General features: G+C 37.3%; 3 protein-coding genes and 1 long non-coding RNA gene across 5 annotated transcripts; 3 read left to right on the top strand and 1 right to left on the bottom strand.

Moving 5' to 3' along the window:
* The first annotated feature begins 24,803 nt into the window (after positions 1 to 24,803).
* On the top strand, positions 24,804 to 28,261 carry LOC141706306 (magnesium transporter MRS2-I-like). 2 transcript variants are annotated; one of them, XM_074509098.1, is made up of 12 exons: positions 24,804 to 24,939; positions 25,126 to 25,382; positions 25,466 to 25,495; positions 25,637 to 25,790; positions 25,996 to 26,117; positions 26,516 to 26,590; positions 26,846 to 27,064; positions 27,144 to 27,188; positions 27,489 to 27,533; positions 27,686 to 27,715; positions 27,825 to 27,944; positions 28,043 to 28,261. In XM_074509098.1, the coding sequence occupies exons 2-12, from the start codon at positions 25,143 to 25,145 to the stop codon at positions 28,145 to 28,147; spliced, it is 1,185 nt and encodes a 394-aa protein (XP_074365199.1). In that variant the 5' UTR covers positions 24,804 to 24,939; positions 25,126 to 25,142; the 3' UTR covers positions 28,148 to 28,261. The 2 variants fall into 2 exon arrangements, with proteins under 2 accessions (XP_074365199.1, XP_074365198.1); XM_074509097.1 differs by lacking the exon at positions 24,804 to 24,939 and having other exon boundaries at positions 25,024 to 25,382.
* A 487-nt stretch (positions 28,262 to 28,748) lies between these two features.
* LOC141708488 (uncharacterized) lies at positions 28,749 to 31,158 on the bottom strand. Its single transcript, XR_012569503.1, has 5 exons — positions 30,840 to 31,158; positions 30,688 to 30,765; positions 30,245 to 30,296; positions 30,097 to 30,136; positions 28,749 to 29,105 (listed from the first exon to the last, which is right to left on the bottom strand). It is a non-coding gene; the product is annotated as an uncharacterized LOC141708488 (long non-coding RNA).
* Positions 31,159 to 36,214: 5,056 nt separating this feature from the next.
* On the top strand, positions 36,215 to 36,724 carry LOC141700982 (uncharacterized). Its single transcript, XM_074504637.1, has one exon. It carries the CDS (start codon positions 36,215 to 36,217, stop codon positions 36,722 to 36,724), a length of 510 nt encoding a protein of 169 aa, XP_074360738.1.
* A 916-nt stretch (positions 36,725 to 37,640) lies between these two features.
* LOC141700974 (uncharacterized) lies at positions 37,641 to 50,273 on the top strand. Its single transcript, XM_074504630.1, has 4 exons — positions 37,641 to 37,961; positions 48,839 to 49,050; positions 49,193 to 49,754; positions 49,887 to 50,273. The coding sequence occupies exons 1-4, from the start codon at positions 37,641 to 37,643 to the stop codon at positions 50,271 to 50,273; spliced, it is 1,482 nt and encodes a 493-aa protein (XP_074360731.1).
* The last annotated feature ends 21,816 nt before the right edge of the window (positions 50,274 to 72,089 follow it).

Below are 72,089 nucleotides of genomic sequence, written 5' to 3'. Positions count from 1 at the left end.
AATAAATGTACCGTTTTATATCGGGAATGATCCAACGGGATACTAAATTTCCGTAATTATAAATAGCCTTTTACCGTATTTTATTTCATATCAAAATCATTTGCAGACAGATAATTATATAATTTTCAGAGAAAATCCCTAATTACATAAACTGTTCTAAGAATCAAACAGCAAAACGAAGGCGTTACCGATCTCTGTTTTCAAAGTTTGAGTAACCAAAACGAAGGATTTGAGGTGTTCTATCAGATTCTGAGCTTTGTTTCACTGCAGAAATCAAGGTTATTTTTCTAAAAATTTATTTATTTTCGAATTTATTTTATTAAAAATATGAATTTTTGTTCGGATGATTGTTTGTATGATTTGATGATTGCATGTTGTAGAGCTTGTTTTCCTGATGATTTTCATATGTCATACGTCTGATTTGGAGTTCAATAACATGCTCAAAAGTGGGTTTAATTTTCGAATTTCAAAATTAGGGTTTATAACCCGTATGAATGTTTTTAATTGAAATTTGGGGGTTTCTTATTCTGTGATAGATTGATGTTGTGTTATAGTGGGTTGTGTTCTCTGTGAAATTTGCAATCTAGTCGTATAAGTTTCATGAACCAACGAGGTATGTAGAGAAGGGAGTTGTGTTTTGAAGTTTTCCGATGTTCGCCGGAAACTGGAAAACTTCACGGCCAAATTCCGGCCAACTCAGGGATTGTTAGGTTGTTTTGATTGCATGATTGTATTCCTGGTAATTTGTAGAGGTGATCTGGAGCTTGTGGTAAGGTGAGGAGGTCGGAATCGTGTTCTCCGGCGAACCCGACTGTTTTCCGGCGACGGGGTGTAAAATTGCAGTTTGGTCCCTGGACTTTTGGGGACGATACAGTTAGGTCCCTGAAGTTTCCAGACTTGGCAAATTTAGGATTCCTGTTTATAAAATGTTTAAAAATCATATTTCCTATTTATTTTTATTATAAAAATTCGTTTTTAATTTTTGAAAATTCTAAAAATTATTATTTTAATTTTGAAAATTATTTTTAATTCACAAATAAATCTAAATTAATTAGTTAATTAATTTCAGTTAATTTATAATTGATTAATTGGTCAATTAATTCGAAAATTAATTGATTAATTGATTTAATTAATTATTAATTGATTTTAATTAGTTATTTAATTAGATTTAATTATTTAAAAATGATTTAAAAATTCTGAAAAATAGTTTCGAGCTTTAAAATATTATTCTAAATTATTTCCATTATTCTAAAATTATTTCGGAGCCAGAATGGGCCAACCGAACCCTGTTTATTAACCCGAAATTGATCCAACGACCCGTTTTAATTCCGAAAAATGTTTTAAAAATCATTTTAAATACCAGAAAGTCTATTTATGACCCGAGACTTCTTTATAAATAATATATCATTGATTACGTGATGTATTATGTGCTACATGTGACTTGTTAATTGACTATCGGTCTATATATTCGGTGTTTACTTGATTATTGCATAACTTTTAATCCGTTAATCGGATTTGGGTAAAACGAAGGGTAGATAGAAGTATGTGTTGAATAGAATTCCATGAGTAAATTATTGATAGATGCTTATGATATGTGAGCAGAAGAGGCAAGACGTAGGAAAGGGAAACAGGTAGTTGAGGAGTAAAACGGTTGTGATTGGAAGCGAGTGCAGTGTAGTAAGCTAATACCAGGAAAGTGTTCTGAACTTTCTCGAGATATTGTAGTACTTGATAATCCTGTGATATTGCAAGTGCTTTGAAGCACATAAACCAAAATCCTGATTTCAGTTATTGTCCTTGAGCCATGAATCATATTCTTTCTAATCCATTGATTATTGTATACCCAAACAAGAACCACAAATCTACGATACTACTCTACAAATACATACAAACTAAATACCAAACACTGAAATGAACTATTATATACTCAACCCATGGTATCTTATACTTTGAAAGATCGAATCCTTGAAACCTTGAAACGTTGATTCCTTTGTTATCCAATTCTTTCATTACCCAGCATCCAAGCTTTTAAATTGCCTTATTGATCCTTACAAGGATTGAAACCCTTTCATTGTTAAACATTTATTGTTGTTAATGATTTCGATTATTGTTTACTATTGCATATTCTGTTATTATGTTAGAATTGGATTGTTTTTATAAAATTGTGGACCAGATTCGTGGTCAGACCATATAATGGTCAAGTTAGGCCAATGTGTGCCTTGGATCCAGTAGTTAGAGCAATGCTGTGTGCCTTGCTCGAGGTTAGTGCGTGACTGATCAGCAGCCTAACCTTGGTTTTTAAATTAAAAGTATAATATCCAATTCTAAATCATAATCCATTGTTCACTTGATATCATAAACATATTCACCTGATGATCATTATTCTCAGTTTTGTCATTGTGACTTGCTGAGCTAGTTAGCTCATTCGTGCGATGTTGTTTATATTCTTTCCAGTTAAAAAGGAACCAGTTGGTAAAGAGGATCCCCAGTCCAGCGCGAGAGCTAGGGGTTCAGGTTGAGAAAGCTGAGCTAGTAGGCTTCTTTTGGAATAATTTAAGTTTGTAAAAGTTTGTAATAATGTTTAATACTCAGTTTGAATTTGAAATAGTTGGGCTTTGAACGGTTTGTAATATATTAGTGTGTTTGGCTTGTGTGCATACTTTAACCTGTTGCGGTCCGTGGTGATTGGTAAGTAGGGTCATTGCATATATTATTATTATCTTTATTATTGTTATAAGCAGGTTATAATTAAGGTGTGTGTGGACCCCAAACTTCTGACCCGGGTTTGGAGGGCGCCACAATATGTCTTGAGCATCCACTGTCTATGATCCATATGACTCTCTTTATTTTGCCCTGCACATAATGAGGATTAAGTCTGTTTAGCTACCCAAGCAGTATTGGGTACTTTCTTCTTGCTAACAGAATTTGCAGAATTAGAATGAGTTGATTCAAAAGGAACAGTATGAACAGATTGTTTTGCATTTTCCTTTTCGTCTGTAGATCTAAAATTAACATATTTCTAATCTACTCTCAATTTATGACAACTTGTCATCACTTTCATGTTGCAAGGTATGCAGTCAAATTTATCACAAAAGGAGTAAGGGTCTTCTGTATTTGCTTCATTGTACTTCCCGGATCCCACTTTTGGCTTGCTAACATTCTTCTTACAAAGGTGAGTTAGATGATTTGTTGAGCCACATTTCTAACATTTTTTTAGGGGCATCTGCAACAAATGCAAAGTTGTTGCTCTTGTTTACTCCTATCTTCCCATTTTTGTTCTTTTTCTTCTTTCCTGTATTCTCAATCTTGACTTCCTTGACACGTGTCTTAGGAATTTAGTTAACCATGGGCTTCTTCTTTCTTTCAGTAGCATGAGTGATTTCTACCTTTTTCATTTCTTTATCTTAATCTGCAAGTTCTTGCTTGATGACCAACTCCTCTTCACTTAAGTTGAGTTCACATGCGTTGAATACAGGTGACTCAACTTTTCTCAGCATAACATGGACATCTTCATTTGCAATAATTTTGCCTCTGTCACTTTCAATTTTTTGTTGTTGTTCAAGGCATCATAGTCAAGGCCAATGGATATATTAGCAAATGGCTTGTTCTTCTCATGGTATCGACCAACCAACCGAGAAGCATTCCTGAAAGACTTTAAGTTCACTTCATTTTTCTCTATCTTTTCCCTCAACATAACTTGTATTTACTAGCACACTTCATCTTGTTCTTCAAATATTCATTTTCCTGCTTGAAAGTTTCAAGCTCAACAAGCTGTAGTTCCAAATCTTGCTTCTCAATCTCAAGTTTTTCATTAGCTTTTGATAGCCTACTAGCCTCCTCAGTGGCTACCACCATGCTAGTATGGATGTGCAACATTTTTATGCTCATCTTTTCAATAGTCTCTTTATATTGACTTGTATTTAAATCAATAGTAGTAAGAGTTGGTACCTCAGATTTTGATGAGGATGATTCTCCTTGCTCAAGAGCCATTAGTGCATAGTTTCCAAACTCCTCATTGTAATCAGCATCATCAATGTCATCCCAACTCTTTCCTTCTGCAATGTATGTTAGATATATTTGATAATGTCATGGCTAATATGATTTATGTTTAGATTTCAGATCTTACTTAACAAAACAAATCAGTACTTAACTGTTGATTAGTACTTATACTGGAAGTCAGGACTTAATGATATCAGTACTTATATTATCAGGAGATAATCATCAGAAGTTAGATATCAGAACTTAAGTGCTGAAGGACGATCAGATAAGGACAGTAGTTGATTAAAGGAAAGAAGATCAAGATAAACATAAGAAGAGATATGCATGAAGAAGGAGTTCCGTGAAGAATGGAATACTTGGAAGAAAAGATATCTGATTGATATATTTTAGGAAGCAGAATTATATTCCATATCAATTAGCAATTATCTTGTAACTGTGTAATATATAAACACATACATAGGGTTTACACTATAAGTGTTATCATATTCGAGAAGATTATTCATTGTAACCCTAGCAGCTCTCTTGATATTTGTTCATCACTGAGAGGTAACAGTTCCATACTGTAACAGAGTTTATTGTTTCAATAAAGTTTGTTTTCTGTTACTTAATATATTAAATATCGATTTGATTGTATTATACACTGTATGCACCTCCCCCCCTCTACAGTGTGTGTGACCTAACAAGTGGTATCAGAGCTTATCTGTTAACACACATACAGTTAAAGATCCAAACACAATCATGCCGGACACAGAAACTCTAACTAAGCCTACCAAAACTGAGGAACCACCAAAGACACAAATTCAGAGTCGGTATGAGACCATCAGAGTTCCCATAATGAGACCATCTGAATATCCCATATGGAAGGTAAGGATGACCATGTTCCTGGAAGCAACAGATCCAGAATACCTTGATAGAATCAAGGAAGGGCCTCACAAACCAGCCAAGCTCGCTGTTGCAGTTGCAGGTGAAGCAGCAAAGACCGTACCAAAGGAGAAGAGTGATTATACTGCTGAAGATATAGCATCAATTGCTAAGGATGTTAAGGTACGACACTTACTGCATAGTGCCATTGATAATGTAATGTCAAACAGGGTAATCAACTGCAAGACTGCTAAGGAGATATGGGATGCTCTGGAAACAAGGTGTCAGGGAACTGACACAATTAAGAAGAACAGGAAGACAATACTCACTCAAGAGTATGAACACTTTGACTCAAAGACTAATGAGTTATTGAATGATTTATATGATAGATTTGTCAAACTTTTGAATGATTTGTCATTGGTTGATAAAGAGTATGATCTTGAAGATTCAAACCTTAAATTCTTGTTAGCTCTTCCTGAAAGCTGGGATTTGAAGGCAACGACAATAAGAGACAACTACAATCTTGATGATACAACTCTTGATGAAATCTATGGAATGCTCAAGACTCATGAACTTGAGATGGAACAAAGAAGCAAGAAGAAAGGAGGAAAGTCAAGGACAGTTGCTCTTAAGGCTGAAGAAGAATCCCCCAAAGCAGCTTCCTCAAGGAAAGACAAGGGTAAAGCTCTTTTCATAAAGTCTGAAACTGAGTCATCAAGTTCTGAAAGTGATGATAACTCAGATTCTGAAAGCTTGCCTGAGACTGATGCTGATGAGGAGATGATGAAGCTGTGTGCTCTTATGGTGAAAGGAATCACAAAGATTGCATACAGGAAGTTCTGGAAGGGAAAGAAGTTTTCCAGGAAAGGCATAAGTTCTGATAAGAAGAATTTCAGATGATCTGAAGGCAGAGGAGGAAAGTCTGACAGAGGAGATTATACCAATGTTAAATGCTATAACTGTGGTGAGAAAGGCCACATATCTCCTGATTGGAAGAAGGCAAAGGGTGACAAAGGCAAGGCTCTTGTCACAAAGCAGAGAAATTGGACAGACACCTCAGACTCTGAAAGTGAGGAGAACTATGCATTGATGGCTAATGTTGATAAAGAAAGTGCTGATAACAGTTCTGATGCTGCTGAAAGAAAGGTACCTCAGACTACATATGCTTTTCATACTGATGATATTAATGAGTTGAGAAGATATCTTAAAACCATGTTTGTTAGTTATAGAGATCAAACTTTAATATGTGAAAGATTAACTTCTGAAAATCTTGCTTTTAAGAAAAGAAATGATTTCTTAGAAAAAGAGTTAGTCATGTTCCATCAAACTCAGAAGGATAGAAATGATGCTTTTTATGTTAGGGATGAAGTGCTAAAAATGAATGAATCTCTAAAAACTGAGTTAGAAAACGAAAGAGAGATTATCAGGACTTGTACTAACTCTGGCAAAACAACTCAAAATTTGCTAAGTAGTGGAAACTGGAAAGAGGGCTTAGGTTATGGAGAAGATAAGAATGATAAAGGAACTGAAGAAATTAAGCCTGTTGTTAAACAAAAGCCAAAGTTAAAACCTGTTAAGTTTGTAACTGTAAAGTCTGAAAATGAGAAATCAGAAGTTAAAGAGGAATTAACTTCTGACAAACTAAAACAGGAAAAGACAGCTGAAGTAAACATAGGCTTAATGACAAAGAAGCAGCTTAAGCATAAGCTGAAAGATGTTATGAATGCAAACAAGGTAAAATCACCTAGGAAAAATAGGAATGGAAAGGAAGGTGTGAATAAAAGCAATGATTATAAACTTGTTCCTGATGCTCTTAGGAAAACATGTCATAACTGTGGAAGTTCTAACCATCTGGCTTCTTTTTGCAGGAAGAATAAGAATATTAACTCCTTACCTTCAAAATCAGGAGTTAAGAGTCAGTCTGTTAGATACAAACCACAAAATCCTTGTTTTTATTGTGGTAGTTTATGGCATTCCATTTATACTTGTAAGGAATATCATAGTTTGTACTATGATTATTATCAAATAAAACCTTCTTTGAAGAAAGTTTCCATTGTTCCTTCTAGTGTAAATTCTGATTCAAAGTCTGATAGTGTAAGTTCTGATAAGAAAAATGTTAACATAAACTCTGATGTTAAATCCGCTGCAAATGTTAACAAACTTAATAAGGCCAAAGGATCCAAGCAAGTCTGGGTCCTTAAAACTAATAATTAGTGGTCTTTGTGATTGCAGGGCAACAGGAAAAATATTCTAGTTCTGGACAGTGGATGTTCAGGACATATGACTGGAAATAAGGCCCTGCTATCAGACTTTGTGGAGAAAGCTGGCCCAAGTGTTTCTTATGGAGATGGCAACATTGGAAAAACATTGGGATATGGCAATATCAATCTTGGAAATGTCATAATTAAAGAAGTAGCTCTGGTCTCAGGACTTAAACACAATCTACTGAGTATAAGTCAAATCCGTGACAGAGGTTATCATGTTGATTTCTTTGAAGAACACTGTGAAATTGTGAGTAAATCTAAAGGCAAAGTTGTTCTGAAAGGATACAGGCGTGGTAACATTTATGAAACTAAGCTTTCAATAAGTACTGATGGTTCTGCAATTTGTCTGATGAGTAGAGCATCTATTGAAGAAAGCTGGAATTGGCACAAGAAACTCTCTCATTTAAATTTCAACAATATAAATGAACTGGTCAAGAAAAATCTTGTGAGAGGACTACCAAAATCAGTATTTGCTCGTGATGGCCTTTGTGATTCCTGTTAGAAAGCCAAACAAAGAAAATCTTCTTTTAGGAGCAAGACTGAATAATCAATTGTTGATCCTTATCATCTACTACATGTTGATCTATTTGGTCCAGTGAATGTCATGTCTATTGCAAAGAAGAAATATGCATTGGTCATAGTGGATGAGTTCACCAGATACACATGGGTGTATTTCTTGCACACAAAAAGTGAAATTGCATCTATCTTGATTGATCATGTCAAACATTTGGATAAATTGGTCAAAGATTCTGTGAAAATTTTAAGGAGTGATAATGACACTGAGTTCAAGAATTTGATAATGGAAGAGTTCTGCAAAAACCATGGAATAAAGCAGGATTTTTCTGCTCCTGGAACTCCTCAGCACAGTGGAGTTGTTGAAAGGAAGAATAGAACTCTCATTGAAGCTGCACGTACAATGGTTGAAGAAGCAAAGCTTCCAACCTATTTCTGGGCTGAAGCTGTGCAGACTGCTTGTTTTACTCAAAATGCAACACTTATTAACAAGCATGGTAAAACACCATATGAGATGGTGAAGAAAAAGAAGCCAAATCTGAAGTACTTTCATGTATTTGGATGCAAGTGCTTTGTTCTCAAGACTCATCCTGAACAACTATCCAAGTTTGATCTAAAAGCTGATGAAGGAATCTTTGTTGGATATCCACTTTCCACAAAAGCCTTCAGAGTCTATAATTTGAGAACAAAAGTGGTCATGGAATCTATCAATGTCTCTTTTGATGATAAGAAGATTACAGGTCTTGAAGATTTCATTGATCATGATCAGCTGAGATTTGAAAATGAAGACTCAAATTCTGATACTGAAAATCCTGACAGTCTAAGTCCTAATACTGTAAACTCTGATGGATTAAACTCTGATGTTATTGAAACTGTGGTGACTACATCAAAGGAAGATACACCTATGCAGGGGGAGCATACTCAAGATCCTACCACATCTCAAGCAACATCAGAACATACATCTGGCTCTTCAAGTTCTGATTCGTCAAGTTCTGATAAGCCAAGTTCTGATAGTGCTGAAAATCTAAATACTGAAGAATCCAACTCATAGAGCATAGTTTCAGGGGGAGCATCAGAAAATGAAATGAAGACAGCATGGATCATGGGGGAGCATCCAGTTCTAGAGAAAACCTTCCATCTGCAAGGAAGTGGACAAAATCACATACACCTGATTTGAATATTGGAAATCCTGATGCAGGTGTCAGAACTAGAACAGGTACTTCAAATGAATGTCTCTACAATTCTTTTCTCTCTCAGACTGAGCCAAAGAAAGTGGAAGAAGCTCTTCAAGATGCTGATTGGGTGCAAGCAATGGAGGAAGAGTTAAATGAATTTGAAAGAAACAAAGTCTGGACCCTAGTGCCAAGACCAAAGAATAGATCTGTCGTTGGTACAAAGTGGGTATTCAGAAACAAAACTGACAGTGATGGCATCATTACAAGGAATAAGGCAAGGCTGGTTGCAAAAGGATATTCTCAACAGGAGGGAATTGATTATGATGAAACATTTGCATTAGTTGCTAGGTTAAAAGCCATAAGGATATTTTTGGCTTATGCTGCTCACAAAAAGTTTACTGTCTTTCAAATGGATGTGAAAAGTGCTTTTCTCAATAGAGAATTGGAGGAGGAGGTATATGTTGAACAACCTCCAGGCTTTGTAGATTCCAAACATCCAGATTATGTCTACAGGCTTGATAAAGCACTTTATGGACTTAAGCAAGCTCCTAGAGCATGGTATGAGACTTTAGCTCAGTTTCTTCTGGAAAGTGGATTCAACAGAGGAACAATAGACAAAACACTGTTCTACCTCAACCATGGAAAGGACTTACTTCTGGTCCAAATTTATGTTGATGATATCATTTTTGGGTCTACAAATGACAGACTTTGCAAGAAGTTTGCCAAACTAATGCAGTCAAGATATCAGATGAGTATGATGGGGGAACTTAGCTATTTTCTGGGCCTTCAAGTCAAGCAGAATGAAGAAGGCACTTTTATTTGTCAAACCAAGTACACCAGAAACTTGTTGAAGAAATTTGGAATGCAAGATTGTTCTAGTGCATCCACTCCCATGGCCACTGCAACAAAACTGGATAAGGATACTGGTAAAACAGTAGATATTACTAACTACAAAGGTATGATTGGCTCTCTACTCTATCTAACTGCTAGTAGACCTGATATCATGTATGCTAACTGTCTTTGTACAAGATTTCAAACAGATCCAAGAGAACCTCACTTAACAGCTGTGAAAAGAATCTTTAAGTATCTTAAAGGAACAGCTGATCTGGGATTGTGGTATTCTAGAGAATCAGATTTTAAACTAATAGGTTACTCAGATGCAGATTTTGCAGGTTGCAAAATTGACAGGAAAAACACAAGTGGAAGCTGCCAATTTCTTGGAGGCAGATTGGTTTCTTGGTTCAGCAAGAAACAAAAGTCAATTTCCACATCAACTGCAGAAGCAGAGTATATTGCTGCAGGAAGCTGTTGTGCACAGATTCTTTGGATGAAGAATCAATTACTGGATTATGGGTTAACATATTTCAAAATCCCTATTTACTGTGATAATCAAAGTGCTATTTCTACGACAGGTAATCTAGTTCAACACACTATGACAAAGCACATCAGCATCAGGTACCACTTCATAAGGGAACATGTGGATGAAGGTACAGTGGAATTGCACTTTGTTCCAACAGATCAACAACTAGCAGATATCTTCACAAAACCACTGTGTGAAGCCACTTTTACAAGATTGGTAAATGAACTTGGAATGATTTCAGGTTCTTTCTCTGAATCTGCTTAGTCTTGTTCTGTATTATCAGACTTTATGATCCGTACTTACTGAATTTAATCTCTTTTTGTGATTAATTGCTAAATGTATTTAAGTACTGACTATTGTCTGATATATGTTTCTAAACTCTGATAAGTGATTTGTCTGTCTAAGTAACAATTCAATCCTATGAGGATAACTGTGCTAGATACTGACCTAGTAGTCTTTAATAAACAGATGATCCCATGTAAGAAGTAATTATTTCTGTGGAAATCTTATGACACAAGCAAATTCTGATAATTGAGCTTAGTTGAGTTTACTTTGTTTATCTTATTACTAAGTCACAAATTAAAATAATGCTACTCATCTGTTAAGTTCTGATACTAGTAAAACTGTTGAATGTACTAAGTGCTGATAAACCTCAATTATCAAAAGAAAAAGCAAAAAGATCAAAGAATAAAATCAGGTACTCCTTTGAGATCTAGAGTAAAAATGTGGAAGGGACGACCCAAGTGCATTGCTGGTATTAAATAAATATGCATTAGAAAAGCAAAATATTTTCTTGGTGACTTTTCACACTCTATGATTACTGGAGAAATACTCTGATAATAGCATAAATTCTGATAAACAGTCGTGACTCACTTACACTGAGAAGCCACTGTAAAATAGAATTTAAAAAGATGCATAAAATTAGCACAAAACAGTTGAGGTGGACTCAAGCATGAACTCATTCATCAGTAGGTTTCAGGATAATGACAGCTCTTTAGCAAAATTTTAGTTATGCCTTATTTCTAAGATGTACTGAACTGAATCAGACTTTACTCCTTGTCTGAAATTTAGCTTAATGCACACACTAATCACTCCATCTGAATGATGAAAATTACTGTGGTGGTCTATGTTGTTTTAGATAAACAGTCATTGTGTCATTTTGCACTAACTCTGAGGACAAGTTCTGGTTGCATATTCTGACGATTAAGTTCTGAAGAGTATAACTCAGAACTTGTATGAGGATTTACTAAGATAGGCATTTCTTTTTCGAGTTAAGAAATTATGTTCTGATGACTGTTAAGTTCTGATATTACAGTCTATTTCTTTACTTGACTTATCTGTGGATAAAATTTAATAACAGTCTCGGTTCAAACTAGAATATGTTGAAGTGGAAGATTAATAGTCACTATGGTTAGGATTAATGGTTAGAATATGTTGAAGTGCGCATTAAACCATGTTTTCTCCTTCCAATGAATGTTATTCTTTTTCCAAGTCTGGGGAGACGAGGTAGAATTAATTCTACCTGTCAGCATTAAATATTTTTACGTCTCCTGGCATTCTCTTACCTATATAAGCAGCCACTTCACATCAGCCTTCCCATCAAATTCTTTCTCACAAACTTCCTTCATATTTTTTCTTTCAAAAACACAATGGTCAGATACAACATGTTTTTGAACTACCAAAACTTCAATATGGAGCTAAGTTGTGCCAACTGGCAGCAGGAATGGCACGTCACGGCCATTTCTGAGGAGATATGGGAGGTACTGACCCACCTCCTGTTCTTCTATATGGACTACCATCGCCATCTGGAGCGATTGGAGGAGGAAAGGCTGGAAGCTCTCCGCCAGCAAGAGCGAATCATCCGACTCGCCATTCAGTTTGTCGAGAGTAGGAAGAAGAAATGATTTAATCTCGTCTTCTTCCTGTTTTCCTTCATCATCAGCTTTGTCAGGCTTCTTAGCTAGGACTAAGGCTGTTGATGTTAGGTTTAGTAGCTTAGGGAAATCTTGTATAAGTACTGATGTAATTTCCATTTCATGAATTTATTCTCTTGATATATTAATAAAATTTGTTTTGTTTCAAGATTTTGTCTCTAAGTTATTTTGTCATGCAGTGATAAATCCTGATTGAGATTCTGATGACCATATAAATTCTGTTTTAATTTAAGTTCTGACTTTCTTTTATCAGTACTTACTCATATGATTTATCTTGGTCATTTTCCCTTAATTTCTTTTCAGAATATTAATGATGCAGTGAAAAATAATTAAATCAGTAGGAACGGTTTCAATTTTGAGTTAAAACTATTTCACCTTGATTAATGGAATATCTGGGTATATGGAACGGTTTTTCCTTGAAAACAGGCAAGTGGGCAAGTAATGATTACTGTTTTCTCGCGCCCAGTAACTATCCGTTATTACTGCATGTCTGACAGGTGTCCAACGGTAACATTTTTTTTAGAGTATAAGTACGACAGAGAAAGGATTTCTTTAATCTTTTATTTCCTTCATACTTTTTCTCTCTACTTGCTTTTACTCTCTCTTTCTCTCACGTTGGTTTTTCATACAGACATTTTATCAAACACCTAACAGGCACTTTTAAATCTCAATTTTTCAGATGGCACCTAAGGATTTAATCATTGATGGAGCTAAGTTTGTTCCAAAAAACTATGCTGCAATTCTTGATCATGCTGAAGCTCCATCTGAATTACATTTTGTGCAAGATCTTCTTACACACAGTGAAATTGGGTATGCACTGACACAGCCTTCAGTCTTTTCGAGCCAACAAGTTCTGACGTTTTGGCGGACTGGGCACTTTGATGATGGTGGTAAATATGGCACTCCCAGTATTGTTTTCGAAGTGGGTGATTCTTCTTATGCAGTCACTCCTGGTACAATATGCAAAGCTCTACATCTCCCAGAAAATTGTACCTTTTCAATTCCAGAAGAATCAGCTCTTCAGGAGTTAATGGCAAATTTGGGGTATGAACAGAGTTTGGCAAAACTTGGGCAGTTGAAACGGGCTCATATTACAAGAGAATGGAGCTTCTTCTTCGACTGCATCACCAAAGCTTTTGGGAACAAATGTTCGAATTTTGATGTTATCCCAATTCTGAGTCAGCATATCGGGTATGCTATTATCAATCAAACTCATTTTGATTTTGCAACTGGTATAATTGGTTTTATTGGGGATAGGATGACAGAGGATAGGAATGTCGTCTATTTTGCTAGATTCTGTCAACTTATATATACTTTTAGTACTGATGAACCTCAATCATTCAGTTCCACAACCCCACCTTTTAAAGTTGCAAAACGATACTTTAATGACCTGGTAAATGCTGACACTAAGAAATCAGTGGTTAGACCATTACAGATTCCTTAGTCTGTAAAACAGATCTTAGTAAATGTTGATCCTGATACTTATAGATCTGTTTACTCTGATGTCCAATCAACACCAAACACCCAAAAACCATCATCCTCAGCACCTACCACTCATTCGACTCAACCTATCCTCTGGACATATCTCAAATCCTATCTCTCCACTTCACAGACTGTTTAACCTTCATCCTCCAAGCCAAAGAGGACAAAGACTATTCCTCAAACACCTCAAAAGAGAAGGAGGATTGCCTTGAGAGATGAATCTGATACTGAGGAACAGGTTCCTTCTTCAGAACCTATTGCAGGTGAAGCTGAGAAAGAGACTTCTCAGAAGGATTCTGGATTTGGGGGATCTAGGCTTCTCAAAAGGCTTAGAAGAATGACAGTTCCTGAAACTCCCAAGGAATCCAAATCAACAAAGAGATACAAGAAACAGAGGGCAAAAAGGCCAGTTTCAGATGATGAAGAGGAAGCAGCTAAGGAAGGGGATCAGGAATCTCTGATCTCACAAGACAAGGAATTTGCTCCAGTCACTTCTTCTCCATCAACTCCATCTCAGGAAGCTGTTTCTGAACAGGCTAACACACCATCTGTGTCTTCTGTTGATCCAGGCACAAGTGCTGATATTGATGTTCAAAACTTGGTTGTGTCTGAAGTAATTCTCTTAGAAGCTCCAACAGCAAATAATCCTTCCACAACACCTGTTACTGATGCTGTTCAAACTCCAGAGTTATCAACAACACCTTCTCTGCATCATGATGCTGACGATCAGACTTTAGGTGAGCATCAGGATTTGGTTGTTGATCAGAACTTAGAACCAGATCAGCAATTAGAGGATGCTGAAACCTCCATTGCTACTCACACTGTTATTTTATCAGAGAATACTGATTCTGAAAGTTCTGATGCAGCAAATGCTGGAGATACTGGTGATGCTGCTCCAACTGCAGATGCTGATACAGCAGGTCCTTCAGGACATGCTCCTCAACAGACTATTCTAAAGTCTAAACTGGTTAAGAAGTTTGTTACCGGAGAAGCACCAGTACCTTGGAGTGAAACTCCTGCAGGTCAGGAGTGGACTAAGGAATGGAACTCAGTTTCATGTGTTCCAACTGAAAAGCATCTTGCTGAGCACTTGACTAAAGCTCATGAAATGTTAAATTCTGATGATTTCAAAACCCAGCTTAAAGTCACTGCATTGAGTACTAAACATCTACAAGGTCTTCATTCAACTACTCATGCAGAGCTACACAAGATTCAGGAGAACTTTATCAAACAGGAACAAGTTTGGAAAATTGATAAGAAAAAGTTCTTCCAACCTACCATTGACAGGATTGCTTATATTGAGAAGACTCAAGATCATCAACAAGCTCAAATTGATGAAATTCTGAAAAATCAAGCTTCTCAGCAATCACAACTAACTGAAATCCAATCCTCAGTGGAATTGCTTATCTCTCTTCTACTACCTGCTGATGCCAAAAAGGGGGAGAAAGTAATTAAGTCCAAATGCAAGACTGACAAGACATTGACAGGAAAGGATAATGAAAAAGATGATCAAGGAAATTCTGGAATGGGTAGAGGTCATAGTCAAGGTAGAGGATTCACATCAAGACAAGCTAGTCACAGGACAAGTTCTGATACTGGGAAGAGAATAAGTTCTGCTACTGGTAAAAGGATAAGTTCTGATGAACTTTTAGATCTTGATGAGGAAATGTCAAGACAGTTATTTCTTCAGGAAAATCCAGGAATGGACTTGGAGAGTTTAATGAAAGAAGAAGCCAGACTTAAATCAGAGAAAGTCACATCTAAATTTGAAGCTTCTGGTAAAAAGCCACTTCCAAAACTCAAAGGCATTGTGATCAAAGAAAGGACACATACTGAAGCAACTTTGGCTAGATCACAACCGCAGATAGATCCAAGATCCAAGGGTAAAGAAAAGGTTGGTGAACCTATTAAGGTTTATGTGCCTCCTGAGGATGAAGAAATTACTGATGAAAAAGATGATCTTGCTCTGACTTCAAGAAAAGTTCTTAAAATAACTTATGACATGGCTCAAGTTGTTCAGAGTCAAGAAATTGTAAGTTCTGATATTCAGAAGAAGCAAGTAACCTCTGACATAGCTCAAGTTAACTTGATATCAGAAGATAGACCAAAGACACTCCTACCAGGATTCACTAAAGCAAAACAGACTCAACCTTTGAAGACTACTGCAAGTGGTTTTGAAGTAAGAGTAGTTACTGGAAAGGAAGCTAGAGATAAAACTGGATTAAGAAGTGCTGATGAAAGAAGAATACATAACACTACCAATGATCCAACTTCCCTGAGTGAACCAGGTATTGGAGCAACTCCTGAGAGATTGAATCAACTGGAATATGTACAGATGGTTTACCATACCTACTTGAAAGAATACATCATGTTGTATTTCATGACAGATGGTAGGGTTTATCATATAAGACAAAATGCCATTCCATTGAAGTATTTTGAAGAATTGGAGCATGTACTTTTCTTACTTCAAGTGGATGACAGAATAACAGGAACTGCTGCAAACTATTTAAAAGAACAGATTCAGAGACAGAAAAGGCTTTATTCTGTTAAGTCTGACGGCATATATGTTCCAAAGTACAGAGATCACAATGGTGATATAGTTGAAATGAAGCCCAACACTGGTAAGATTATAACTACCTTTCTGGGGTACAGGGCTGTTGAATTTAATCTTGAGTCTGATAAAGCTTATTTGATCAGACTGGATTAGGGTATAAGAAAAGCAAAGATCAATGATCTCAGAGCTGCAATCTTTCAAATTGGTGAAGATACTGCAGAGCTTAAAGATGCCAAAAGGAGAATGATTGATGAACTCAGATATGCTGAGAAATGTTTATTGAAAAACTATCTCAGAACAACTCCTGACATCAGAGAGATCAAATGATGAAGCCAAGTCGAAGATCTACAACTGCTTAAATTCTGATATTTGTACAGACTGAAGTTGTTATCAGAAGTTGAATATTGGTAAAGCTTTAAGGACTGTAAGTTGTAGTTATCTAGTCTAATTCTCATGCATTTGTACTTAATGTTTTTGACATCATCAAATATCTGTTAAACTTGTATATTATGCTAATTTACAAGTTGGGGGAGATTGTTAGATATATTTGATAATGTCATGGCTAATATGATTTATGTTTAGATTTCAGATCTTACTTAACAGGACAAATCAGTACTTAACTGTTGATCAGTACTTATACTGGAAGTCAGGACTTAAGGATATCAGTACTTATATTATCAGGAGATAATCATCAGAAGTTAGATATCAGAACTTAAGTGCTGAAGGACGATCAGATAAGGACAGTAGCTGATTAAAGGAAAGAAGATCAAGATAAACATAAGAAGAGATATGCATGAAGAAGGAGTTCCGTGAAGAATGGAATACTTGGAAGAAAAGATATCTGATTAATATATTTTAGGAAGCGGAATTATATTCCATATCAATTAGCGATTATCTTGTAACTGTGTAATATATAAACACAGACATAGGGTTTACACTATAAGTGTTATCATATTCGAGAAGATTATTCATTGTAACCCTAGCAGCTCTCGTGATATTTGTTCATCACTGAGAGGTAACAGTTCCATACTGTAACAGAGTTTATTGTTTCAATAAAGTTTTTTTTCCGTTACTTAATATATTAAATATCGATTTGATTGTATTATACACTGTATTCACCCCCCTCTACAGTGTGTGTGACCTAACAATGTAAGATTTTCCTTGTTGTTTCTTCAAGAGATCTTCATACTTTGCCTCCAACTCTAGATATGCTTTATCCTTCTTCACTTTCCTGGGCTTCTTGTACTCAGTAGCAAAGTGGCCCAATTCATCACAATTGTAGCATCTTATATTTGATCTATCAACAGATCTAGTTTTGTAGCCACCCTTGTTAGCTGAGTTATATTGAGTTTTTGGTTTCCAATTGTTGTTGTTTGAAGACTTTCCCTTGTTTTTGAAAAACCTAGGCTTCTTGACTCTAATGTTAGAGAATTTACTAGCCAAGTAAGCCATGGATTAGTCCAATTAATCTAGCTCATCCAAGGTATAAAACTCATCTTCATCCAGCTCCAAAATAACTTGCTTCTGAGGTCCTTTGTTCTTTTGCTCCACAACTTGAATAACTGGAACTTCAGCATCTTGTTCATATTCACTTTTTTCACTGTCATTAACAACCAAGGCATTGGAACCATCAACAACATGTCAATAGTTTGTCTTTAATGACTTTCTTTGTAACATTTCAAGTTCTTAAGTTTTCAAGATTCCATATAAAACTTCCAGAGTTATTCTGCTCAAATCTTTTCCTTCTTTAATAGTTGATATTTTCTGTTCAAGATGATCTGGAAGAGCTAGTAAGAAATTTAGGTTAACCTCCTCAGCCTTAATACTTATCATGAAGCTGCAAGTCATTTATCAATTTATTAAACTTTTCAAAAACTTCAGTAATTTCTTCTTTGGACTTTGCCATGAATCCCTCATACTGAGACACCAGTATCCACCTTTGATTTGATCTAACCTCCTTCGTACCTTCACACAGAATCTCAATCTTCTCCCAAATCTATTTGGTTGTGTCACAGTTGACAATATTGTTATACATGACATTGTCAAGTGACTCTATCAGAATTAGTTGCAGGCCACTATCCAAGGAGACTTTTTCCTTTTCAGTTTCAGTGTATTTTGAAGGGACTTTTGGGGCATATTGAGCTGGGATGACCATAACTCCATCAGTAGATTCATCAACCCTTTCCATGGGGGTGAAATGGCCAGTTTTGAAAATCTGGATATATAAAGGATTGGTCATCCTTATGAACAACATCATTTTCTTTTTTCATAGTGTGTAGTTCATTCTGTCAAAGGCTAATATCTTGATACTGCTTATCTTTTATGCCCTCATACTTCCAAGATCTTGATCTGTTTACTTTCAGATTTTGCTTTGATACCACTTGTTAGATATTAAGTGCAACACAAAAGGGGGGTGGATGAGTTTTGGATATTTTTAGGCCTTTTTCAATTTGTCTAGTTGTGTGAACAAAGCAAATAAAGAATGTAGTTATATTATGTAATCAGAAATAAGACAACAAAAACTAACTTAATTTTATATTAAAATTAAGCTAGGTCTTGCTATATTTCCTGGGTTCTTTGTAAGTAAAGAACTCATCTTCTATCTTGAGAGAATACAAGAACTATGAATCTGTTTGTTACCTCTAAACTAAGGACCAATGCATGCTTTATACACTAGTAGCACAAGTTTACAAAACTTGCACTAAAATATACTAAACTCTCTTCGTTGCGTGTCTTTGATTATACGTGCTTTGTTCTTAAACCTCAGATTAAGCGTAGTAAATTTTCTGCTAAGTCTGCTTTATATGTGTTTTTGGGCCACGGTGTTACCCAAAAAGGATATCGTTGTTTTGACCCAGTAAGTCGAAAATTGTATGTTTTTCGGCATGTTTACTTTTTGGAGCATATTCCATTTTTTCCTGTTTCTGCTAGTTTGCATCATATGACAGAAGAAGAGCTTATTCATATTGATCCTTTTAACACAAATATTGAGGATGCTTCAACCATAAATTCTAATACTTCAGTTCCGGAGGCATCTACATCTCAAACTCCCACATCTCCACCGACTTCTACATTTACATCTCAGACACCGACGTCTCCACATGCTTCTACAACCAGTCAATTTTCACCAGAGATTTTAGATTCTCCTCCCACTCAATCGTCTACCGAAAGTTCGACTCCTCCGCCCGTTCGGCAGTCTACTCGCATATGTGACGGCCTCAACCCCGGAGTCAGGAGTTGACGTCACCAAACACAAATACCAAAATATAAACAACAAAATTATTATTAAAATATAATAACTTGACCCCAAACCAAGATCTGATCCAGGTTCAAGTATGATTCAGGTTCACATTATTACAACCCATTTATTCAACATCTAACACACTCTAACTTTATTCAGCAACTCATCAGACCTCATGGTCTGATACAAACTACCTCAGAGGAGCCGGGTCTTGAAGGGGCGGGAACATGGGTATGTCTGACTGGTCTTCTAGGCATCTGCGAGATATACATAACAGTTTATAAGGGTGACCATAATCGCTCAGCAGTACCAACATATGAATAATGGAATAAAAATAGTAATGTAACAATAATAGGAACAAAGCTGTAATCATGATATCAACATTATATAATGAAAATGGAAGATAACTGGATATCACTAACTAGCATGCTTTATCAAAACAACGTAGTAGTGTGTTGTGTAAGTACCAGAGTCCAATTTTAGCATGCTATTCATATTTATAAAACCGTTGTATCAACTACTTATACCCTTACGGGAATCACAAATCCAAATCAGATACGTAACGGATATGTGAAGACAGCTGATCAGGCTATCAACACCAGACGACTATAACTGCCATCCCATTTACCTGTTCCGAAACTCAGAGACTAGATAGGTCTCTGACTTGCTGGACTAATCGGTTATATGGTACGCGCAATCGAATTAGCCTCTTACGCCACCTCAATAGGCCTACTCTGGCCCCTATGTATCCCATATCTGATCGTTTTATCCAGTTTTCAAAACACTTGTACCTATCTCATTTCAAAACCATTCATTTTGCCAGCACACATATAAAAATCCAGTTCGCAAATCATTTCATTCGAGATAGGTACCTTTCGAAGTTACTTTTCCCCAAAACAATTTGAAAACAGTGATTTATAACTACAGGGGATACGTAACTTAAAACGTTTTTGTTCAATTACGAGAATAAAACATTTAGCTATTCATACGTACTGAACCATAAAAGAATGGTCAGGGGTACTTGCCTTGCAACACTTTACCAAACCCTAAATAGCTTTCACGCTGATTTCGATCCTGGGAAACTCGACTGGGATCTACAAATACAGAATACCCTATTCAGTTATACCGACATGCTTGACATCCTCAAATCCTAATAACCCAATCTGATACCCTGACTCGTATAGTTATTATACACATAATCACGTATTCACGTAATCCGAACACAAATAGGGGTAACACTTATAATATAAATACGTACGTTTACAAATACATTTTTAGAAAATTTTGGCAACAACTTCTTTGTTTATAAGCCTACCCGTCGAATACATTCGACGTCAACAATCCCAACAATCCACAATATCAATTCCATCATTTTATACAACGTACACCATAATACAATTCATCATTAATTATTTAAATCCGGAAGTATTTTTCGTAAATCATTTTATTTATTTATAAAATTTAGGACTCAGAACAAAGTCATCACCGTCCACCGTTGACTCACTGAAGTTCATCGTCAACGGCGACACAATTTATTGGCGCCCGATATAATACGGGTTCCTAAATAAGTTATACCGATTAATATTATTTCCCGCAACGAAAGTTTTTATTTCACGAACGATACTTAATTAATTCCCTGCAGAAAACATAAAAATCAATTTCCAGTCACCAAACTGCACAAATAGGCCCAACAGAAAAGGCCCAACAATAATGCCCAATTGTCAAGCCCAAAGACAACCAAAGGACAGCCCAAAGGACGATCCAACAGCAACACAGAACAGGGAATAAGGAGGCACGCAGCCACGCGCCGCCCAACTCACACCACTGCTCAAACACGCACGCACACACAGCCACAACACACATACACAAGCACAACACTCACACACATGCACATCACACATACACAATTATATACATATAAGCAACAAACCACGAAGCTCACCGGAAAAACACGGCGGTGGCGAGACCGGAGCAACAGGGAAAGCCGGAGAAGAATGCCGGAAAAAGAAAAGAGAAGAATGGGAGGAAGAAACGGGGGAGGGGAGAGATACAGAGGGAGAGAGATTAACTCGAAAGAGAAAGAGAGAGAATTGAGAGTTACAGCCGAGAGAGAGACAAAGGAGATGATGTTTTTACCCAAATAAACAGGCTGCAGACACGTATCCTTTATTTAGGATACGTGTCAATTTCTTATTACTATAATTCACGTTGTATAGGGCCGGTTACATCCGAAATTACTATTTACGAACCGAGTTCGCGAGAAAACAAACTCCAAAAGCTTACCGAAATAACTTTAAAATTTTATAGATATCCTGAACTTAATAAAAACACAAATTTCATAATTTTAAAAATAATTTTTAAGGTGCACTTTGTACCCGCTTTTAACAAATAACGAAACGACGCGCGGGTGAAACTAATTCCGAAAATTCCCAAAATAATTTTAAAATTCTCAGAATAATACGAATTTAATAAATTATGAGTTTCATGATTTTTGAAGATTTCCATAATTAAATATAGATTTTACAAATAAACACACTCAGAAAATAATTTAGAAATAATTAATTAGTGAAATATTGATTTCTTAATTTTATAAAGTCCTAAAAATAATTATTGAAATTATAAAATTATGAAACCAATTTTAGGAACAATCCAAATATTTATGGAATTAAAACTGCAATAAAATCACTTTAACAAACGAAATAAAATCGTATAACTCAATAATAAAGCAAACAATTCAATCTCACATATCAACAAATCACAAATAATTAAATGACAATCAATAACTGCTGCCAAAATCATTACACACATTTTATTTAGTTATTTAACCCTTTATTACACTTTGAAAATAATAAAAATAAAAGAATATACACGAGTCGTTATAGCATACGTAAGTCCACCCAACTGCCTGATTTTACTTATTCATCTTATTCCCCATCTTTTGCTTCATTCGTTATTCTGTTCACCATTTGTCCGAGACCGCATCATATAGAGGGGTTGTTCATGATCCTCTATGCCAGAATGCTATGACCGAGTAACTTACTACTTTACATCAAACTCATGCATGGGATTTAGTTCCATTGCCTCCAGGAAAACATGCAATTGGTTGTCGTTGGGTATATAAAATTAAGACAAAATATGATGGATCTATTGATCGTTATAAGGCTCGACTTGTTGCTAAAGGTTACTCTCAAGAGTATGCTATGAAGAGACTTTTGCGCCTGTTGCAAAGATGACGACTGTACGTATTTTGATTGTAGTGGCTTCTGTTCGGAAGTGGAAAATATTTCAGATGGATGTTAATAATACATTTTTATATGGTGATCTTCACGAGGAAGTTTACATTACACCTCCTCCCGGTTTTCCGCATCAACCAGGTTATGTCTACAGACTTCGTAAATCTATTTATGGTCTTCGTCAATCATCTCGTTGTTGGTTTGAGAAATTTTCTACTATACTATATTCACTTGGTTTTCGTCCTAGTAATCATGATTCTGCTCTTTTTGTACGATCTACGAGTGCTGTTCGTATCTTATTATCTTTATATGTTGATGATATGATTATTTTTTGTGATGATTGTGATGGTATTGAGTCATTGAAAAGTGGGTTGGCTCATTGATTTGCTATGAAAGATTTGGGTTTGCTCCGTTACTTTTTGGAAATTGAAGTTGCTAGCTCACCAAAGCGGTCTCTTTTGTGTCAATATAAGTATATTGCTGATTTACTTGACCGTGCATGTCTTACTGATAACAAGACTGTGAAAATTTCTTTAAAGATGAATTCTAGATTTTCTCCATCTAATGGTCTTCCCTTAGCAGATCCTACTTTATATCACACAATTGTTGGTAGTCTTGTTTATCTTATTGTTATTCGTCAGGATATTGCATATGTTGTTCATATAGTTAGTCAATTTGTCACTTTTCCTACTACCGTAATTTAAGCTGTAGTTTTTCGTATTCTCAGGTATCTTCGTCGGACTCGGTTTCAGAGTCTTTTGTTTCCTTGTAACTCATCTTTAAAGTCGCGTGCTTATAGTGATGCTGATTGGGCTGGTGATCCTGAGGATCGTAAATCGACAATTGGTTTTTGTATTTTTCTTGGTGATTCTCTTATTTCATGGAAGAGTAAGAAATAAGATGTTGTTTCGAGATCGTCTTCAGAAGTTGAGTATCGTGCCATGGCTTTCACTCGTGAAATTATTTGGTTACGTCGCTTACTTGCAAATTTGGGTGTTAGCATTCCTAGTTCCACCCCATTATATTGTGATAATTAGAGTGCAATTCATGTTGCATATAATTTGGTATTTTATGATCACACTAAACATATTGAGATTGATTGTAATCTTACTCGTCATCATCTGCTGCAAGACACTATCTCATTGCCTTTTGTTCCTTCTTTACTTTAGATTGCTGATAATTTTACAAAGACTCACTCTATTTTGCGATTTCATTTCTTGTCTGACAAACTTTCGGACAAACTTTCGGTGCTCATTGCTGCAACATCATGAGTTTGAGGGGATGTTAGAATATATATTTATATTTATTATTATATTATATATTAATATATTATCCGTATTTAGCTTACATGGTTAGTATATTATTTTCACTTTCCGCTGATGTGAATTTGAAGCAGGTGGGCGGAGTGCCTGATTACTGACAGCAATAAGTTTAAGATTGTCTTTCGATAGTAAAACACATGTGTACTTCGACTTGATTTAAATTAGAGTGTCTGACTACGATGGTAAGTCTATCTAGGATTGTCTTTTGAGAACAAAAGGAGTGCTTCACTTAAAATTTATATGAAAACAATTTGTAAGTGAACTAGTAAACTAGTTTACTACTCAGTTGGAAAAACAGTTATGCCTAATTTGTTTAGCATGAAGCCATTAACTAAAAAACACATGTTTGCAGGTTGGCTATATACTATAGGATGCAAATTTTTTTAATCTGTACGTGGGTATACTAGAAAGCTAAAGAATACTTCAATTTTGTGCCAACTACATTGCTCTTTAATTGATATCCTTGTGACATTTCTTTTATACTCCCTGAGACACCAACACCTAACTATTGTATTTGATGTATAACAAATTAAAAGTAAAAACTAAAAAATTGATTTGAATACAGGAGAAGTTTTATGTTAAATTTATTAAATTAGATATACTTTATAATCATATTTTTTTTTATAATTTTTTTAAATATTCACATGTTCTTTTTCAGACATTTGAGGACACAATCTCCATAAAAGTAATAAATATGATGAATGCAATATTCCTTAGATAAGTTAAAAGTTGAAAGGCATAATCATATTTTCAGATCCTGTGGATACTATTCTTTTTCATTTTCAATTTATTATCTTTTTCAATAACAAGGAACAAAGCTCAGATATGAGCATAACATATTTGGTTGTTTGACCACATGTTCCAGTAGAGAGCGTGGATGAAGCAACTAGTATTAGTTGTCCATTTTTAGACATTTATATGAGTTTCCTGATATGCACATAGTCTACAACACTTGACACCTTTCACAGCAGTCCCATGCACAAAATCTCTAACTAAATTTTGTAATTATCCATCTCTCTATCATCACCATCTCTCTGTCATCACTACATTTAAGATTTGTACACACTTATATCTGTGCACAAACATCTAGTATATCTCCAACTTAAATTCATATACTCCAATCCATCAATCCCTTTTTTCTTTATTTCTATATGTTTCTGCAAAATTAATTTTTTTTAGGATTACAGGGTGATATCAGAAGGAAATGGAAACAGTGGAGGGTCTCATTTTAGACACTCAAGAATCTCTGAAAAAGAAAACAACAGTTTTAAGAAGTTGGATTTTAATCGATACAAATGGCGAAAGCAAGATTTTGAAGATGGATAAGTATGATATCATGCAAAGAGTTCCAATTTATGCTAGAGATCTTAGAATTCTTGAACCATGGTTGTCCTATCCTTCTGCAATTTTAGGTCGAGACAAAGCTATTATTCTCAATTTGGAGGTGGTCCAATTTTCCAATATAGTCCTAATTCACATTTTTAATCTATTTTATATAATGTAATTAATTCAACTTCTTTTTTTCAGCACATTAAAGCAATCATCACTACTGAAAAGGTATCCGTCTAGATTCCCATATATATATGACATGTAATGTCAATTTTTTTAAATATCTGTTTATTAATCATTGTATTTTGCATAAAAGTTTTGATCTTATATGATTGGTTTGGTTTAAAATGTTTCTACTGTTATGTTTAGGTAATGCTTCAAGATCCTCTTGATGATAATGTTGTTCCTATTGTGAAAGAACTTCAAAGAAGATTGCCTTTGGTGAATCCTATTTCCCAAGGCCAAGGAGAAGACGAAGAAAATTTGGGACTGCAAAATGACGTAAAAACTAGTGCAGAGAACGGTATAACTTCAGAAATCACACTCTTGTCATGTTATAGATTGAAACTTTTTAAAGTTGTAGACATTATAGAACATAATTGGATTCATCAATTCTTAAAAGACTATAATTATTCAGTCAAATTTTCTTGGAATACACTATTACACACTGTAGGTAGTTGATGTTAATTTATTATGAGTTAAGTAATCATTTTTTTACCTGAATGTAGAATTCCCATTTGAATTGAGGGTTCTAGAAGTGGCAATTGAAGCTCTTTGTAGTTTCCTCGATGCAAGAACAACAGATTTGGAAGTTGCTGCTTACCCAGCTTTAGATGAACTGACTTCAAAGGTAAGAGTATTGATTTACATTTGTCTACAAATTTAAGTTAATAGACTGTTTCATGCTTGCAGAAATTTATAGTCCGATGACTTTGCTATATTTATTGTTAAATTAAAGATTTAATCTTTTAAGATGTTACAGGTTCTCTGGTGACATCTTTACTGCATATAATGGTTTTTAGCTTTTACCGAGGGCATTGTACCCTTGTATACGGTCCTCTCTTTATAATTACTTACGCGAGATTCAACATTCAAGAGTTTTTCTGATACAAAATGACAAGCAATATAATTAATTATTTATATTAAGTGATGAGTAACCGGTTTTTCTATAGTAATGTACGTTCACCTATGGTAATGTACGTTCACCCCCTATATGAAATATAATAAGCATTTACAAATAATATGCAGATTAGCAGCCGTAATCTGGATCGTGTACGTAAACTGAAAAGTGGAATGACAAGGTTGAGCAGCAGGGTGCAAAAGGTATGATGTTATCTTCCCATTTTATGCAGGTAGAAATGAATTTTAGTGACTGTAAACTTCTTTTTAGCTATTGTTGATTAAGGGAATTGAAGCTTGACCTTCACATATTTGGCTGCTGCTAACTCCTGCAATACATGTTTTATATAATCTCCGGGTCTGCACCTGCATTCTATTGTATGACATCTCCAAGTAGTACAGACCTTTTTTCCCTTGAGAAATATGTATAAACTGTCTCTAAAGCATGCTGGTATCTAGGTAAGGGATGAACTTGAAAAACTTTTGGATGACGATGGTGACATGTCCGAACTTTATTTATCAAGGAAACTAGATGATGTTTCTTCACCAAGTAGTCTTAATGGGGTTCATAATTGGTTGACTGCCTCTCCAACATCGGGCTCAAATAAAAGTAGGGCAAGTACTGCAGGAACCAGACATGGAGAAAATGAGGTTGAAGAACTTGAGATGTTGCTAGAGGTTGTAGATATTATAGTAGTGATTTGTCTTTTGGACTGCCAAAGATATCTGGAATCACTTAATGATAGTTTTTCTGCAGGCTTACTTTATACAAGTTGAAGGCACACTGAACAAGCTGAAGACGGTAATTGAGCACCAATTCAGTTCTCATACTTGAGCTTTTCATCTTTAATATTCATTTTTCACGAACTTTAATAGCATGATAGCAGTATATTATATAATTTGGAATTATTTAGGGACAAGTTGTGTAGGCAAGTGGTATTTACAGGAATTATTTTACAAGACCAAAGCAATTGACGCATCATGGCATTGCCCTGAGTGTATACTATGATTTACCTCCGAGTAGCATGACTTATTGAACAAATACATTAGGTGTGTAATATGTAAAAGTTGACTTACTAATAAAAAATATTTGTTTTTCCAGCTGCGAGAATACATTGATGATACAGCAGATTATATTAACATTCAGGTAAGCAACCTACAATTCTTAGTCAAATATTTTTAAAATAATTTGTGCATGTAGTGCACACATTCTTTTCAGGAAATGGTCAGTACATTGCAATTGAGTTATTCATTCTATTCCTTGTGTTTGATGACCTTAATTTCCCGTATTTGTTTCAGCTAGAGCATCATCGTAACCAACTAATTCAGGTATCATGGTTGCATCGGATACAACATTTAACTCTCCCTACTTCTATTGTACTAGTTTCTGGTAGACAAGTTATTTGAAAATGTTCCTTGTTACACTTTGTTTTTTCAGCTGGAGCTCTTCCTGAGTTCTGCAACGGTTGGTTTATCTGTTTACTCTTTAGTGACTGCGATATTTGGCATGAACATCCCCTATACATGGAATAAGAATTATGGATACCTATTTAAATGGGTAAGTGCAACGTCTTGGATATACTATGCTGGCTGCAGTACCACAAGTCTACAATGCCGGTCTCTGTACTTGACCCTTTTCCCTTCTTTCGTTTGCAGGTCGTCATCTCAACCAGCATTGTGTCTGCTGCCATTTTCATCGCAATAATAATCTATGCGCGGCACAAAGGTCTCATTGGAACTTGGTTTTCATGTAACCAGTAATATTGTCAACAGTTAAATGCACAACATCAGTTCATTCTGCAACTAGAGTACATTTGTGTTAGGTAGCTGTTTTAACAGTGATCAATGTTTTGATTCGGTTCGAATTAATGAACAATTTCAGAAGAAAATTTTATTTTATTTTTTACAAATGCAGTAGTGTATTTATTGGGCATGTTTGGCAAATCGTTTAAGTTAACTTATTGACTTATAAAAATCAATACCTATTTCAAACAAATAAAAAATCTGATCACTTTAAATTGAAAAGAGTCGAAACAAAGTTTAGCTCATGATATTATTCACATGGGACTTCTTACCTAGTTATTGGTGGCCCGCAAGTTACAACCAATCGGGCAAGAAATTTGAAAATCCACTTTAAAATGGGTAATGATGAACAAGTACATATATTATATGTATATAATCGGTAAATACATAGCATTATCTAACTTGGACTCCCATATTCACTAATTATATATTTGTATTTGTTTGATTTATGTTACCTAATTTGTTTCAAAATAATATGATATATCTTTTAAATTCATGTATTCAAGATAAAACTAACCTATTTAGAGAAATTGGCCATGGATGACCGGTACAATATGCATTTTAGAACCGGAGTAATTCATGATAAGCATACTAATTGGAGTAATTAAATATTCTTCAACATAGAATAAGCAACTGATAAAGACGGATACCAAGATAATAAAAGTTAAGTTTGAGATGGAGCTAAACCGATTTGGACTTAATTTGCTCAGGTGATATAGTTTACTGTGGTCAATCCTTGGAGTCTTTTTGCCTCGTCGAGATCAATCGTACACTCAGGGAGGTGCCATGTATCTGATTTTACAGTAGCAATAGGAGTACTCCATGTGCTCCTTTCGAAACTGTTGCATTTTTTTCTTCTGTTCTTCTTTAAATGGCCTTGCACTGTTGACCCACTGCTTCTATTTTCTTGATCTCTCTATTACAAACATTGCCCACATAAAAAATGCATAAAAATTTCATAAAAGCAATAAAACAAACAGAAGCGGATCAATGCATCTTCAAAAGACAGAAAATAAACATAACTTATATTGAATCAGTTTTGTTTATTTAATTTTCGAAAGAGGGTTGAACAAAAATAAACATAACTTAAATTTCATTTGATAAAAGACCTACAGGCTATAATATTTTTTAAACTGAGGGTGAATCTCTTAAACTTAGCTTATTTGGGCCATTCTAAAATTGTCAAACACGTGAGAGGCTCTCTCTTCATAACTGCTCTAAGGTGATATAACCGCATAGGAAGTAGAAACATTCGACCTTGAATATGACCTCGATTCAAATACATAACATACTGCAATTAGAATATAGTAAGAGAGTTGGTTGCTAACACAGCAAGACACTAAAACACCAGGGATCCAAATGTATACGAAAAGAAACATTTCATGATCATATAGAAGTAGAACGAACTACATGAACTGATACGTTAAATTCATATAACTGAAGCAATACAAATTATAAGATCTAGATTGATAAATTTAATAAGATAATATTACTGAAGCACAAACAAATTATAAGATCGCTATATGTGCAGCAAAAACAGATTACAATTGCAGTAAAAAAACAAACACAAACACACACACATCAGATGCCTCCCCTTAAGCTCTATCAATAGCTATATCTCCTGCAATTCACCATCATTCTCATTATCTAACCACTACAGTACTACACAAAACACATGCACACATGATAAGTCAACACATAATACCAATAAAATACATAAAAATATATAATTTGAACTTAATTTACCTGGGATGAGATATCTGCCCAAAGAAAATAAAGCATTTCAATTTCAAAAACACATATGTAGAGATACTTAGAACTAACAAACAAAGAAAGGGTAAAATAATATATTTAATAAAACAATAGTGATAAACAAAAACAATAGTATTAAACAATAGCTTACGTACAACTTCAGTGAAACAATTGGTATGCAAATTTTAGTCTGGCCTACAAAATCAAAAAATAGAGATAAATTCAGTAGAGATTTGAGTAGTATAGAGATTTAAGAAACCATAATTAAAAACATGTAGAAAATAGTAACATATAAACAATCACCAGTTTATCAATCTTTCTCATAATGGATGCACATATCCGTTCATATAGTAATCTGCAATGCAATAAAAAAATTAGTAAAAATTAAGAGGCACAAAGCAGAGAGGAAAAACATGGTAAAATAGGATAGAAATACAGAGAGAAGACATGAGTATTTAAAGAAATAATGACTCAAAAATTGAATTCTTGATATTTGTCCTATTCAAGATCAAGCTTTCTCATAAAGCTTCCATTAAAATTTTAAACAAACTTATTAGATTATTAGATAAAAAAATTGACACCACATGTGAGCATTTTGTGTTGCAACTTGCACAAAATAAAATACATTTATAATTTAAATTAATGAACTTTCACCATTTTTAAAGTTAAAAATTTAGGTCGAAATTCATTGAAACATTTTATCAAACACTTCTTATGTCCTATCAGTATAACCTGTAAACAAATACCTGTTTTTCCAAGCTCCATGCCCTATTAGGAGAATTCTGCATTTGTTACGTCCTGCAACCACGATCATAAGATACAACCTGTAAACAAATATATTAGGTTCAAACTATAGAGAAAAATCAGGTTATGCATGCTAAAAGGATTAGAAATTTACAATTATATTCAGCCTTTTCTTTTGAACAATCTATCAAAATTGTAATCGGCAACTTTGGACTGTAATTAAAATACAAACAGAGTACCGGCTTGCTTGTGACCCGTGAAAGCGCGAAACTAGATTCACTCGTTCTTTTCTACGTAGTATGACTAATGGAACGATAACAACAACAAGATGAATGATTGAAATACAATACAAATATCATAATATAATTAATTCAGATCATGGTATCCAAATAATGACACATTAATGACAATGAACATAGTGAGGGAAAGAGCATATACATATTAGAAATTGGGATTTTCTATCCAATAGTCACTAACTTCCATAAAAATAACTTCCATAAAAATAAACTCTTCTTATTAATGCTTGAATAATAAATGTTAATGGTCCACTGCATTCACATCAATTCCACCAATAAAAAGAGGTCATTTTTATAGGAGTTAGTGACTAATGTGTGCCCAAGGCACACATGCACACATTAGAAAGACCGAAAAAAAATCCAATCCGAACAAAATCTGATCTAATAACGATCCGATCCAATAAGAACCGATATGGATTTAGGCCGCCGATCCGTTAATGATCCAATCCGGATAATTTATTATATATTATATATATACATATTTCACTCGGTAACTTAGTAACTAAATAAAAACCATTAGATTAATCACATATTAACGGTCCAGATTATTTATCAAATATAGAAAATAACCGCCTAACTTTACTTAAACAGAGTTTAAAAACCTAACTTGCATAGTTTAACACCTTTCAAAATAAAAAAACATGCACGATTGCACTCACGGACAAAACAGTACAAAACAAAGACACATTTTGTTTTATTATATTTATTTATTTATTTATTCTAAATATTATTATATTTCTTTTTCTTGTTATATATATTTTTTTACATCTTAAATTTAAATTTAATGTCTTGTTGTTATATATTTTAACAATGTCATATGCACCTTTCAAGTTTAACATTTTTATAATTTTAATTCAGAAAAGAAAATATATACCATATCTATATTATACAAATTTTAATTTATTAAAATATGACATTTTAAACTCCTTTGTAAATGATTTAATTTTGTGGAACACATTAAATTTAAATATTTTATCAAAATATGTTATATGTGACTTAATGCTAAATACTAATCTAGCCTTTTGATTAAGTGTTGTGTTCTGTAAATTTTTAGTTCTGTCCTGAATTTCTTGGTCACTTATTTTCTATTTCATGTTTTCCAGAAAATAGAATTGAAAATAAAAAAACTCTAAAGAACAGAAAACAAAGAAAACAGAACTGTAGAAAAAAATACAGGACATGAAAATAAAATTAATGAAAAAATAAAAATTTAATATAGAACACAAAATACAAAACACTAAAAAAAATATACAGTACACAATATAATTACAGTACATGTAAAAAATTATTTAGAAATTTTAGCTTAGAAAATTTGATTATGTGCAAAATATAATTCACCCTATTATACAAAATAGATGTTCAATTCCTATAGCTACCTTAATAATTGTAGAACACATAAAAATTAAATAACATTAGTTAAAAATATAAAACACATGACAAACAAAAACTACATAACACAATTATAAAGTAAGGAAATATAAGGTACACAAAAATTTAAAGAACATAAAATAAATTACAGGGCACGTGAAAATTACTGGACATATTAAAGAACACTCAAAATAAAAACCCTAAAACACTAAAAGTAAATGTTGTTAAGAGGTGATACTTGTTACCCATTGAATCTGACCTTACATATATATATATATATATTCTACATATATATATTATAATAAATTATATATAAAATATATAATATATATTTATCTTATATTTTGTTGGCAATGTTAGAAATTGTGTAGTTCAAAAGACTTATTAGTTATTTCATTGAGATATGTGGCTTGTATTATTCCCTATATTGTGAAGAACATATATCTTCTCTATACTATGTTGTTCCAGTTTAAATATCCTAATCTGCAGAATTAATACTAAATAATTATTGGCTATCATATGAAATGAGTTTATCTTAGTAATTCCTATAAAACTTCAATACATATCATATACACCTGTTGCTAGTCCATCAAATGGTAAAATCACCACCTAACACGAAATTTAGGCTGATGAATCAAGTCCATATATAGTGATAAGATCATGAGATGTTAAGTAAAGCAATATTGTAGAATAAGAGAGCAGAGCCATATACATTCAACTACGAAAACGCAAAAGCAACATATATTAGTTGCTACTCCAGAAAGATTTGTGAAAAATATTGGATGTAATGTAAGAAATTTTGTTTGTATTTTATTTTTTTAAATATAAATGGATCGGAGCTCCGATCCATGATCCGTTGATCCTAACGGATCTGGATATGGATCGGATTATAAAAAAATCCGACAACAATCCGATCCAGATCCGAATCCGGTAATATTAAATGGATCAGGATATGAATCAAGGCCGATCTGATCCATTGACAATCCTACATGGAAAGGGGAAGATTTGAAATCATAGTCCTTATCTGAAACCCGTATAGAATTTAATTCAACAACAATCATTTAAAATATTCAGATATAGATTATTATTGTAATATCCCATAATTTTTAAAATAATAATTATAATAGGATAATAGAAATAAAAGGACTGAAATTAGATAAAGACTAGAATTTAAAATTGAATTAGACTAATAGGCCTAAAATTTGGATCGAATTTTAATATGGATAACTTGTAGGTTAAGAAATAGGGTTTTGTATCATTATAAATACACCATATTTATTTAGCAAATAAAATAAAATAAATAAATACACCATATTTGTCTTCCTCGTTTTTATTATTAAAATTCATAGGGCTTTTAGGCCGAAAAATCAATAATCTTGTAAAATTCATAAAAACATTCATCGTAAGTCGGAATTCGTTGATGATATGGATAGAAAATACATCCTAAAGACACATTAAATGTCGCATTAATTACACTTGGACTTCTTGTCCGAAAAGTCCAACACAGACCTGTCTGGTCCAAGCTTCATAGCAGGCCTGTCTGGTCCGAAGCTTCGTAACAGGCCCATGACGGCCCAAACAGCCAAGGCCTACCAACGGAGGTCGCCCAAGTCCACGAACACGAGCTGATCACGGATTAGACCCAATACGGCTGGAATAGCAGAGACATGTGTTCTAAACGGACTCAAAGTCCTACACAGAAGGTTTTGGAACTCCTTCCTCAATAGGACTCCTAATCACCATCTAAGTTGGAGACTTGTCCACCAAGTCTCCCCACAGAAGTCTAACCCTAGACTCAACTCTATATAAAGGGCTCTACCCCTCAACCTAGAACTACGTTTTTGGCTTGATTCCCTACAACATAGAGATACGTAGGCATCTTGCAAGGATCGATAGTCCCGAACGCAAGAGCAGCCATAAAAGCTCGAAGCTCACCAACCCTAGCATTAAATACTAAAGTACTCAGTTTTTTTGTTTCACAACATTTGGCGCCGTCTGTGGGAAACTTACGACAACCATGGTAAACACATGGAGCAGAAACACTAGTGGGACAGACACTCCTGTCCCATCGCGAACAATCGCATCAGTGGTGGATATACCACCGCACTCAAATTATGCCTCCATCCAAGGAGGAACCCTAGTAGGGGCAACTAAGGCTCATCCACAAAGGACGAATTCCCCGGCACCTTAAGGGACGAATTCCCAACTTCAGCAGCTGCATGCACCTGTGAACTCTCAACCCCTTGGGTATGAGTACTCGACAATTGTGACTACTAACCCCCCTTACGGGATGCCTCTATACCCCAAAGTTGGAGGGAGTCGACACTCTGGTAGGAGTGAAGCACAAGGGCGGACGCCCCAATACATACGTGGCTTGGCTCCTATTCCCGAGGATCAAGAATTCTCTAGACCTTTTACTAAAAGAGACTCCGAGTAATCGGATGATGATGTTGCTCCAAGAAGGAGGTGTGTTGGCAAAGAGCCGATGGCTGACACTGAACAACGCTCCAGGAGCACTCAAGGGATGAATCCCCAAGATGTTCAAGAGATGATCAGGGCTCATGAAACAGAGATCCAAAGGCTGAATCGAGACCTGGAGACACATCTGGCCCCAAGACCCCCACTCGATCCAAGGCGGGGAAATCCTCCTCCAATCATAGACCTGGATGGTCCAATACCAAGAAGAGCAGTTGCCCCAAGGGCTGATCTAAGTAATCTCATGCCCCTAGGAGATCTTGATGATCCAAAACCACCATTCACTAATGAGATAATGAATGCTCACATCTCAAGGAAGTTCAAGATGCCCACCATCAAAGCATATGATGGTACTGGCGACGCCGCTAATCATGTTAGGACATTCTCTAACGCCCTTTGTCACAGCCCGTGAACAACGCTATTAAGTGTTGGGCCTTCCCTCAAACCCTATCGGGCATGGCTCAAAGGTGGTACATCCGTCTGCCCCCAAACTCTATTGGATCCTTTAAGGACTTGAGTTAAGCTTTTATTAAGAAGTTCATAAGTGGCAGAGTGCACGAGAAGAGTTCAACATCTTTCATGGGTATAGTCCAAAGAGCAAAGGAGTCCCTGAGAGAGTATCTGAATCGATTTACGAAGGAGGCTTTGAAGGTCCCTGATATTGATGATAAATTAGCTATGATAGCCCTGTAGCAAGGGACTAGAGACGAGTTCTTTAAGATGTCCTTGGCTAAGCGCCCTCCCGAAAGCATGATGCAGCTCCAGGATAGAGCTGGAAAATATATTAAGGTGGAGGAGAGTATGAAGAAGATAGCTGTGAATAATGAACCTACTGGGAACAAGAAGCGGAAGACGGATCAGGAATATGATGCCAAGGACAAGTATCCACGAATTGGCTAAAACTCTGACTCCTCCTCTTCTAAGAAGAATCAGCAACCAAGGTTCGCTGAATATGCAAGGTTGAATGCTCCAAGAAGCCAAATCCTTATGGAAATTGAAAAGGACAAAGACTTCAAATGGCCGAAGCCACTAAAGGGGAGATCCCAGAAAAAGAGATAAGAGTCGGTACTGCAGGTTTCACAAAGATGTCGGTCATGATACTAACGATTGTAGGCAACTCAAGGATGAGATTGAGTATCTGATCTGAAGGGGAAAGTTTGGACGTTTCACCAAGGGTGAAGAGGTCGGAGGCCAAAAGAGAGATAATGATCGAAGAGATGACGATCGAAGGGGTAACGATAGAGATCGCAACCCACAGCCCCGAGGGACAGTAATCAATATGATCTTAGGAGGACCTACAGCATCTGGTACTACAAGGAACTCCCGAAAAGCTTATGCAAGAGAAGTGATGAGCATAGTTGGATAGCCATCTAAGCGTTTTAAGTCAGAGATGACGCTTGGATATGGTGATCCAGACCTTGAAGGTTTGAAATTTCCTCAGGATGATCCTCTGGTTATCACTCCGATAATTGGAAATTGTCCTGTTATGAGGGTCCTAGTGGACAATGGAGCTTCCGTGGACATTCTGTTCCATGATAAATTCATAAAGATGAGCTACAATGATTCTCAGCTAACTTCGTCTAACGCACCCATCTACGGGTTTATTTATGTGGAATGCAAAGTCGAAGGAGCAATACAACTTCCCGTAACTATCGGGGAAGAGCCTAGGGAGGCCACGCAGATGTTGAACTTTCAGGTTGTCAAGGCAACCTCAACTTACAATGCTATCATGGGTAGAACAGGGATCCATGCTAAGGCTGCTCCCTCAACCTACCAAATGGTACTGAAGTTCCCAACTAGAAATAGTGTTGGAGAAGCAAGGGGAGATCGGAAGATGGCCCGCAGTTTCTATGTTGCAGCACTTAGGCCCAATGGAAAAGGGGGCAGGTCCTCCCTATAGAAGACATGGATGTCCGAGAAAATGATGAACTGCAAGGGAAGCCAACCGAAGACTTGGTCCCAATTCCTTTAGACCCCTTAGACCCGGAAAAGGTCACGTATATTGGGGCATCTCTGGATAAGCCCTTGATGGGCCGAATGACAACTTTCCTCCAAGAAAACAATGATGTATTTGCTTGGATAACAGCTGATATGCCTGCGATTGACCCAAACCTTATAACTCATAGGTTGAATGTTGATCCAACTCGGAAGGCTATAAAGCAAAAGAAGAGAACTTATGCCCCTGATAGGCTGGAAGCCATTAAGCAGGAGGTCGAGAAGCTTTTAGAAGCTGGATTTATTGAGGAAGTGTAATTCTATGAATGGTTGGCCAACCCCGTAATGGTTAAGAAGGCCAATGGAAAGTGGATGATGTGCATTGACTTCACTAACTTGAAAGATGCTTATCCCAGGGACTGTTACCCCTACCAAGGATTGATACCCTGATCGATGCCACTGCTGGACACGAGATGCTAAGCTTCATGGATGGCTTCGGTGGTTACAATCAGATTAGAATATATAAGGATGACACCCCCAAGGTATCTTTCATAACTGACTTTGGTGTATTCTGTTATCTTGTTATGGCTTTTGGACTTAAGAATGCAGGAGCTACTTACCAAAGACTGGTAAACGAGATATTTGCCCATCTAATTGGGAAGACCATGGAGGTCTATGTTGATGACATGTTAGTCAAAAGCCTAAGCAAGGCCGATCATATTAGTCACCTCAGAGAGGTATTTAAAGTGATGAGGCACCACAAGATGATGTTAGACCCAGCCAAGTGTGCTTTTGGCGTTGGGTCTGGAAAATTTTTGGGTCATATGATCTCTAATAGGGGAATATAGGCCAACCCCAACAAGATCAAAGCCATCCTAGACATGGAGCCACCACGCTCCATCAAGGATGTTCAGAAGCTGACGGGAAGAATCGCAGCTCTAGGGAAGTTCATCTCCAAGTCAGGAGACAAATGCCTGCCCTTCTTTAAAACCCTTAAGAAGGTGAAGGACTTTGAATGGACTGCTGAGAGTCAAGAGGCCTTTGAACAACTAAAAAAGTACATGACTGAAGCCCCGTTGTTGGCCAAACCAAGTCTGGAGGACACTCTTTATTTGTACCTCGCGGTATTTGAACAAGTCGTGAGTGTAGTCCTTGTGAAGGAAGAGCAGAAGCTCCAGAAGCCTGTATACTATGTAAGCAAGGTGCTCCATGGAGCAGAATTGACTTCCTCCACCATGAAAAAGTTCGTACTTGCTCTCATCACAGCCTCGAGGAAATTGAGACCATACTTCCAGGCTCACCAGATCGAAGTCCTAACAGACCAACCTTTGAGGAACATTCTTCATAGCCCGAAGGCCAGTGGAAGGCTCATCAAGTGAGCAATTGAGTTAGGAGAATTTGATATCAAATACAAGCCTCGAACGACCAATCAAGGCTCAGGCCTTAGCAGACTTCGTGGTCGAATGCACCATTAACGACCAAGAAGTCGGGGACAAGAGATAATGTTATGGATAAAAAACTAAGGTTATTATTTGCTATATTTATTACTAAGATTTGGGAGCTCAAGGCCTTTAATGGCTGCTCTCGTGTTTCGTAGCTTAATTCTGCCTTTACGAGATGCCTACGTATCTCTGTGAATTAGAGAATCAAGCCAAAAAACGTAGTTCTGATTTGTGGGGCGAGACCCCTTATATAGATGTCGAGAGTCCTTGAATTGGACTTGGTATAGGAGACTTGGTGGGCAAGTCTCATAATTAGAATGGACTTTGGCGTCCTAGATAGTAGGAAGATGATTCCTTATCTTTTTAGGTCCCCTTGAGGCCAATCTACAAGGATTTATATCCCCAATAGGACTTATCTTAATAGTTGTTTTCCTCCTTTATTTATTAATTATGAAATTAATAAATAATCAGGGCTTTTGGGCCTTCTTTGTTCCATCGGGCCTGATCTGGTCCATCAGACCTGATCAATGTGTTGACCTTCTTGGTCTGAATGTCATACATATTCTTATTGGGCCTAGCAGCCCTACACCTTGCAATATTTAATTATATAATCAGGATTTATTTATCCCTATCATTTGCCCCCCAACTTTTGGGAAACATTGATTAGGTTTCGCAGAAGTTAAGTCTATTCATTCCCTTACAGGGTTTCGTTTTTGCGTAAAGTGTGAAGCAACCTACACATTTACAACGACTTTTCAGGAATTATCTTAATTTTCAGGAATTTTTCCCTAATTTTCTGGATTTTTCCCTTAATTTCTGGGTTTTTCCCTGATTTTCTGGGATTTATCCTTAATTTTTGGATTTTTCCCTAATTTTCTGGATTTTTCCCTAATTTTCTGGATTTTTCCCTAATTTTCTGGATTTTTCCCTAATTTTCTGGGATTTATCCTTAATTTCTGGGATTTATCCTTAATTTCTGGATTTTTTCCTAATTTTCTGCCTTAAAATCGATCAGGATGTATAAAAAATTGATCAGGATTCCTGACCGATTTCGATCAGGATCCTGATCGAACTAGCTCAGGAACTAACATTCTGGTCGACATGATCTCCGATCAGGATCTATGCGGAATCGACCAGGATTCCTGATTGATTTCGATCAGGACTCTGATCGAACTGGTCTTCAAAGTGACACTTTAGTCGACTGAAGCATGGGCTTAATCGACCAGAATTCCTGATCGATTTCGATCAGGATTCTGATCGAACTAGGTGGCTTTCTACCGTTATGATCGAATGAAATATCAATCTGGATTCTCTTCTGTGTCGATCAGGACTCTGATCGATCTTAGTGTTTTTCTTCCTTCTTGCTCGAATGGGATATCGATCAGGATCCTTTTTGGGGTCGATCAGGACTCTGATCGAACTTAAGGGATTTCTTTCCTTCTGTTCGAATAAAATATCGATCAAGATTCTATTTGGCGTCGATCAGGACTCTGATCGAACTTAGGGGATTTCTTTCCTTCTGTTCGAATAAAGTATCGATCAGGATTCTGTTTGGCGTCGATCAGGACTCTGATCGAACTTAATAGGTTTTTTCCCTCTTGATCGATTGAAGTATCGATTAGGATTTTTTTTTCTTTGTCGATTAGGACTCTAATCGAACCATTTTAAAATTCTGGTCGATTTTCGACCCTTCATTTTCCACAGAAGCTTCTAGATTATTCCTGATATTTCTGGTAGATGGGCTTTTAGGTTGGGCCTGGCTAAATGGGCCTAGAAACGCCTCGTATTCCGAGCTTTTCTCCTATATAAGTGTAGTGTGAAGTGAGAATCCTCACTTCACTTCACATTTCTCATTTTCTCTCATAAATCTCTCTAGAGTTCTTCCTTTGAGAAGGTGATTTCCGGCGTCCTCAGCCACCGCAGCTCCACCTTTCTCAGGTTTTTCTGGGTTTCAAGCCTTCAATCGAAGCATATCAATGGCGGATCGTGACTTGGCTCGTTTGCAGAAGATGAATGTCTCTAAGAGAGGTACAAACATTCAAATTCAATCTCCATATACTTCCCTACTTGATATGATTAACTCGAGAGGTGATGAATATCCCTCTCTATCTGAGTTCGATTCGTATAACCACGGTAACACCTTTCATGAGTTAGATGGTAGGATAGAGTCCATGAACAACCTGTACAGACTTCCACCCCACCTTAGGATCACTCCAGCCGCCCCCGGGGATAGGACTTGTAATTGGGAGGGGGATACTTTGTTTATCTATCGAGGAGCCCTGACCGCGGGTCTTAGGTTCCCATTCCATGAATTTATTCCTCGCTTGCTTGCCGATGTACAAATTAACCCTTGTCAACTCCCTCCTAACGCTTGGAGGAACATTATCTGTTTTATGGTCCTTTGTCTTAGAAACAATTTTCCTCTTTCCGTAACTGTCTTTAGGAAAGTTTTCCAATTTTATAATAGCGCCATGAGTCAACCAGGTTGGGTTTTAATTCGTCAACGGCCCAAAATTCCTCATATCTTTGATAGTAATTCCATAGTTGAGAACAACCCCAAATGGAGGGACGAGTTTGTGAGGCTGACCTGGGCTGGGGGTGATTGAGCCACACTCTTTCGTAGGCCCTTTTGCAAAGTGTCAGATGGGAGTCCAGGTAGCATCAGATTATCTGATGAGGAGGAGGTGGCCTACCAAGCCTTAATTTCAGATGATGGGAAAACAGACACCTGGACCCTCTTAGAGGAGTTTTCCTTGAAGAAAGTCGGTCTCTCTCAGGCCAGTGATAAGGGTAAATTTATAACTAGATAACCATTTTTCCTTCCCTTTAATTGTAACATTTTATCTCTCCTACAATTTAATATTCTTTCTATCTTTCTTTTTCAGCTTGCGAGGCCATCAATAATGTCAACAGGCCCAAGGAAGGGGAGTCAGGCCGCCAGAAGAGGGCCAAGCTAAACAAGGACCCCAGGAGCAAACCTGACGGTCCTTCTTTTCTTAAGCCCCACGTCCCGGTGGTCAAGTTGGGGGATGATGTGGATCCTCCACTTAAGGCACATTCCTTCAGGCCTAACTGGGGCTTCAGGAGGAGCGATACGGTGGTTGGATCCACCAAACATGCTAAGGATTGGTCGTACCATTCCATCACTCCCCATGACTTTACTGACATTGTTACGGGGAGTGATATCGAGACTATTGAGCTTCTGGGTTCTCAAGCCCAAGCTGCGGTAACTTTCTTTTTCCTCTTTTTCTTTGAATCCCAACTTTCTCGTATTTCAACGAACTTGTGCTAACTCATACATATTTCTTTGCAGAGTAATACCTACTTCCAGGCGGCCCTCCACCAGGCTAGGTCCTGGAAGGGTAACTCAGATGGGTTTGAGAAGGAGATGAAGAAATGGGAAGAGAGAGCCAAGGTCCTGGAGAAGAAGTTGGACACGAAGAAAGAGGAGCTGGCTAAGGCTCATTCCGAGCTGGTGAAACTTAGGAGCGATAAGGATAAGCTCATTGATGACTACATGGATTCTGACAAGTTTAAGAATCTCATGGAGATTCATGATGAGGGTCTTTATTCCCTATAGTTTACTCAGGGATGGGATGCGGCCGTAAAGGCGGTTTCTGAGAAGCACCCGGGCTTAGTCGACCCTAAGGACTTTATAAGTCCCGAGCAGGCTGAGTCGGAGGACAGCATAGACGCCCTCTTCAACTCCCCTCAGCCAGATGATCGCATCTTGGATCCTAACACTGCTTCTCCTCCCGCTTCTCCTGCGAAGGATGCTGAAGGCACTGATAAGGAGCAAGAGAATGAAGGCTCCCGCATGGAGGAGTAGTTTTTCTATTCTGTAATTTTATCCTTAACTTATGTCTGGACTTTTGTTTGTATTAAAACTTATTACCCTCCGGGGCTATTTTATATGCTACTTTCCTTATTCGCATTCTCTCCTTTATTTTTCCAATACTTTAATATTCAAACTTGGCTTAATGGGCCACACAAGTATTATCACAACTCAAACATCCATAGGTTGAAATAATTTTGAACTCTTCAATTTCAAGTCTGGTTTTCCAAAACCTTACATAATATGGGTTCGACCCTGATCAATAATAGCTAGAAAATAAAAATCCTATGCAAACAAAGCTTCAAGGTGCTTTTAAACCTACTTGTCACAATGACAAGTGAGAATCGTACTTCGACTATCTTACACGTAGTAAACCTTCAGGTTTTGTGCGTGCCAGGTTCTCGGAACTTCAAAACCATCCATAGTCTCCAGCTTGTAGGTTCCTCTACCCTGAACGCTCTTGACTTTGTACTGCCCTTCCCAATTTGGGGCAAGTTTCCCTTTCTGTCCTACCCCAGAAGCTTCTATCTTCCTCAAGACTAGGTCACCTTGTTTAAAGAACCTTTCTTTAACCCTTAAGTTGTAGTAGAATGAAGCTTTCTTCTGATACTCTACTATCTTTGCATGTGCTTCATCTCGCACTTCATCGATTAAGTCTTGAGCCAACCTTTGTCCGTCCTCATTTTCCTCGACATTGAAAGCCTGAATCCTTGGAGAGGAATGTGATATCTCCACTGGAACTACTACTTCTGCCCCATACGCCAACATGAAGGAAGTTGCTCCTGTCGTGACTCTACAAGTAGTCCTATAGGCCCACAATATGGGAAGTATCTCATCCACCCAATTATTTCTTGACTTCTCGATCCTCTTCTTTAGTCCATCCAGGATTATCCAATTTGCTACCTCCGCTTGCCCATTGGCTTGCGGGTGAGCCACAGAGGTGAACCGTAACTCAATTTCATTTTCTTCACAATACTTCTTGAATTCCTCATTGTTGAATTGTGATGTTTTCCCACAGGAATTGTGCAACCTGCTTAGTTGTGATCTTGGCCAAGGGTTTGGCTTCGATCCACTTGGTGAAATAATCAATGGCTACAATCAGAAACTTCCTTTGTGCTGTGGCCATCGGAAAAGGCCCCAAAATATCCATTCCCCACATAGCAAAAGGAATGGGCGAGTTGATAGAGGTCAGCATCTCGGGGGGTTGTCTAACAACAGGTGCATACTTCTGACAGCGGTCACATTTCTTCACGTATTCTTTGGTATCAACCATCATTTCTGGCCAATAAAAGCCTAAACGAGTTATCTTATGAGCCAAGGCCCTGCCCCCCAAGTGTTGTCCACAAATACCTTCATGCACTTCTTCAAGAGCCAAGCGTGCCTCATCGGGCCTGAGACACCTCAAGTAGGGAACCACGAAAGATCTTTTGTAAAGAATCCCATCTATCAAAGAGTACCTTAGTGCCCGAACAATTAACTTCCGTGCTTCAGTTGCATCGCTTGACAACCAACCGGTTTGAATATGAGCCTTAATGGGATCAATCCAGGATGTCCCCAGGCCTATAGGAGCCACAAGCTTAACATCTATGCTTCGTGTTTTCAAAACACGGAAGTACACACTTCCTGAACTTTCTTCTATCTCAGATGAAGCAAACTTTGATAGTGCATCTGCTTTAGCATTTTCTTCCCTTGGAATGTGTTCAACATGGCATTCATTAAATTGGGTCATCACAGCCCTTACTAGGCGGACATACTTAGCCATCGTATCATCCCTTGCCTCAAATTCTCCCTTTACCTGGGATATGATCAGCTTCGAGTCTCCACGGACCTTTAAGTTTTTTACTCTAAGTGTCCCAGCTAGACCAAGGCCAGCTATCAGGGCTTCATACTCTGCCTCATTGTTTGTGGTTGAGAAGTCTAGCTTCATAGCATACTCAATTAAGAACCCATCAGGACTTTGCAAAACCAACCCTGCTCCACTGGAATTTGTTTTTGATGCTCCATCAAAATAGAGAACCCAATATTCTTTCTCCTTATCATCCTTCTCTCTGTCCCCATTATCGACTCCCTTGTCTTGAGGTATGGTATCTTCCTGCCCCCCGACTTCTTAGTTGGGTAGGGTACATTCCACCACGAAGTCCGCTAGTGCCTGGGCTTTTATGGCCGTACGTGGCTTATACTTGAGATCGAACTCTCCCAACTCTATTGCCCACTTAATCAATCTCCCACTTGCCTTGGGACTGTGAATGATATTTCTCAGTGGCTGATTCGTTAGCACCTCAATCTGATGAGCCTGAAAGTAAGGACGCAGTTTTATTGAAGCCATTACCAAGGCTAGAGCAAATTTCTCAATAGTTGAATAATTTAATTCAGCACCATGCAGAATTTTGCTGTCATAATACACGGGTTTCTGGACTTTTAGCTCCTCCTTAACCAACACCGCGCTCAAGGCGCTCTCTGAAACAGCCAAGTACAAGAATAAAACTTCACTCAGAACTGGCTTGGCCAACAACGGGGCCTGGGCCATATACTTCTTTAACTCTTCAAATGCCTTCTGGTTTTCCTCACTCCATACAAAGTCTTTGATGCTCTTTAGTGACTTGAAGAATGACAAACACTTGTCTCCTGACTTGGAGATGAATCGTCCTAGCGCAGCAACCCTTCCTGTGAGCTTCTGAACATCCTTGACAGTTTTTGGTGGTTCCATGTCCAGGATCGCCTTTATTTTATTCGGGTTAGCCTCAATTCCCCTCTTTGAGACCATTAGTCCCAAGAATTTTCCAGATCCTACTCCGAAAGCGCACTTCGTAGGATTCAACATCATCTTGTGGTACCTCAGGATCTCAAAAGCTTCCCTCAAATGGGTTATATGATCAGTCTTTACTAGACTCTTGACTAACATGTCATCAACATAGACTTCCATAGTCTTACCAATAAGATCCTTAAAAATTTTATTTACCAACCTTTGATAGGTGGCTCCCGAATTCTTAAGACCAAACGCCATAACAAGATAACAATAAACACCAAAGTCAGTGATAAATGATACCTTTGGAATGTCATCCCTGTGCATCTTAATCTGATTATATCCACTAAATCCATCCATGAAACTCAGCATCTCATGCCCAGCAGTGGCATCAATCAAAGTATCAATCCTTGGCAATGGAAAACAATCTTTAGGGCATGCATCATTCAGATCAGTGAAGTCTATACACATCCTCCACTTTCCATTAGCCTTCTTCACCATTACAGGGTTTGCTAACCACTCCGGAAATTGAATCTCCTCAATGAAACCAGCCTCTAGGAGCTTCTCTACTTCCTGTTTTATAGCCTCTTGTCTTTCCGGGGCAAAATTTCTTTTCTTTTATTTCACTGTCTTCCGGCTTGGATCCACGTTTAGCTTGTGGGTAATCAACTCCGGGTCTATTCCTGGCATATCAGATGCTGACCATGCAAATACATTACTATTTTCTTGCAAAAATTTCACCAACTTCCCTCTAAGGGGCTCCTCTAGTGTGGCTCCAATGAAAGTCATCCTCTCAGGATTCTTGGGGTCTAAAGGAACTGAAACCAAGTCTTCTGCTGGCTTTCCTCTCTTCTCGTTATTTTCTAGGACATCCATATCTTCAATAGGAAGAACCTGCCCCCCGACTCCATCTGCCCTCAAAGAGGCCACATAACAGCTTCTAGCCATTTTTTGATCTCCTTTCTCTTCTCCAATCCCGTTTCGGGTGGGAAACTTCATAACTGAATGGTAGAAAGAGGGGACTGCCTTAAAGGCATGTATCCCTGTTCTCCCCATGATAGCATTATAAGTTGAACTAGCCTTTACTACCACGAAATCCAACATCTGTGTTGCTTGTCTTGGTTCCGTACCTATGGTGGTTGGCAGTTTGATTATTCCTTCCACGGGACATTCTACTCCAGCAAATCCATATATCGGCATGTCGGTTGGTGTCAACTGGGAATCGTTATACCCCATCCTTAGAAAGGCGTCGTGGAGCAATATATCCACAGAAGCACCATTATCCACAAGAACCCTCTTAACCGGGCTATTTCCTATTATTGGTGTTATGACCAACGGGTCGTCATGAGGAAACTTTACGCCCTCTAGGTCAGAATCATCAAAAGCCAATGTTACTTCTGTCCTGGCCCTCTTCGGGGCTTCTCCAACAATATGCATAACCTCTCTAGTATATGCCTTTCTTGAATTTTTGGACAATCCAGCAGCAGTCGGACCTCCAAAGATCGTGTTTATCACAGGTCCTCGAGGGCGTCGTGGTCCTCCAAAAATTGCATTTATAACCGGCCCTCTAGGTTGGGGATTCCGCCCCTGATCGTCTTGGTCCCTCCTATGATCTTCAAAATTCTTCCTTCCACTATTATTTTTGTCCCCTCCATCTCCAGTATACTTGTTCAATCTTCCTTTTCGAATCAAAAACTCAATTTCATCCTTCAATTGCCTACACTCATCGGTGTCATGGCCAACATCTTTGTGAAACCTGCAATACTTGCTCTTATCTAGCTTGGCGGGATCAGCCTTCAAAGGCTTAGGCCAGCGAATATCTCTATCTTTCTCAATCTCCATCAAAATCTGACTTCTAGGAGCATTCAGCTTAGCGTATTCAGTGAACTTTTGCCCAGGTCCTCCCTTCTTGGGGGTTGAATCAGGGTTTTGTTCGGTTCTAGGATATTTTTCCTTTGCAATATATTCTAAATCAGTTTTCCGCTTCTTGCCTCCAGTGGGCTCATTACTTATTACGGTCTTCCTCATACTTTCTTCAACCTTGATATACTTCCCTGCCCTCTCTTGGAGCTGCAACATGCTTTCAGGGGGACGTTTGGCCAAGGACATCTTAAAAAATTCGTCCCTAGTTCCTTGTTGCAGTGCTATTATGGCTACCTTATCATCAAGGTCCGGGACTTTTAAAGCCTCTTTTGTGAAACGATTCAGGTAATCTCTCAAGGATTCCTTAGCTCCCTGCACAATACTCATAAGAGATGCTGAACTTTTCTCATGGACTCTCCCGCTGATGAATTGCTTAATAAAAGCCTGACTTAACTCTCTGAACGATCCAATAGAGTTTAAGGGTAAGCGACTGTACCATCTTTGAGCCATACCCGACAGGGTTTGAGGGAAGGCCCGACACTTAATAGCGTCATTCACGGGTTGCAACAGCAGTGCATTAGAGAATGTCCTGACATGGTTAGCGGGGTCTCCGGTGCCATCATAGGCTTTGATAGTGGGCATCTTGAATTTCCTTGAGATATGGGCATTCATTATTTCTTCTGTGAAGGGTGGAGTTGGATCATCAGGGTCTCCAAGGGGAAGGAGATTGCTTGGATTAGTTCTTGGGAAGATAGCCCTTCTTCGTACCGGACCATCCAGGTCTATGACAGGAGGAGCATTTCTCCCCCTAGGAGGTATCTGGGGTCTGGTGGCCTGGTGAGCTTCCAAGTCACGCCTCAGCCTTTGGATCTCAGCCTCATGAGCCTTTATCCTTTCCCGCACTTCCTGGAGATTCGCCCCTTGGGTGCTTCGAGGGCGTTGCCTTCCATCGGCCATCGGCTCCTTGCCTGGACGTCTCCTTCTTGGGGCCACTTCATCATCCGAAGATTCGGAATCTCTCTCAGTATAAGGACCAGAAAATTCCCGATCCTCGGGGATAGGAGCCAAACCTCGTATATAAGGGGGCGATTGCCCTCGTGTTTCACTTCGCCCAGCATATCCACTTCCTCCAACCTCGGGGTAAAGGGGCATCCCATAAGGGGGGTTAGTGGTAACAACAGTTGAATATTCATACCCAACGGGTCGAGAATTCACAGGTATATGTACTTGTTGAACTTGAGGATTCGTACCTTGAATAGTCGGGGGAGTCGTCCCTTGTGGCTGAGATTGAGTTGCCCCTATCTGGGTTTCCGCTTGAGTAGATGCATAAGTTGAGTGGGGAGGAATCTCCATGGTTGACGAAATTACCTGAGCTGTCCCTGATGGTTTTCCCTCCTCCAGAGCGCTAGTTGTTCTCCGTGTTCTCGCCATGGTTGTTGTTCACGTCCCACAGACGGTGCCAAATGTTATGGATAAAAAACTAAGGTTATTATTTGCTGTATTTATTACTAAGATTCGGGAGCTCAAGGCCTTTAATGGCTGCTCTCGTGTTTCGTAGCTTAATTCTGTCTTTACGAGATGCCTACGTATCTCTGTGAATTAGAGAATCAAGCCAAAAAACGTAGTTCTGATTTGTGGGGCGAGACCCCTTATATAGATGTCGAGAGTCCTTGAATTGGACTTGGTATAGGAGACTTGGTGGGCAAGTCTCATAATTAGAATGGACTTTGGCGTCCTAGATAGTAGAAAGCTGATTCCTTATCCTTTTAGGTCCCCTTGAGGCCAATCTACAAGGATTTATATCCCCAATAGGACTTATCTTAATAGTTGTTTTCCTCCTTTATTTATTAATTACGAAATTATAAATAATCAGGGCTTTTGGGCCTTCTTTGTTCCATCAGGCCTGATCTGGTCCATCAGGCCTGATCAATGTGTTGACCTTCTTGGTCTGAATATCATACATCTTCTTATTGGGCCTAGCAGCCCTACACCTTGCAATATTTAATTATATAATCAGAATTTATTTATCCCTATCAGATAATAACCCCAGAAGGAGGAGAGAAGGAGAAGGATGAAGAAACAACCTTAAAAGAGTATTGGGTTCTCCATTTTGACGGAGCGTCGAAAACAAAATCTAGTGGTGCAGGCCTAGTCTTGTAAAGCCCTGATGGGTTTATGATTGAATATGCTTTGAAGTTGGACTTCTCGACTACGAACAACGAAGCAGAATATGAAGCGTTGGTAGGTGGCTTAGGCTTGGCTAGAGCCGTGAGGGCCAATAACCTGAAGGTCTGCGGAGACTCAAGACTTGTAGTTGCTCAAGTTAATGGGGAGTTTGAGGCCAAGGATGATACTATGGCCAAGTACCTGAGAGTCGTAAAGGGAATACTGACTCAGTTCGATGAATAGTACACAGAACATGTTCCAAGAGAGGAGAACACAACGGCAGATTCCTTATCTCAGTTCGCTCGTCTGAAATCGAGAATTATCGAAGAAGTATTTACTTCCAGGTCTTGAAGACCCCTACTATTCATGTCATAAATCTGATAGCACCGGTTGGTGTGGCAAGCTGTTTGATAGACCCGATCAAGACCCACTTAAAAACTGGGTGGCTCCCCGACGATGCCTAGGAGGCACGCAAGCTGTCGTTAGAGCATTAAGATACTCATTGATTGAAGGCCTTCTTTATAAAAGGTCCTTTGTTATTCCGTACTTGAAGTGCTTAAGATCTCTTGAAGCAGAGGAAGAAATTAAAGAATCCCATGAAGGGATTTATGGACAACACTTGGGGGGCAGGGCCCTCGCTCACAAGATAACTCAGTTGGGATTCTACTGGCCAACTATGCTAGCCGATGCAAAGGATTCTGTGAAGAGATGTAACAGATGCCAGAGGCATGCTCCGATAGTACGACAACCCCCAGAGAAGCTTACGTCAATCAGCACACCCATCCCTTTTAAAATGTGGGGAATGGACATACTTGGACCATTTCCTATGGCATCGGGACAGAGGAAGTTCATTGTGGTAGCCATAGACTACTTTACAAAGTGGATTGAGGCTAAGGCACTAGCCAAGATAACCACCAAGCAAATAACGCAATTCTTCTGGGAGAATGTGATATGCCGGAATGGAATCCCACGCATCCTTGTCACGGATAATGGGAAATAATTTGATAATGCAGAGTTCAGAGAGTACTGCGACGATAACAGCATAGAACTTCGATTCACCTCGGTTACACATCCTCAGGCAAACGGGCAAGCGGAAGTTGCTAACAGAATCATCCTTGATGGACTTAAGAAGAGGGTGGAATGCTTTAGAAACACTCGGGTGGATGAGTTGTTGCCTATACTATGGGCATATCATACCACCTGCAAAGTGACAACTGAAGCTACCCCATTCATGCTGGCTTACGGAGCTGTGGCAGTGGTGCCCCTTGAGATCACTCATGGATCCCCTAGGATCGAAGCTTATGAGCCAGAGACCAACGAAAAAGGCATGAGGCTTGCTCTCGATCTCATTGACGAGGTTAGGGATGAGGCAAACGCCCGCAATGCAGAGCATCAACGAAGAGCCTCCCTCTACTACAATAGACGGGTTAAAGAAAGTTCTTCCAACAGGGAGATTTGGTTCTGAGGAAGATTGAGGCATCAGGCATAGGGGAGAGAGGAAAGCTAGCCCCTAACTAGGAAGGACCTTATAAGGTCAGGAAGACACTGGGATGAGGATCCTACAAGTTAGAGACCCTGAATGGTGATGAAGTACCTCATAATTGACATGCTTCAAACCTGAAGGCTTATTATGTTTAGGACATTCACTACATGTGCCTAGTACTTAGTATTAAGTTTTTAAATAAGGTCGATGAAACCATCTTATATAAGGGTTGAACCCTTTTCTTAGAGATATTATCTATTTATGTAAGTTTATTTCTATCATCTTGTCTACTAATTTATTTAAGTACGAGCATCTAAAGAATGCAAGTCCCGAAGGACCAAATACCGAAAATAAAAGACAAGTATGGAATGAGATCAAACAAATTGCATAAATAAAGATCCCGAAGGATCATAAGTCAAAGTCCCGAAGGACCGATAGGTTATAAACTGATAAAAAGTTCAAATAAACATGGTTTAAGAATCAAAGCCATGCAAGGCCACATCATTCACTCATCAGAGGAATCCTCCCCCTCTCCGTCTAACCCTTCCTCAGAAGAAGAATCGCTGCTCCCTGGAATCGGCTCCCTCATCTTCCCTTGAAGGGCTGCCCTGGACTTGGGGCTACCCGAGGGGGCTTTGCCTTTAGAGCCGGAACCGGAACCTGAATGACTAGAGCTCAACCGAGGCCTCATGTGAGGAGTCGAGGGCACAGATTCAGAAGCTTCCCCGGATAGGTCCATGACAGGCAGCTCCCAAGGGCAAGACAGAAGGCTTGGAACAACCACATCCGGCCATACGCCTTGAGCGTCTTTGATTCCCCTATTCCAACCTATTGCCAGGTTGACAGGGCGCATCTCGTCATCGTGCTCGTCTATCATCGTGGTGAACCTAGTGGATCTGTGATAAGCAATTTTGAGGTCTTTCCATTCATTCTTCTTCTTTTCCTCCGAGCTAGCATATTTCTTCTTCATGATGGCAAGCTTGACCTCCACCTCATGAGCCCTAGACTCTCACTCCCCCGAGGAGATAGTCATCTGCTTCATAGAAGCCTGCAATGCGTTGTAGTCGCCTCTCATTTTCACAGCATGAGTAGAGGATGTTGTGAAATAGGCATTGGCCTGACAAAGAAAATATGAGTTTGAATAAGAAGGGCCGAACCCCCAAGGAGTGATCCATACAATATTTTCCAAATTCTAAAAAAAACCAAAAAAAGAGAACTTAAACGAAAATTTACACAAGGAGAAACATACCTGATAGAGGGCTTGAGCTCCCAACATCTCGCCCTCAAGGAGTTTCTTGCCAGAAGAGACGAATAAGAGGTCGGGAGGAGTGATACAGTTTTTCGACTACTTGCGGGCAAGAAAAGGGTTGCCGAGTACGGAGTCGTTGGAAGAAATACCCCATCCGGGCTCGTAGGGGCTCCGGGCACTCCCGTCAAAGTCCTTAGTCCTCTTAAGGCCATATCCTGATGCCTCGATGAAGGCATGAACTTTAGGAACATGATTGGCCTTCTTAACGGCATCCCTGGCCATCCTGCCGATAATGACATCGCTCGGCTTTGCTTTGGCGTCGAGAGCCTTAGCAGCTGAAATAAGAAGGAAAGAAACAGATGTAAGAATAAACTTGCACAAAGTAAGGGAAAACAAGGATAAATACCCTCTATAGAGAGGCAGCTAAGGCCAGCCTCGACAAGCTTGACTTTTGTCACGAACTCCCAATAAGGGGTCCTTCCTTCGTCGTCAATAAGGAGGTCTCGGGCATGAAGCTCGGCATCAGAAACGTTGAGAATGAAGTGGGAGCCATCAACTGGGCTACTAAAATCACGTCTGAAGTAAGCCCCCCAGTCTCCATCCTTCCACTCAACGACCACAAACTTTTTATTCCAGTTGTGTTTTGAATCATTGAGGAAACTGGTATTCACCATTTACAGAACGCGTGCTCGGTGTTGAATCACTACCTAACTAGGCCGAGTCATAGGAGAAGCCTTCATCATGAAGATACTGCGGAACATTGTCACGTTCAGGGGGATGCCTATGTCATGGCATCTCACTATGAATAGAATAATGAAAGACCACCCATTAGGGTAGAGCTGGCATGGATGGATCTTGAGTTCGGCGAGAAGTCTCGGAATGAAGGGGTGCAGAGGGAACCTTAGCCCGAAATTAAGGGACTCCTTGAACACAAACATCCTTTGATGGTAAAGGTTACAAGCCCTCTCACTTGGCTTAGCTCTACGAACCCTCAAGCAATCAGGCCAGGAGTAAGTCGACTTAATCACCTCGACGTCCTTCTCACAAAGCATACTTCGGTGATGGAATGCATCGAAATGCACGGTACTAGGGTACTCGTTCGCCCTCTCATCCAACATACTCTTCCAACTGTTTGAACAATGATTAATTGAGAAGGAGGAGACAAGAGCTATACCTTAGAGTGAGCGTAGAGTAGCCCTCTTATGCATAGCTTCTTTCTCGGAGAAAGAGGAATTGACATGGCCTTGTCCACCTGACATTCTTGGAGAACTTAAAGAGAGTTAAGAGCTTAAGAGAATTTGAGAATTTAGAAAGTTGAGAAATGGAGGTGTGAATGAAAATGAGCACTTCTCATCTTCTTTTATAGGAAAAAGGTCACCTGCTACATCAGGTCGTAAGTCATCCTGGCTCACGCTAGAAGGTACCTCGTTAAAAGAACACCGGAAATGGTGAGAAAAAACGATCAAAAGGTAATAAAAGACGATATAATAGACAGGAAAAGCGATGCGAGACACCGCTTATCGTATTAGTCTTCCGAAAAAAGCCTGGCTAAAACTAAATACAAGTCATTAGCCTTTTTAACGAACGATTATATTAATCACCATGGTTAGCAAAACTGGTAAAGATTAAGATCACTCCCGAACGTCCATACCAGAGCCGTGACGGCCACAACTTCTATGTGGGGAAGATCCGGCCGACCAGGCAACAAATGGAGGTCTTTTGGCCTACCAGGAGCCTCCGTATCAGAGCCGTGACAGCCACAATCTCAATACTGGGAAGCTCCGGCCGACCAGGCAATAAATGGAGGCCTTTTGGCCTACCAGGAGCCTCCGTATCAGAGCCGTGATGGCCACAACTTCTATGCGAGGAAGCTCCGGCCGACCAAGCACCATGTTGAGGCCTTTTGGCCTACCAGGAGCCTCCGTATCAGAGCCGTGAAGGCTACAACTTACATGAGGGGAAGCCCCGGCGGACCAGGCAATATGTTGAGGCCTTTTAACTACCAAGAGCCTCTGTATCAAAGCCATGACGACCAAAACTTACGTGCGGGGAAGCCCCGGCCGACCAGGCAACATGTTGAGGCCTTTTGGCCTACCAAGAGCTTCTGTATCAAAGCCATGACGACCACAACTTACATGCGGGGAAGCTTCGGCTGACCATCCAACATGTTGAGGCCTTTTGGCCTACCAGGAGCCTATGTATCAGAGCCATGACCACCATAACTTACGTGCGGGGAATCCCTGGCCGACCAGGCAACATGTTGAGGCCTTTTGGCCTACCAGAAGCCTTCGTATCAGAGCCATGACGGCCACAACTTACCTCCGTAGTGGCCTTGGCCTACCAGCCAACAAGTTAAGGTCTTTTTACTCACTAATAGCTCTTGTAGGAGAGCCTTGAGGCCTTCAAAAGTTGCTCCAGAGGCCTCTTTAAGATGTCCTTTGGAGATTTTTAGAAAAGGATAACTCCCAGCGGAACCAAGTTTCGTGAAGACTAGAACGTCTGCGAGAACGAGTTGGTTGGAGTGCGTAACATCCTACAAGAGAAGTTTATAGAAATTTAATGGAATACAAGACTTCCTACAAAGGGAAAGTTCAGTAGAACACAGAACGTTCAATAAGAACGAGTACCGAACGTCCACCAGGATGAGTATAGAACGTTCGCTGAAACAGCCATAGCAGAACCCTGACGAACTCAAAGGCAACTTTGAAATTAATTCCATGGACAATAAAGGACCACAAGAGCATAGTAAGGTGAGTAGAAACCTAGAACTCTTAGTGAGAAGATTAAAAAAAGTGAGAGGCAGGAACCCCTGGGCAACCACCTCCAGGTCAACCAAGAACTGGCTGACCAGGAGGTGGCCGACCAGGAGGTTCTCCTCCAAAGTGGCCGAGTAGCCCAATTTGGGGGCTTGAGGCCGAGCAGAGCCTCCTGCCCTAGGAGGTTCTGCTCGATCCCGATGCCCCCCTCGAAAATTTTGGAAAAAAATTGAAAAATAGAATAAAATCGGAAAAATTATAAGATTTTTTAAATTTTCATGATTTTGAGATTAAGCCCAGATTAGGGCCGATTAGTGAAATTAAGCCCGTATTAGGGCTGATTAGTGTATATCAAATGTAATTAACCCAAATTAGGGATAATTAGTGATTTGTATGATGAAATTAGTCCAGATTAGGGCCATTTAACCCATTCACTCTAATAATTAGTGTGAATTAGGGATAATTAGTGTCTTATGCATACTGATTAGTCTTAATTAGCCCCGATTAGGGCTAATTAGCCTCGATTAAGGCCAATTAGTGCATTATAGCTTGAAATTAGGCTCTTTTAAGCCTAATTAGCAACTTGTACCTAGAAATTAGCCCCGATTGGGGTCAATTAGCCCCGATTAGGGCCAATTAGCGTCTCTCACCCTATAATTAACCTTGACGAAGGTTAAGGGGTGATAAACACTCGCTTTATAATCCCGATTAGGATCATTTAGTGTTGAACTCCATCCAAATAGCCTCTACGAGGGCCTTAAGTGTGTATACTCGCACTGATAAGCCGTTGTAAACGTGTAGGTCGCTCCACACTTTACGACAACGCGGCGATACCCATGAAAGGCCGATACCCACGAAGGGCCGACATCCATGAAGGGCCGATACCCATGAAGGGTCAATACCCGAGGAGTGCTGAAAGTACCCCGCGTCACGATTAGACCATTATAACTTCCACGAAAGCTAGAGCAGTATTCATAGAAGTTGGGGGTAAATGATATGGATAGAAAATACATCCTAAAGATACATTAAATGTCGCATAAATTACACTTGCGCTTCTTATCCGAACACAGACCTGTCTGGTCCAAGCTTTATAGTAGGCATGTCTGGTCTGAAGCTTCGTAACAGGCCCATGATGGCCCAACACAGCCAAGGCCTACCAGCGGAGGTCGTCCAAGTCCACGAACATGAGATGATCATGGACTAGACCCAATACGGCTAGAAGAGCAGAGACATGTGTTCTAAACGGACTCAAAGTCCTACATAGAAGGTTCTGGAACTCCTTCCTCAATAGGACTCCTAATCACCATCTAAGTTGGAGACTTGTCCACCAAGTCTCCCAACAGAAGTCTAACCCTAGAATCTACTCTATATAAAGGGCTCTACCCCTCAACCTAGAACTACATTTTTGGCTTGATTCTCTACAACACAGAGATACGTAGGCATCTTGCAAGGATCGATAGTCCCGAACGCAAGAGCAGCCATTAAAGCTCGAAGCTCACCAACCCTAGAATTAAATACTAAAGTACTCAAGTTTTTATTCCACAATAGTTGATATTGGACTTTTTGGAAAGATATTTTCATTCTCTAAAACTTTCGTGTTTCGTGTTTTTCAAGAAAATGTCATTTAGAGGGTCAAAAGGGTAAAAATAGATCGGGTCAGAATTTGAGGTAAGTTTTTGATCTATTTTGCTAGTATTTTCTAAACTATATGTTACATGTATATATTCAATTATCAAAATATTGGCTAAGTGACAATATATTTTGAAGTGATATGTATTATCGTATATATGGGTGGTGTGTAAAAGATAAATTCGGATATTTGATTTGTGCCATGATTTGTAAAAAAATCGAATAGGAACTTAGGACCATAGTCACCGGATTGTAGTGATATTTTTTAAAACATTTAAGACCGTTATCACCAGTTTTTAGTGGTCGTGGCATGTGTAATGTGTATCGTATGTATCGAATAAGAATAAGAATAAGAATATGTATTGAAAGTCTTTATTTTGTATATCGTATCGTATAGATTATCATATTTGTTATATGTGTATAAGTTGCTTGGCCTAATAGTTGGACCGATTATGTTCTTACTAGGCTCTATAGCTCATTACTTACAATTTCAAGTTTCATCTAAGATTCACGTTGGATAGCATTGAAGTTCAAGGACTTAGGATTGAAGTAGATTGACTTTTGGACTTCCGTTTGTTGCACATTTGTAATAGTCACTTTTGTAATAGACGTTTGACTTAATACATTGTATTTATTTTAGTTTTGGTTTAGATTTAATAGTCTGGAAGTGCGAGTTGTTACAATTATGATCCTCTAAAATCCAAATTGTATACACTCCCTAGTGTGTTCAATAAAGATTTTAAAAGATTTCTTAAATTTAATAGCAATCAGTCTTAATTTTATTAGGTGAAGTTATCGAAAATACTACTTTTTCTAAATTTGTTTGTGATTTACTACTTTATTCAAGTTGGATATCATTGGAGTTTGATGACCTAAGTTTTGAAGTTAATTAAAATTTGGACTTCCATTAGCTACGCGTTTGTGATAGTCACTTTTGTAATAAAATTTTGGATTAATTATTGTATTTTATTTAAGTTTTGATTTAGAATTGATAGTCCGAAAAGTCAGGAAGTGTTATCTCCTAAGCCTCTTTTTCGCTATATATCTGTAACAAGTAATGCACTTGAAATATGGTCACTTGTGGATTTCTAACTCATCTTGAGAGTTTATACAAAGATCAACAAATTAAATCCTATACACTGATCTAGCTTTTGTTTGTCTAAGGATTTAATTACCGGGTAACGATTATAATGCCCCTATGAATATACAAGAGTTAAATCAGGCATTATAATGTTACTCTGGTGAGAAGATTATCGGATATAGATTTGTGTGTACATCTCCTCTGTATCTCTTTGCTGCAAATCTTCAGCTCTTTGGGAGAGAAGATGAATAGAACTTCTTGATTTCTGAATGCTTCTGCTGCTGTATTATAGACTTTATATCAATTAAAATGTGTGGCTGAAATTGAACCACACAAATTAATTGATTGTATCAATAAAGATGTGGCTGAGGAGGAAGTTGCGATCGTGTATATTCTTTTATAACCGGCGACCAATGAAGGAATCTTCTAACCTGCGACTAGTAAATTAGTACAGGTGTTGAACTAAGTTTATTCTCAAACAAGTCCAACCTGCGACCCCCTGTTCACTAGTACATAATACTTGTACTAAAATAAAAAGCTTTTGATTTACAACCTACGACCCTTTTGTTGTTGTTTTCTTTTGTTTTATTTTCTTATTTTTTTATTTTCTTGTTTTTTTGTTTTCTTTTTTCCTTTTCTTTTCTTTTTCTATTTTTTTTTGTTTTTTTTTCTTTTAAGTTTAAATTATAACTAAATTAATTTATAAAATAAACTTAAATATAACTTATATAAATAAACTAATTTAGATTTATAAAATAAACTTATTTAAAGTTTATAAAATAAATAATTTTATGTTTATTAAATAAATTATATTAAAGTCCATTAAATAAATTTATTTAATTTAACAATTAAACTTTGAACTTGGCTACTCCCTTGAGCTGTTTTGCTGTATACCCTGCGTACGTCTTCTCGTACTTTAACAGATAAACGTTCAATCCAAGTACGTTTCTCAACTTAATAATTCTTCTAAAAATAATACCCAAATTCCTTTCACGAGCTGTTGACGCCTAGTGCAACTGGTCTGGTTCACATATGACTAACCCCTATTTAGGTCTTCGTATTATAGCCTTGATTACATTATTAAACTTGGAACAACTTTATTTGGTAATTTATGTACATGTTTTATTTATCCCAACCGTTTTTCCGCTCTCGATAGGTTTTTACATAACAAAATGCTTATCATGCCAAATCTATCCAAGGACAAAGAGAATGTATAACCATTGGGTGATGATTTTGTTTTCTTATATATATATTTTGTTTGTATCTGTGACGCCCTCCAAACCCGGGTCAGAAGTTTGGGGTTCACAACATACACACACACACACACACTATATATATACCTGCTTATGAAAGTAATATATGTAAAGACTCTATTTACCATAACCATGGATCGCAACAGGTTAAAGTATGAAAACAAGCCACAACCTTAAATTTTATTACATCGTACTAAATCCCAATTAGTTCCGCTTACAACTGATAATGATATCATTCTTACAATCTTACATAACTCATTTACATTATAAAGCTCCTGCTAACTCGGTCCATCTTATCCTGGAATCCTAGCTCGCATACTGGACTGGGAATCCTCGTTACCAACCATTTCCTTTTCAACTGTAAAATAACATAACAGATTTGCAAGAGTGAGCTAACTAGCTCAGCAAGTCATAAGAGCAATAACTGAGGTTCAACAATGATCAGTTGAAATGATTCATAAGAATCAAGTTTCTGGATAGTCAATGGATAAAATTGGATATTCTCTTTTCATTTTTAAAAACCAAGGTTAGGATACTGATCAGTCACGCACTAACCTCGACCAAGGCTCCCAGCTTTGCTCTATATACTGGATCCAAGGCGCACATTGGCCTAATAAGACCACGAATCTGGTCTGACCACGAATCTGGTCTGACCACGAATCTAGTCCATATTTATAAAACCATCCATTCTAAAATAATTCAATATGTTAACTATTGCAATTCAATAAAAATATAATCATGATTAACATTGATAAAGTAGTTATCTCAGAGCATGAAGCATTTCACAGGTATCACCAGGGTGTATCAAGGTGTAGATATGAAGAACGGCTTCAAACCTGATGAAGAATTAAGTATCTGAAGAACAATGGTTCAATGATAATATAGGGTATTGATCTTTGATGTGATAGGGTATTCCAGGGTGTATAAGTTTCTGTATGCTCAAGAAATTCTGTTAAAATACTTGGTTTATGGTGTGAATGTATTTGTGGAGTAGTATTGTATTTGTATGGTTTAGTATCTAGGAAATCAATCGTTGGTGGTTCACAAGAAATAAAGCTTATATCTCAAGTTCAATGATAGGGTCAAGGTTCAAGGTTGAATAGTTAAAGCGCTTGCAATATAAAACAAGATTTATTTTGAATACTAGCAATATTTTATGAGAAAATTCAGAAATATTTGCAATATATCTCGAAGAAAGGTTCAGAAGGACTTGCCTTATCACAGATGAATTCCAACTTTACTTGTACTCATCTAACAGTTTTACTCGTCAATCACTTTCCTTCTTTTCTATGCCTTGCTTCTATTCACCAATCACTTTCCTTCTCTTTCTACGCTACAATTCTATTTACGGATCACTAATTTTCTTTTTCTATGCCTCACTTACTCTGCTAGGCATCACAAGTATCTATCAATACTCATTTCATATCATTCTAATCGTCATATATACGTCATAAGCTTTTATCTACCCTTCATTTTATCCAAATCCGATTTACAGATTGAAACTTATGACTAAAACAGTCAAACAATAACCGCATAAGCATATAACACATCAATCAAATAGCACATAGCATGTAGCACACAAAATATTCGATCAAAATAATTTTTCAAAGAAGATTCAGGGTTAAAACGATTTTTCAGGTATGTAATACGAATTTTTGAACATTTTTCGGAGTTAAAACAGGTGTCTGAATCATTTTATAGTTAAATAATAGGGTTTGAACACACGAATCTGATTTTAAAATAATTTTATAATAATTATCGAGCCTTGAAAATAATTTATAATAATATTTTAAAGCTCGAAACTATTTTTCAGAATTTTTAAATCCAAATAAATAATTAAATCTAATTAAATAATCAATTAAAATTAATTAATAACTAATTAAATTAATTGATCAATTAATATTTAAATTAATTGACTAATTAAATAATTAATTATTAACTAAAATTAATTAAATATATAATTCAGATTTAATTTCCATTTAAAAATAATTTTCAGAAAATAAATAATGATTTTTTGGAATTTAAAAATAATAAAAATCAATTTCTGAAAATATTATAAAAAGAAAATACCATTTCTGAAAATAATTAAACACAAGTCTAATTTTTGAATTTTTTATAAACAAGAATCTAAATTTTATAAATTTTTAAAATCAAAATATTGAATTTGTAAATCAGGGAAACTTCGGGGTACTAAACGGTAGTTTCCCCGTCGTCTTCTCCGATTTCTACCAACTCTGGTGGCCGGCAGCCATAGCCGCCACCTGGAGCTTTTTCCGGCCACCATGAAACCACGCAGAAACCATTCAGATTAACAGGGCACGTTTTCCAAGCTTCCAGAAACACATAGATGCAATCAGATTCGCAAATAATCATCGAATCAACGGGAAATCCCGTTCAAAATTCCCGCCGTTTCTGCGTGGCGTTTTCCGGCGAGGTAGCTCCGGCTACACTCCGCCCATGTCACCTACCTCATTTGATTCGTTATTTCACGATCTATAACTTGGTGCAAACAATTTCAACCAAGAATCCTTAAATCAAAAACGCCTAAATTCCAATTAAGAACATTCATAGCTATAAACCCTAGTTTACCAATCCGAGAATCAAACATCAATTTCAACATGTTATTGAACTCCAAATTTGACATATAATATACCAAAATGACCAGGAAGAAAAGATCTACATGATTCTAGCATCAAATCACATAAACAAGATCAAGAACAAAAATTCCTATTTTACTTACTAAATAATTCGAATTAAATTAATTAAATAAGAAAATTACCTTGATTTCTGTACGGAAATGGATGATTGATTATGAAAGAACTTTTCGAGAGCTTCGATTTGATATATTGCACGCCCGAATCGGAGTGCGTTAACGCATTCGTTTGTGCGTTTGATTATGAAGAACACGATGAATTTAATGTTTTTGTCTAGAAACTATATAGTTTTACTGTTTGCAAATGATTATCTGTACAGAATACAATACTGTATTGGCTATTTATATTTACGGAATATTAGTACGTTCTGGATCGTGTTGGATCGATAAATACGTTTCTAAGCCGCTAAGTAACTATAAATACGATAGTTTTGGATAAACATTATCATGTTTTGGATAAGCACTATCCTGTTTTGGATAAGCACTATCATGTTTTGGATAAGCATTATCCTATTTCGGGTAATTATTAAAACCGGGCTTTTATAAAATGATTTATACAAAGATAATGTTATCGAAAATGGTTATCGTATCGAAAATTTTACGTTGGGCCGCGCACGGGTCAAACCGTAATCCGGATCGAAAAAGTCAAAACACGGAAAATGTCCGGAATTACTAGATTAGGTTAAGAAGGAGTTTTCGGAAGAGTTTCGGGTTGTAAAAACGTAAAAACGGTTGAAGTTGGACGATTCTCGGCTTTAGAAAATGATTTTATAATTATTCAGAAAATAATTAATAAATTCATAAATCAAATATAAAATCATATAACACTCCAAAAATTACAAGAAAAATACCTTAATTATCTATATTTTATTCTTGACATAATAAAATTAACATACTTATATATTACAACATATAAACATCCACATAACAACACCAATCATTAGATAATTCACCAAAAATCACAATATAATCACATAATAATTATTTATCAATAAAAATAATTACATGCTATGTCCCGGATATTACAGTATCGGTTCTGATATTTGTATGACTTCATTTGTTAACAGCCGAACGAACCCATCTGAACTGGACCAGTCCTAATTCATTCATTCAAATTGTTTGAAAAGAATTTTATGAATTGGACGACACCAAAATTCATCTGAACGAGTCACCCTAAAAAAGTCAGATGAACCGTTCATTGAATAGTTGAATTGTCTTTTCTATTTACTTTAATGCACTATGTATTATATGCTATTTTTAGATTTTTTAATTATTGATTTAATTGTGGATTATCATCACTTCTTAAATATATTATTATAATAATACTTATTAACTTACATTTCTTTTTGCAAGACTCTTAAGTTTAGGGATAGGCATAAAATTGATCATTTTTTTATAGAATTAATAAGAGAAAATAAATAAATAATTAAAGTAATTGTATGATATATTACATAATATTGTGAAATTATGTACAATAAAACAATTTTTTTAAAAAAGGTTTAACATATTTTAACGTGGATGGGCCCTTATTCTAAATATCAGTTTTTTATTGCCAATTAAATGAAAATCTGGTCAAAAATCAGTTTTTACAAAATTGGAAAAAATCGGATTAGTCGGTAAAAATTTAGTTTAATTTGTCAAAATTGGTCCCATTGGAAAAAAATTTAATCATATATTATTAAATAAAACATATTTATTAGTATACAATTTATTTTATAAAACTCAATAATACTAATATTAAATTGGTAACCTCTATCATTCAGAAAAATCTGTTTAACAAACAACATCATTCATTCAATATTTAGATTAATCATTTGTTCAGGATTTTACTCATTCAGAAAATAATATTCAGATTTCACAAATGATCCCTATTCAAATGGGTAAGTACAGCTTCTTGGATACATTGTTAGATGCAGCACAATAGTGCATTCTTTGTACTTATAAACCTTCCTTCTCCTCGTTCGTTTGCATGTAGTCATAGTATTTGGAATTATATCTGCCTTCATTTTATTGGCAATATTAATCTGCGCATGACATAAACGTCTCATTTATTGAAGCCCATAGTCCATTTCCTTTACGAAACATAGCTCGACCTTCAGATTCTTCTTCGACATGTCCCAGTACTTTTCTCTAGGCTTCTTCTGCTCAAGAAAACTGCATGCTATTTCAACAGAGGGAAAAGTTGGCATTATCAAGATTTGACTTCTCTGGGTGCCATAAGTTTCATCAAGGCCATTTAAAAATTGAAACAATATTTGTTCTTCCTTTTACAGATTGATAGCTACAATCAGGTGGTCACTGTGGTAATGGCTATTGTGTTTCCCTTTGTTGTTCTTGTCATGATTCTACTCTATAACTATTGTATTTAGGTATAGAGAAAATACACAAGAATTGCTTACATGATATTACGTGATAGCTAATTCAGTGAACCGAAATGACTCTGATACCATGAAAACATTTGTAAACATATTTTTGAAATTTGTACTATGCTTCATTTCATTCATCTCAAAGTTTATTTGATACGGACTTACTCATGGCCTCATATTAGCCATCTATTGAGACTTGAGCACTAGACTTTTGGCCTTTACTGACTAGCAGGCAAGACTGCCAACTAACAACCTTAAAACCGACAAAATAATAGCTACACTCCCATAAATTATTTTGGGATTATGTGCACACTAATTGACTCAATCCTAATGGACTGGACTAACTAAAATAGTCAGAAAAGGAAATGGGCTTTGGACTTCAACATCATTGGCTCTTGGTTTTGGTGTAACCAGTAATGATGTAGCACACGAGTAAGTTCATGTACAATGAGCCGTTACTTCTGTGTTGGATAGCCATTTTAACAGTGTATTATGATATGTCCACATACATGTTGATCTATGTATCGTGTGGAAATTCTTTAAAGTTTCGAATTGTAAACATTTCTAGAAAAAAATAAAATGTCATTTTTGACAATTGCATATTAATAGTGAAAAAATATCAAAAATATCTTTATTATCATCTACCTACCTAAATCTTGCTTCCTAATTATGTCAAGGCTTTCAAAGTTAGGTGTGTAAAGTAAATTCTCATTTTCCTCTTTAGAATTATGACATAGAACTCACCAGAATCGACTATTTCACTGAATAGAATTTCTAATCTTTATTTGAAAACTCGCCAAATTTTATTTCGAAAACAGTAAAGTATTGTATCATATTTAGAAGAGTTAAATGTAATTTGCGTCGCCTAATTTCTTAACAAATGAGTTACGGTAATACACACTTTCAAAAAAATCCTTTTGCATTCCCTATGTTTGAAAAAATGAGTCATGCAGTAATGAATTTATAATGGCTCGTATTATTTTATTATTAAGAGTGTAATTATTAAATAAATAAAATATGTTATGGTTCAGTCAGTTTGTGCTGTATTTAATATTAATTGTGTGAGACTCACTAGTGATTGACGATTATTTGCATTATTAATTGCTGAGTCGTATCGTTTTATTTTTATCTTTAAAAGTATTTTATTGAAGATTTATTTATGTAAATATTTAAATTATCTTTATAATTATTTTCATGATTTTATAATTTCAATACAAATTTATAGGAATTTATAAAATTTAGAATACGATATTTTATCAATTATTTATCCCTAAATGAATTTTTGATTGTATTTAAGTGTAAATTTAAAATTAAATTCAAGAATATTTCAAAAAATATGAAACTCATATTTTCTTAAGTTTTGAATATTTCGAGAATTTTAAAATTGTTTCTAAAATTTTTCGGGTTATATTTACCCGCACATTTGTTCTTTAAATCATAAAATGCGGGTTTGATGTACAATTCAAAAATGTTTTAAAAATTATGAAATTATTTTTTAATTATTACTAGAATTTTAAAATTTATTTGGTAATTTTTTGGGTTAATTTTACCCGTAAGTTTCACTACGCCATAAGTAGGCTATTGTAATGCCTAAATGGTGTTACAATAGGCCCAAAAAACGTTACATTAGGCCTATTGTAACACCAAGGGGAGTTACGTATATGAGCATTACAATGAATACCCTAATGTAATACTTTTCTAATCTATTGTAACAGTGATAAAAATGTTACAATAGGCAACTAATGTAACACTATTGTTATTCCTAGTGGACTAACAATGAGATTTACAGAAGGGGGTTGAATGTAAATCTCAAAACTTTTTCAAGTTTTGAGCAGTTTTAAAGGCTTTGTGTTCAAGATAAACAAGTGTGTGAATTGCTTTAAGCTAATACAGACAGATATATATTCAAGCACTAATGTAAAGAACACAACAGACCTTAAAAACTTTTCTGGTGGATTGTTGTTCCACCAGAGATGGTATTTCAGAAAATCTATGATTCGAGAAGTTGATCACAGCTGCGTCCTAGTACAAACTAGATAATTTTTCTCTCAAGATTTTTCTAAACAGCTCTGGAAAAATTCTATTCTAATTACTAGCTGCTACTTGGTTTATATATCACCAAGTTTACAAGTGAAGACAAAGATAAAAAGTACAATAATAAAATAAGTTCTCCACTTGTTTCTTCTCCATTTTACTCCAGTGCATTGTTGACTATTGCCTCTTTATACTAGAGTAGAACGGCTGCTTTTTCTGATGTTCCTGAAATAGGCTACCACATCTCAGTTGTCTCTGTCAACCCATGTGCCTCTGTTTGTAGGTACAACTACCACTTGTCAACTGCTATTTAACAGCACATCCGTTGAAGCCTTCATCCGTTGATGGCTTTATCCGTTGATGTGTTAGCAGTTGAAGCTCTATCCGTTGATGCACTCATCCGTTGAAGGATGTTATCCGTTGAAGCTTTAGAGACATCCGTTGAAGCTTTGTTTCTCATCCGTTGAAGGTCTTTAAGTTATCCGTTGACACCATTTCATTTATACAAAATTACAAGGCATGAAATACTTACAATTGGCCTTCCTATCTGCATATCCTCTAGTAGTCAACATGACTTATAATTTCCCTCAACATTTAAGAATTTATATCTCAAATTCAGAGAGTGAAATGTGCTACAACACTAGACTTATTTCTAAGTAAAGCTACACCATCAACGGATAGCCAAAATGGTCTTATCCGTTGAGGCTACAAACACTAGATTTCTACTTAAGTGTTTTGTTAAATATATCATCAAACTAATGCACATATATTTCTAACAATCTCCCCCTATTTATGTCTATAAGAATTGTAGACATAAATTCAAAGTTAACTTGATGATAACAAAACACTTAACAATTATATGAACTGAAACTAAGTAGAAATTCAAAAGTGCTGCAAAAGTGTATGTACTAGAAGGTAATTGAAGATTTACAGTATTTCCAAGGATGCTCCTCTAGCCTGAGCAAATCATCTTTTTCTTCTTTGATCCCTGGTTTTCTTTCCTAGCCCTTTGTCATTTTCCTCAATTTGGAGTTGGAGTTGTCTGAAGAATTCAGCTTCATCTTCATCACTGATATCCAACTTAGATTGCATTTCTTTGAGAGTTTCATTGCTGGCAATCTTGAGTTGGTCTTCAAGTCTGAAAAATCTCCTGACTCCTTTATCATCTCTGAATTCCATCAACCAATGAGGTGATTTGTGAATTGTAGTTCCCCTTTCTTGAATGAGTAAGGTTCTGGGCAAGGCATTGGGCTCCCTCCAAGTTTTCCTTATGTTGGCAATCTTGTTGAGAATTTCAGTCTTGGCAGTCCTGGTAAAGCCAGAATCCTTTTGTATGGCTGAAAAGACTCTGATCAAGGTAGAGTAGCCTTCATTCAGAATCCTGTAGAGAGGCCATGTTCTTTCCCCAGCTCCTTTGTATCTGAACACCAATCTCTCTGGTAGCTGTCTGTAAGCAGCAATTCCCCTTACATCCTCCAACTCATCCAGATAGATTTTAATGTATGAAATTTCTTTTATGTCACAGATGTGAACATAATCATCTTTAGAAATGGGTGGCTTAGGGTTAGGTTTATGTTTTTGAGTGAATTTCTTAGAGTTTAGGGGAGGTGTAGATTTGGATTTTCTTTTCTGTTTCTTTGGTAGTGGAAGAGTGGTTAAAAAGGTAGGCAAATTGATGGTGTCCCAATCAATAGGTTCCTCTTTTGGGATGATTGGTTCACCATGGATGTTTATAGTGGGATCAGCAACAAAGGGTTCAGGTATGGAAGGTAGAGATTTAGTTTCTTCAGTGTTGCCTTCACTCCTTCTATGTTCCTTGGCCTTTCTTCTGTTTCCCTTCTGCAATTCCTCTTTTTCCTCCATACTTTCACCAAATATACTCCCAAAAACCTCATCTAAGTTTGCAATCTTGTCTTCACCCCTGACTTCAATTCCTTTCTCATTTTCAACTAGACTTGACTTTAGCTTTTGTTCAAGCTTTGCTTGTGCTCTTTTGTCAGCCTTGAGTTTTTCAGCTTCTTTCTTTAACCTTTTGGTTTCTTCCCTCTTGGCTATTGAGAATTTGGGATGTCCTTGCATCACACATATGCTCTTTCCCTCTCTAAAGATAATAGCCATGTTTCTCCTTACTGCCTCATCCATGGTCTCCTTGTGTTTTATAATGCTAGTACCCAAAACTTTGTCTTCATCAGGCTTTGGAAGAGGAAAGTCCACTTCTTTCATCTGAGCAATGTCTAGAGGGTTCTTTGTGGAGTCCTTGCTGGATCTAGTGTTGGGCTTGAGAACCATAGGTTTTAGATTCTTGAAAGAAGTCTCTCCAACCTTATTTCTCCTTTCTGGCTTGTGCTCCATATTGATTGGTTCAACCTTTGTGCTATGTTTCACATATATTGATTTATCTTGTGTAGAACCAAACAGTTGTTGCATCCTTTCATCAATTCTCCTCCTTTGCTCTTTCACTTGAATTTCAGCTGCTGCTAGCTAGATTAAATCAATTCCATCAGGCTTTCCTTTGATTTGAATGATTGGAGAAGTAGTGATGGCAGGAACTAGCACTTTAGATATTTGGATTTTTGTAGATGGCTCTCCTTCCCCTTCCCTTTTACTCTCCCCCTTTTTGTTATCATCAAGGAGAGGGGTCAAGCCCTGTGCTTTTGCCAGCTGCATAAGTAGATTTGTTTGAGATTGTTGGTTGTGAAGAATGGTGGCCACAGAATCTTCAATAACTTGAACTCTGTCTTCCAATTTGGCCAGCCTCTTTTCAGTATGTGATTCCTTTTTCAATCTCAACAGAATGTCCTGCATTGTACCATAGGGCATGACTGAATCCAATTTTTCAGAATTGTAGGATTTCAAGTCAGCAATATCCTTTCTGAGTTCATCCACACTCAGATTCTGTCTTACTTGCTGCAACTTCATGAGATGCAGTGAGTCCAAGTGAGCTGTAAGGATAGCCTTTGTACCAGCATGAGAAGTTTTCTGAATGGCCTGTTTGATAGTACTGATTTGTTTGACTAAGGAGACATTGAATTGCCCTATTGTAGACTCCTTTGTGAAGGCCCATTCAGGTAGATTTGGAATAGAACTAGGGCCTTCATCTCCCCCTAAGTTCATGCTTCCATCAGAAGAAACAAAGTCATCATCATCAGAATTTACTCCAAATTCTTCAAATGACTCACCAGCTGTTGAAGGCATCTTATTAATAGCAGCTTTGTCCCTTTGAAGAGATGCTGTTGTATGTACTAGATGTAGTGTCTTTTCTGCCTCCACATTGCCCTGTGCAGCCAATAATTGATAGGCTGAAACAGGATGAGTAAAAGTGTCAGCATCCAAGGAAATGTTATCAATAACAGCTTTGTAATGTTGCTGAAATTATCTTTCCTTTTCAGCATCATTCACAATCATTGACTCACTAGCAATGGCTGGATCCATCCTTATTTCTGCTGTACCTGCCTTTCTCTCATTTTCTCTATGTTCTTGCATCAGGGGCTCCCCCTGGCTCACACAACTCACTCCCTCACCTTCACCTACTAAGGTGGTACTCCTCTCACTTACTTTTGCCATGCTGGAAAAAATAGCATGCATGTTTGAGCTCTCAATCTCTCCTTTTGCCTGGGAGTAACCCAGCCTCTCACTCAAATTGTCACTCCCTTCCCTCAGTCCTAGAAGTGATTGTACAGTAATCAAGTCTTCTACACTTGGAATTGTTTCAGTTGTGTGTGTAGAGACTATCAACGGATGAGGAATAGCCGTTGAAGGTGAAACTGATGGTATCAACGGATAACTGCTGTTAAGCTTATCCGTTGAAGAACAACCACTTGTCAACGGATGAGTGATATCCGTTGAAGAAGGAAAAGAAGTAGAAATTGAAAGTGATATAACTGTTGAATCTGTGTAGATTGATATGAGTTTTGGTGACACAGATCCTTCAATTACATCTGAAAGAATTTGCGGGTGATCCAACAAATCATCTAAAAGATGATGATCACCTGTATTTGAGTGGGGCTCCTCCCTGAGTTGTAAAGAGGGAGAATCAGGAATTGATGGGAATAACATATCCACATCTAGAGATGGTGAAGAAGTGTGTGGTGATTGATGTGTGTTAATTGTGAGAGAATGGGGCTGTGACTCCACATTTGTTGGAGCCACATCAAACTGAGTTTGAGAAGGCATAGATACAGATGGATGTATCTGTGCAGTGTGTGCACCCTGTGTAGAAGATTGGGTTCTTGCTCTCTTTCTTCTAATAAAGGCTTTTGTTGGTGAGTGTTTGGCTTTAGTGTCCCTCCCTCGTTTGTTCTGTGTTCCTGGTTGGGAACTATTTTCAATAGTTACATCCTTTTGGGAGAATGCAGCTAGGGATGTGCTAGTAACCTTTTCAACCACCACAGCTTTTTGAGAAACTGTGGTTTGGCTAGCTTGGGAAACACTTATCTCTCCTTCCTTATCCTGGGGGTTTCTTTGATGTTCACCCCTCCCCTCACCACTCACACCCTGTTCACTCCCCTCAGGGTTAAGGGTAGGTGTTACAACTATTGTCTTTTGAGAAACAACAGAGGTGGTTTTCTTTGTCTTTGATTTTGAAAGTTTAGTTTTGGTGACCTTGGTAGGAATCTGTTGGGGCATTGTCACAGATTCCATGGCCACACTAGAAGATAAAGAAGTAGAGGGGTTGGAAGAAGTAGGAGTTGTAGAAGCAATTACCTCACTTACCTGAGGTGCATTCATGATTGGTAAATATACCAATGACACACTGTTGTTGAGATCCATTCTCAATAAATCTGCAGGAACTCTTTTCTCTTGTGCCCAGCACTTGAGTTTATTATTCTCATTGGTTATGACCAAACCTTCAGCAACATGGTTAGCCAATAACATAAAGAATCTAGCATAATAGATGTTATTAGATCTATTAGCTTTGTTACCTAATCTAGTACCCAATTCTAGCATAACATAGTTGCTAAAATTAAAATACCTATCAGAAACAAGCATATAGAGCATATTAACAAGAGATGAAGTTATGGCATCAAAATTGCTAATTTTCCCAAAGAAAACCTTGATAAAGGCATCCCCAAGAAAACTCCATTCTTTCCTAAGGCCTTTTCTTTTAATACTCCCTAAACTAGCAGAGTTAAGAGAATAACCTATGGAATCTAACATGCTGGATACATCATTATCAGTGTGTGGTGTCATGGCATTGTTCTCAGGTAATTTAAAACATGCTAGTAAATCATCACAGTTAACACAGTGATTTTTACCTTTGAGAGTGAAGGAGATAGTCATATCTATTGAGTTGAACTCAGCAGTTGTCCAAATCTCCTCAACTACTTCACAGTAAATCATTGGGGCTTCCAGCATTGCATAGCTAAGTTTACAGTTTTTGATGAAGTCCATCATTTTGTGATAATCGGAGTGGGCTTCATTCTTTTCTACCAAAGCTATGAAATTGTTCTTCTCATTGATGAATCCGGATTGAGACATAATCTTTACTACTGGTGCCATTGTTGTGAGTAGAATTTGTAGAGAATAACTTGAAGGTTTTGCAGAGAGAAAATGGTAAAAGCTTTGAAATTTCAAGAAAGCGTAAAGTAAAAAATGAAAAATCAGAAGGGCTTATATACTTTCTCAAATTAAAAAGCATAAATAAGAGATTAAACAATAAATATATGTAAGTGAATTTCAGCCGTTTAAGAATAAACTGTAAGTATTCTAAAAACTACCTTTAAAACAAATACATACAGCTGTATGTATGAGTATCAACGGTTAAGACAATAGAATCAACGGCTGTGAAACACCTGAATCGACTGATGTGGTATTTCAATGGATAAGGTAAACTGTCATCCGTTGAAGAGCACTTCAGTTTTATCCGTTGACAGATAAAATTTCCAGAAATGTATATGACTTTCAACGGATAATGAACATCCGTTGACAGAACAATTTTGACTTTCAACGGATAGGGAATATCCATTGATGGAATAATCTGTGTTAAAAATCAAATTTGTTCTTGTAGCTAATATATTTCAGGCTTCAATTCAAATTGCAATAAGGACATGAATTTTAAGAGTAATTAAGCATACCTAGCTCACTTACCAATCTTGTGAATGTTGATTCATCAAGTGGCTTGGTAAATATGTCTGCAATTTGTTGTTCACTTGGAACAAAATGAAGTTCCACTGTACCTTTCATCATATGTTCCCTAATGAAGTGGTACTTGATATCAATGTGATTGGTTCTTGAGTGCTGCATTGGATTTTTAGTAATGGCAATGGCACTTGTGTTGTCACAAAATATTGGAATTTTGTCAACAGTCATACCATAGTCAAATAACTGGTTCCTCATCCATAGTATTTGTGCACAGCAACTACCAGCTGCAATGTACTCAGCTTCAGCTGTTGATGTGGAAACAGAATTCTGCTTCTTGCTGAACCATGATACAAGCTTGTTCCCTAGAAATTGACAGGTGCCTGTTGTGCTTTTCCTGTCTATTTTGCAACCTGCATAATCTGCATCTGAGTAGCCAATTAGATCAAAACCAGACTCTCTAGGGTACCAAATTCCTAGATTTGGAGTCCCCTTGAGATATCTGAAAATTCTTTTAATGGCCACTAAGTGAGATTCTTTAGGGTCAGCTTGAAATCTAGCACAGAGACATGTTGAAAACATTATATCAGGTCTACTAGCAGTTAAATATAAAAGTGAGCCAACCATGCCTCTATAACTTGTAATATCCACAGACTTTTCAGCATTGTTTAATTCAAGCTTAGTGGCAGTGGCCATGGG

The sequence above is a fragment of the Apium graveolens genome, chromosome 2, assembly GCF_009905375.1.
Source record: "Apium graveolens cultivar Ventura chromosome 2, ASM990537v1, whole genome shotgun sequence".
NCBI lineage: Eukaryota > Viridiplantae > Streptophyta > Magnoliopsida > Apiales > Apiaceae > Apium > Apium graveolens.
The sequence above is the reverse complement of the archived record's forward strand: the minus strand, read 5'-3'. Positions and strand labels throughout refer to the sequence as shown.

What these genes read in the sequence shown, in the direction of transcription:
- LOC141706306 (XM_074509098.1), top strand. Translation starts at nt 25,143, where the DNA reads ATGGAAACAGTGGAGGGTCTCATTTTAGACACTCAAGAATCTCTGAAA. An exon ending in CACTGAACAAGCTGAAGACG is followed by an intron (nt 27,189 to 27,488) that starts GTAATTGAGCAC and finishes TTGTTTTTCCAG; the next exon opens with CTGCGAGAATACATTGATGA. An exon ending in ATCGTAACCAACTAATTCAG is followed by an intron (nt 27,716 to 27,824) that starts GTATCATGGTTG and finishes TTGTTTTTTCAG; the next exon opens with CTGGAGCTCTTCCTGAGTTC.
- LOC141700982 (XM_074504637.1), top strand. Translation starts at nt 36,215, where the DNA reads ATGACGCTTGGATATGGTGATCCAGACCTTGAAGGTTTGAAATTTCCT.
- LOC141700974 (XM_074504630.1), top strand. Translation starts at nt 37,641, where the DNA reads ATGGAGCCACCACGCTCCATCAAGGATGTTCAGAAGCTGACGGGAAGA. An exon ending in CTGTATACTATGTAAGCAAG is followed by an intron (nt 37,962 to 48,838) that starts GTGCTCCATGGA and finishes TATGCTTTGAAG; the next exon opens with TTGGACTTCTCGACTACGAA. An exon ending in CGCAATTCTTCTGGGAGAAT is followed by an intron (nt 49,755 to 49,886) that starts GTGATATGCCGG and finishes ACACATCCTCAG; the next exon opens with GCAAACGGGCAAGCGGAAGT.